The sequence below is a fragment of the Triticum aestivum genome, chromosome 5A (genome assembly GCF_018294505.1).
Source record: "Triticum aestivum cultivar Chinese Spring chromosome 5A, IWGSC CS RefSeq v2.1, whole genome shotgun sequence".
In the NCBI taxonomy this organism is placed as follows: Eukaryota; Viridiplantae; Streptophyta; class Magnoliopsida; order Poales; family Poaceae; genus Triticum; species Triticum aestivum.
In genome coordinates, this window is record NC_057806.1 from 106,818,584 (window position 1) to 106,890,672 (window position 72,089).

The window sequence follows — 72,089 nt, forward strand, 5'->3', positions numbered from 1 at the left end:
TCAGTAAGGATGTTTTGTTAATCTTTTAGTACTCTATCCATCCATGTCTTTGTTTGCAATTATGGAGCACCCTAGCTTGAGTCAATCGAGCTCTACTTTTGCTATTTCGTGAATCTGGGCAGATTGTCTACTTGTTAGCGATTTTTCCGAGGATGTTGTAGTTGATCCGTGCATGCTATGTTATTGTTCTTGCCATGTCTAGCTTGTATTTTGTGTATTCTTGATGGGTGCATACTTAGTTTGTCATGACTTGCTCTGTAGTGAATGCATCGAGCTTGTAAACATGCCTACTTGATATCTGTTTCAGCATGTTCCAGTTTTCACTGAGTCTGAAAACTGATTATGTTTTTGCTATGTTCACATGCTTGCAAATGTATTTTCTGGTCCCTTTTGGCTCAAGGTCACTAAGGGACTTTTGTTAAGCTCTTTGAGTAGCTCCATGCCATGCTTTACTTTGCCATGTTCAGGTCCTATAGCATATTGTTTTCATGCTCCAAAGAGTGCTATCTGATCTGAAATTCCAGACAAGTGTTAATTTCACTAAGTCTGAAATATGTTTGTCAAATGCATTTTTGCCATGCTTGTTTGAACCTGTTAACGGATGAATTGGCCGTAGCTCAGTGCTAGGCTTTTGTTAAGCATCATGAATGGATTCCTGCCATGTATTTTGATGCCATGTTTGGGTGCTGTGGCATGTTCATCTTGTTGCATTTAGATGGCTACTTGCTGTAAATCGCAGAACGTGGTCATATTTGAATTGCTTGCCATTTCCAAACCGTAACTCCGATTCCGGCGTTCTTTATATCGTTTTCAAGCGATTTCATCTCATCTTTCCAGTGGGGCACTTGGATTTACAAGTTGAGGCCAGGTTCATGCATTCCTTGTCAAATCTTGCATATGCATCCCATATTGCATCCCGCATAGCATACCATCTTTGCACCATGTTGTTTGATCCTTGCACGTGGTTGATTGTGTCCTTGTTGCTTGTTTGTCTTGTTTGCATAGAGCCGGGAGACGAGTTCGCTAACCAGGAGCCCGTTGAGTTTGCTTTCGAGGATCCAGCCAACTCTGACAACTTTGCAGGCAAGATGATCATACCCTCGAAATCACTACTATCTTTGCTATGCTAGATGCTCGCTCTTTTGTTATGCCTATGCTACGATGCCTACCACTTGCTTATCATGCCTCCCAAATTTCCATGTCAAATCTCCAACCCACCATGTCCTAGCAAACCGTTGATTGGCTATGTTATCGCTTTGCTCAGCCCCTCTTATAGCGTTGCTAGTTGCAGGTGAAGATTGGAGGTCGTTCCTTGTTGGAACATTATTTACTTGTTGGGATATCATTATATTGCCATGTTATCTTAATGCATCTATATACTTGGTAAAGGGTGGAAGGCTCGGCCTCTCGCCTAGTGATTCGTTCCACTCTTGCCGCCCTAGTTTCCGTCATATCGGTGTTATGTTCCTGGATTTTGCGTTCCTTACGCGGTTGGGTTATAATGGGAACCCCTTGATAGTTCGCCTTGATTAAAGCTTTTCCAGCAATGCCCAACCTTGGTTTTACCATTTGCCACCTAGCCTCTTTTTCCCTTGGGTTTCCAGAGCCCGAGGGTCATCTTATTTAAACCCCCCCCCCGGGCCAGTGCTCCTCTGAGTGTTGGTCCGACCGAGTAGACTGCAGGGCCACCTCGGGGCAACTTGAGGGTTGGTTTTACTCGTAGTATGTCTCATCTGAGTGTGCCCTGAGAACGAGATATGTGCAGCTCCTATCGGGATTTGTCGGCACATTCGGGCGGTGTTGCTGGACTTGTTTTAACCTGTCGAAGTGTCTTGAAGAACCGAGATACCGAGTCTGATCGGAACGTCTCGGGAGGAGGTCTATTCCTTCGTTGACCATGAGAGCTTGTCATGGGCTAAGTTGGGATCCCCAGCAGGGATTTGAACTTTTGAAAGCCGTGCCCGCGGTTATGGGCAGATGGGAATTTGTTAATGTCCGGTTGTAGATAACTTGAACCTTAACTTAATTAAAATGAATCAACAGTGTGAGTTACTGTGATGGTATCTTCTCGGTGGAGTCCGGGAAGTGAACACGGTGTTGGAGTAATGCTTGCGTGGTTGTTCTCTAGTTAGTCGTTCGCGCTTTGCCTCCTCTTCCCGCTCTCTTTTGCGAACAGGATAGCCACCATATATGCTAGTCGCTTGCTGCAGCTCCACATATTTACCTTGCCTTACCTATTAAGCTTAAATAGTCTTGATCGCGAGGGTGCGAGATTGCTGAGTCCCTGTGGCTCACAGATTACTTCCAAACTAGATGCAGGGCCTGATGTTTCCGCTCCAGATGACGCGCTTGAGCTCAAGTGGGAGTTCGACGAGGACTCTCAACGATACTACGTGTCTTTCCCTGATGATCAGTAGTGGTGCCCGGTTGGGGGTGATCGGGACCATGTCGCATGTTGGGTTATCTTTTATTTTGGCGCCGTAGTCGGGCCATGAGTGTTTGAATGTTGTAATGCTATTTATGTACTTTGATTGACGTGGCGAGTGTAAGCCAACTATGTATCTCCCCTTTATTATTTATATTACATGGGATGTTGTGATGATTGCCTAACTTGCGACATTGCTTTCAATGCGGTTATGTCTCTAAGTCGTGCCTCAACACGTGGGAGCTATAGCCGCATCGAGGGCGTTACAAGTTGGTAATCAGAGCCTTCCCCGACCTTAGGAGCCCCCATTGCTTGATCGTTTTTAGCAGCCGAGTTGTGTCTAGAAAAATGTTTTGAGTCATTTAGGAATTATATATCAGAGAGTTTAGGAATTCTTTTTACTCCCCAGTCTCCTCATCGCTCTGGTAAGGCATCCTGACGTAGAGTTTTGACTCTTCTCTTCTCAAATTTCACTAAAAAAATTAGGATCACGTGGGTATCTTGGAATCATTCCGATGGTTTTATGACGAGAACATTGTCTTGGTGCCTCCTGTTAGGGGTTTTGTGGAAGTGTCCCCGGGAGTTGAGCTCCGAGATGCTGTCGTCATAATTTTATCGTTGCAGTTCTGGAATACCTGACTTTAGTACGCCGACATCAAAAATCTCTTTTATGTAGTTCGTTGGTGAGATAACCTCGATGCCACCCAGTACTGGGGCGGGAGTTCGGGAGTATCGCCATAACTTGTATAACGGATGCTTTTCGAAGGTTGAGGTAGATGGTTTCCGAAGTTTTTCTCGGTTATGTGTTGAAGGATGGATACAGCTGGATGTAGGATTTGCTAGATTTGGGTGAGATATTATGCTTCCCCTGTATCCCCAACACCTGATTGCATAACCGGAAAGGTTCGGGAGTTTCATAGGTGGGAATTCTTGTAGCTCTAGTTCTTCTTCCACGGATATTTGGTTTGAGATTGGGATTTCTTACCGATATTCGTTCTTGATCCGTACCTTGTTGATTTATTTCTCTACCTAAATTCTAAGTGGCTTCTCAATTTATGGATATGTGACCATTTCAAGAGGAATGCATTCGTTCATTTTGTTCGGATGTGAAGACTTTATGTTGCAATTTTCATTCCGTTGGATTCAGCTTCATTTTATCTGTCAATGTGCTAACGGTGGTCAACCTCTTCAGGATGGCTCCCGCTAAGAGCACCAATCAGAATCAGAATCAGGATCCGCCACCACCTCCACCTCCTCCGGAGGCATGGCAAGCTGTGATGGCCGCAACCAATGCAAACACACAGTTGATCATGCAAATTCTTCAAGAGCGCAATCAAGGCAACCAAGGGAACCAAGGCAACAATCAGAATCACTTTGCTACACTCAACCAGTTCCTTGCTAACGGGCCAAAGACTTTCAGCAATTGTGTTGAGGCAACTGATGCTGACGATTGGCTCGTGGATCTGTGCAAGCATTTCGAGTGCAGTAACGTCAGGCCTGAGGACTTCGTCAAGTTCGCTTCCTTCCAACTCAAAGATCAAGCTGCAGAATGGTTCCAGCAGTACAAGGATTCCAGAGGTGGACGTGCGATTACCTGGGATGAATTCCGTCAAGATTTCAGAGCTCATCATATCCCTCAGAGCGTGGTTGAAAGCAAGCGTGAGGAATTCCGCAACCTGAAGCAAGGCTCTTTGTCTGTCTATGACTACAACAAGTTGTTTCAAAAACTCGCCCGCTTTGCTAAGCAGGACATACCTAATGAGAAGAGCATGATATACCAGTTCGGGGGTGGTCTCAGAGAAGAAATTCAGCTAGCTCTTGTTCTCTTTGAGCCCTTGAGGTACGATGAGTTCTACAACATGGCATTGAAGCAAGAGGCTGCTCAACTGAGGTGTGATGCTTCCAAGAAGCGAGTCAGAGATGCTACTCCTTCTTCCTCTACTCAAGTGGCAAGCAGCAGAAGTTTGGCTTCCTCCTCCTCTGTTTTGTCAGCCGTATCAGAAGAGCAAAGGTGGCAGTGGATCTTCCCACCCACCCAACCCTGGCTTCCAAAACAAGACTTCGTCTCAAGCTCCAAGATCAAGTGCTCCGTATCACCGTCCGCTTTCAGAGGTCACGTGCAACAAGTGCCAACAGAAGGGTCACTATGCCAACAAGTGTTTCAACCAGAGGCGTCTTCCTCCTCCTCCTCCTGTGAGATCGGCAAGTACAGCTGTGGTCAAGCATAACCCCAAGCACGCCAAGGTCAACTTGATGAATGCAGCTCAGGCAGAGGACTCGTCAGATGTCATCATGGGTAACCTTCCTGTTAACGATGTTCCTGCAAAAGTACTTTTTGATACTGGTGCATCGCATTCTTTCTTGTCATGCCCTTTTGCATCGAAGCACAATGTTGATACTGAGATCATGCCCAAAGTCATGCAAGTTGTTTCTCCCGGCAAGCTTTTGACTTCTAGTTTGGTTGCTCCCGATATCTCTATCACGTTGGGCGATTACAAGTTTCTTTCTTCTCCGGTGGTTCTTGGTAACTCGGATATTGATCTTATTCTCGGGATGGATTGGCTTTCTAAGCACAAGGCGCATCTTGATTGTGCAGCCAGGCAGATTCAATTGACTCATTCGTCTGAGGATGTAATTGTCTTTGCCGCTCGTGATGATACCATCCGTCTATTTTCTCTCAATGAGAAGGGTGAACTGGATGCTATCTCGCAAATTCCAGTCATTTGCGAATATCAAGAAGTCTTTCCAGAAGAGCTTCCAGGAATGCCTCCGCACCGGCCAGTTGAATTTGTCATCGATCTTGAGCCTGGCACGGAACCTGTGTGCAAGCGTCCTTACAAGCTCGGACCTGAAGAGTTGAAGGAGCTGAAGAAGCAACTCGATATTCAAGAGAGAATGGGTCTCATCCGGCCTAGTTCTTCTCCGTGGGGTTGTGGTGTTCTTTTTGTGAAGAAGAAGGATGGAACGGACCGACTTTGTGTTGATTACCGTCCATTGAACAAGAAGACCATCAAGAACAAATACCCACTTCCCAACATCAACGAGCTGTTCGAACAACTCAAAGGTGCCCAAGTATTCTCCAAGCTTGATCTCCGTATGGGTTATCATCAGATTTGAATCCGTGAGCAAGATATTCCCAAGACGGCTTTCAGGACAAGCTATGGTTCATATGAATACACTGTCATGTCTTTTGGCCTCATCAACGCTCCTCTGACTTTCTCTCGCATGATGAACTTCATCTTCAACGCCTACACCAATGACTTTGTTTTGGTCTATATCGACGACATTCTGGTTTTCTCGAAGAACAAGGAAGATCATGCCAAGCACTTGCGTTTGGTACTCGATAAGCTAAGGGAACACCAGTTCTACGCCAAGTTCTCCAAGTGCGAATTTTGGCTCGATGAGGTTCTTTATCTTGGTCATATCATCTCTGCCAAGGGCATTGCGGTGAATCCTGAGAAGGTGTCTGCAATTGTGAATTGGGAACCTCCTCAGAACGTGAAGCAACTCCGTAGCTTCCTCGGTCTCGCAAGCTATTGCCGAAGATTCGTTGAAAACTTTTCCAAGATCACGAAGCCTCTCTCAAATATTCTCCAGAAGCACGTCAAGTACATTTGGTCTCCGGAGTGTGACATTGCTTTCAACACTTTGAAAGAGAAATTGGTCACTGCTCCAGTTCTGACTCCGCTTGATGAATCCAAGCCGTACGAGGTCTTTTGTGATGCCTCTCTCCAAGGTCTTGGCGCAGTGTTGATGCAAGAGAAGAAAGTTGTTGCTTATACCTCTCGCCAGTTGAAGCCCAACGAGAAGAACTACCCCACTCATGATCTCGAGTTGGCGGCAGTTGTGCATGCTCTTTTGACTTGGAGACATCTCTTATTGGGAAGAAAAGTGGACATCTTCACTGACCACAAGAGTCTCAAGTACATCTTCACTCAGCCTAATCTCAACCTCAGGCAGACTCGATGGGTCGAAATGATTCAAGAGTATAATCCGAGTATCGAGTATACTCCAGGCAAGGCCAATGTGATTGCTGACGCATTGAGCAGGAAGGCTTATTGCAACAGTCTGATTCTCAAGCCTTATCAACCCGAGCTTTGTGAAGCTTTCCGCAAACTTAATCTGCAAGTTGTTCCTCAAGGTTTCCTCGCCAACCTTCAAGTCTCTCCTACCTTGGAAGACCAGATTCGCCAAGCTCAGCTTCTTGATGCTATGGTGAAAAAGGTGAAGATTGGGATTGCCAAGAGTCAACCCAAGTACAAGTGCTACCGCCTTGATGACAAGGATACTCTCTTCTTCGAGGATCGTATTGTTGTGCCCAAAGGTGACCTTCGTAAAGTGATCATGAACGAGGCTCACAATTCTCTCCTCTCCATCCACCCTGGGAGCACGAAGATGTATCAGGACCTCAAGCAGGCTTATTGGTGGACTCGAATGAAGCGCGAGATTGCTCAATTCGTGAATGAATGTGATGTCTGCAGAAGAGTGAAGGCAGAACACCAAAGGCCAGCGGGTCTCCTCCAACCTCTTGCCATTCCAGAATGGAAGTTTGACCACATTGAGATGGACTTCGTGACTGGGTTTCCAAAGTCCAAGCGTGGCAATGATGCTATATTCGTTGTCATCGACAAACTCACCAAAGTGGCTCACTTTCTGCCTATCAAAGAGTCAATCACTGCAGCTCAATTGGCGGAACTCTATACCTCTCGAATTGTCTCTCTGCACGGTATTCCACAAGTGATCTCTTCAGACCGTGGCAGCATCTTTACCTCCAAGTTTTGGGATTCTTTTCAGAAGGCCATGGGCACCAACATCCGCTTCAGCACAGCTTTCCATCCTCAAACTAGCGGTCAAGTCGAGCGTGTCAATCAGATTCTTGAAGATATGCTCAGGGCTTGTGTGATCTCCTTCGGCATGAAGTGGGAGGATTGTCTTCCATATGCTGAATTCTCCTACAACAACAGTTTTCAAGCAAGTTCGGGCAAGGCCCATTTGAAATTCTGTATGGCAGGAAGTGCAGTACCCCTCTCAACTGGTCTGAAACCGGTGAACGTCGGCTTCTTGGAAATGACTTAATCACAGAGGCAGAGGAAATGTGCAAAGTCATTCGAGATAACCTCAAAGCAGCCCAATCCCGCCAGAAGAGCTACTATGACAGTAAGCACCGTGATTTGGCTTTCGAGATCGGAGATCATGTTTACCTCCGCGTCTCTCCTATGAAAGGTACTCGTCGCTTCGGTATCAAAGGGAAGCTTGCCCCTAGATACGTGGGACCTTTCAAGATTGTCAGCAAGAGAGGCGATCTCGCCTATCAACTCGAGCTTCCTTCAAACTTTGCAAATGTTCATGATGTGTTCCATGTCTCTCAGCTCCGAAAGTGCTTCAAGACTCCTGACTGCACCGTCAACTTCGAGGACATTGAGCTCCAAGAAGATCTCTCTTATCGTGAGCACCCAGTTGCTATTCTTGAAGAGACTGAACGCAAGACTCGCAACAAGTCAATCAAATTCCTCAAAGTCAAGTGGTCACACCATTCCGACCGTGAAGCTACCTGGGAACGCGAGGATCACCTCCGTTCTGAGTACCCGGCGTTCTTTCAGTCCTAGATCTCGGGACGAGATCCTTTCGTAGTGGTGGAGTGTTGTAACACCCCGGATATGATTTACCCAATATGTACTCCAACTCTTGCCGTTTCTGACGTTAAGTTATTTTATTTTCTTGGGTTCGGGTTTTTGTCTCCGTGTGTTGTTGTCGTTGTCATGCATCTCATATCATGTCATCATGTGCATTGCATTTGCATACGTGTTCATCTCATGCATTCGAGCATTTTCCCCGTTGTCCGTTTTGCATTCCGGCGCTTCGTTCTTCTCCGGTGGTCATTTCTACCTTTCTTTCGTGTGTGGGGATTAAACATTTCCGGATTGGACCGAGACTTGCCAAGCGGCCTTGATTTACTACCGGTAGACCGCCTGTCAAGTTTCATACCATTTGGACTTCGTTTGATGCTCCAACGGTTAGCCGAGGGACCGAAAAGGCCTTGTGTGTGTTGCAGCCCAACACCCCTCCAAGTTAGCCCAAAACCCACCTAAACCCTCTCCATCATCGAGAGCATTCGATCACGATCGCGTGGCCGAAAACCACACCTCATTTGGACTCTCCTAGCTCCCTCTATGCCTATATATAGACCCCTCATTCCAAATCTGGATCTCTCCCCCGTCCAAACCCTAAAACCACCTCGCGCCGTCCGGACACGTCCGTCCCTGGCCGGACAAATCGCCCTGCCAACCACAGCCTGCCACGTCGCCCCGCCGCCCCACATCACCGCCTCAGCGCCGCCGGCCCGCGAGGCCCACGTCGGGCCCCCGCAAGCCCGAAACCACCGTCGCCCGCGCCCGTCCGCCCCGCCGCCTCCTTCCCTGCGTCCGGCGCCCGATGCCGCCTTGATCCTCGCCGCTCCACCGCGACAGGCTCCCCGCCGGCGCCAACCTCCTCGCCGGCCGGTGCCGCGGGTTGTCGCCGCGCCACCGCAAGCTCGCCAGCCGCCCCGCCCATCGCCGCTCCCGCCGCTCCTCCCCAATTCCGGCAAGTCCTCCGGCCGCAACTCCTTCTCCGGCGAGCCCGCGCCGCCGACCTCGGTTCGCGCGCCGGTTGCTACAGTGCCCCGGATCTAGATCTAGATCGGATCCGGTTGACCTCTTTTGCCCTAACCCTAATTTATTTGCTCCTGTTCATCGTGCTATAACTCCACATCCATAGCTCCGTTTTGGGCATATAGCATATCAAAATGTTCGCCTCAGAGAGCACATCTTTTCATCTCATTGCATCATTTTCATTTGAGTTCATCTTGATGCCCGAAATTCTGTTAGAAGAGTGCTATTTGAGATATTTGTCAGATCTGCTGCTCCAATTAGATATTTGTCATTTTTGCCATGATTTATGTGTGCATGATATGCCCCTGAGCTCTACATATGTTTTGTTAAGGGTTTTGCCATCTTTCCAGAGGTGCAACCCATGTATTTTTGTGATGTGTGTGGTGACTAGCACAAGCTTGCAAAGTGAGGCATTTGTTAATGCTGATTTCAGGGACTTAGCATTTCCACCAAGTCCTTGAGCTGGTTGTCTCATATTGCCATATGTTCATGTTGTTTCCTAGTGATCCGTGCCTCTTTTGAGGATGATCGGTAAGGATGTTTTGTTAATCTTGTAGTGCTCTATGCATCCATGTCTTTGTTTGCCATTATGGAGCACCCTAGCTTGAGTCAATCGAGCTCTACTTTTGCTATTTCGTGAATCTGGGCAGATTGTCTACTTGTTAGCGATTTTGCCGAGGATGTTGTAGTTGATCCGTGCATGCTATGTTATTGTTCTTACCATGTCTAGCTTGTATTTTGTGTATTCTTGATGGGTGCATGCTTAGTTTGTCATGACTTTCTCTTTAGTGAGTGCATCGAGCTCATAAACATGCCTACTTGATATCTGTTTCAGCATGTTCCAGTTTTCACTAAGTCTGAGAACTGATTATGTTTTTGCCATGTTCACATGCTTGCAAATGTATTTTCTGATCCCTTTTGGCTCAAGGTCACTAAGGGACTTTTGTTAAGCTCTTATAGCGCTGCTAGTTGCAGGTGAAGATTGGAGGCCGTTCCTTGTTGGAACATTATTTACTTGTTGGGATATCATTATATTGCCATGTTATCTTAATGCATCTATATACTTGGTAAAGGGTGGAAGGCTTGGCCTCTCTCCTAGTGTTTTGTTCCACTCTTGCCGCCCTAGTTTCTGTCATATCGGTGTTATGTTCCCGGATTTTGCGTTCCTTACGCGGTTGGGTTATAATGGGAACCCCTTGATAGTTCGCCTTGATTAAAGCTTTTCCAGCAATGCCCAACCTTGTTTTTACCATTTTCCACCTAGCCTCTTTTTCCCTTCGGTTTCCGGAGCCCGAGGGTCATCTTATTTAAACACCCCCCCGGGCCAGTGCTCCTCTGAGTGTTGGTCCGACCGAGTAGACTGCGGGGCCACCTCGGGGCAACTTGAGGGTTGGTTTTACTCGTAGGATGTCTCATCTGAGTGTGCCCCGAGAACGAGATATGTGTAGCTCCTATCGGGATTTGTCGGCACATTCGGGCAGTGTTGCTGGACTTGTTTTAACCTGTCAAAGTGTCTTGAAGAACCGAGATACCGAGTCTGATCGGAACGTCTCGGGAGGAGGTCTATTCCTTCGCTGACCGTGAGAGCTTGTCATGGGCTAAGTTGGGACTCCCCTGCAGGGATTTGAACTTTCGAAAGCCATGCCCGCGGTTATGGGCAGATGGGAATTTGTTAATGTCCGGTTGTAGATAACTTGAACCTTAACTTAATTAAAATGAATCAACAGTGTGAGTTACCGTGATGGTCTCTTCTCGGCGGAGTCCGGGAAGTGAACACAGTGTTGGAGTAATGCTTGCGCGGGTTGTTCTCTAGTTACTCGTCCGCGCTTTGCCTCCTCTTCCCGCTCTCTTTTGCGAACAGGATAGCCACCATATATGCTAGTCACTTGCTGCAGCTCCACATATTTTACCTTGCCTTACCTATTAAGCTTAAATAGTCTTGATCGCGAGGGTGCGAGATTGCTGAGTCCCTGTGGCTCACAGATTACTTCCAAACCAGATGCAGGGCCTGATGTTTCCGCTCCAGATGACGCGCTTGAGCTCAAGTGGGAGTTCGACAAGGACTCTCAACGATACTACGTGTCTTTCCCTGATGATCAGTAGTGGTGCCCAGTTGGGGGTGATTGGGACCGTGTCGCATGTTGGGTTATCTTTTATTTTGGCGCCGTAGTCGGGCCATGAGTGTTTGAATGTTGTAATGCTATTTATGTACTTTGTGTGACGTGGCGAGTGTAAGCCAACTATGTATCTCCCCTTTATTATTTATATTACATGGGATGTTGTGATGATTGCCTAACTTGCGACATTGCTTTCAATGCGGTTATGTCTCTAAGTCGTGCCTCGACAAATGGGAGCTATAGCCGCATCGAGGGCGTTACACCCTTCCCTTTACATTCTTGCATGTTGCATGCTTTACTTTCCGCTGCTCACAGACTCTTTGCATGCTTGCTTGAATTGTGTTAAGGTTGCTTGACTTGTGCAAAGTTGCTAAAATCTGCCAAGAACTAAAATTGGGAAAAGGCTAGATTTTTATTTGGTCAAGTAGTCTAATCACCCCCCCTCTAGACATACTTTCGATCCTACACATTTGATATCATTTTCCTTAGAAACACTAAAATAGGCAAAAAAAATCAGCAATTTGGGCTGGGCCTCGTGTTAATAGGTTAGTCCCAAAAATAATATAAAAGTGTATAATAAAGCCCATTAAACATCCAAAACCGAATATAATATAGGATGGAACAATGAAAAATTATAGATACGTTGGAGACGTATCAAGCATCCCCAAGCTTAATTCCTGCTCGTCCTCGAGTAGGTAAATGATAAAAACAGAATTTTTGATGTGGAATGCTACTTAGCATAATTTTCAATGTAATTCTCTTATTTGTGGTATGAATATTCAGATCCGAAAGATTCAAGACAAAAGTTTAATATTGACATAAAAATAATAATACTTCAAGCATACTAACTAAGCAGTTATGTCTTCTCAAAATAACATGGCCAAAGGAAGTTATCCCTACAAAATCATATAGTCTCGCTATGCTCTATCTTCATCACAAAAAATATTTAAATAATGCACAACCCCGCTGACAAGCCAAGCAATTGTTTCGTACTTTTGGTGTTCTCAAACTTTTTCAATCTTCACACAATACATGAGTGTGAGGCATGGACATAGAACTATATGTGGAATAGAATGGTGGTTGTGGAGAAGACAAAAAAAGGAGAAGATAGTCTCACATCAACTAGGCATATCAACGGGCTATGGAGATGCCCATCAATAGATATCAATTTGAGTGAGTAGGGATTGCCATGCAACGGATGCACTAGATCTATAAGTATATGAAAGCTCAACAAAAGAAACTAAGTGGGTTTGCATCCAACTCGCTTGCTCATGAAGACCTAGGGCATTTTGAGGAAGCCCATCATTGGAATATACAAGCCAAGTTCTATAATGAAAAATTCCCACTAGTATATGAAAGTGATATCATAGGAGACTCTCTATCATGAAGATCATGGTGCTACTTTGTAGCAGAAGTGTGGAAAAAGGATAGTAGCATTTTCCCTTCTCTCTTTTTCTCTCATTTTTTTGGGCCTTCTCCTTTTTATGGCCTTTTTTCGTCCGGAGTCTCATCCCGACTTGTGGGGGAATCATAGTCTCCATCATCCTGTCCTCACTTGGGACAATGCTCTAATAATGATGATCATCACACTTTTATTTACTTACAACTCAAGAATTACAACTCAATACTTAGAACAAAATACGACTCTATGTGAATGCCTCCAGTGGTGTACCGGGATGTGCAATGATTCATGGTGACATGTATGAAAGAATTATGAATGATGGCTTTGCCACAAATACGATGTCAACTAGATGATCATGCAAGCAATATGACAATGATGAAGCATGTCATAACAAACAGAACGGTGGAAAGTTGCATGGCAATATATCTCGGAATGGCTATCGAAATGCCATAATAGGTAGGTATGGTGGCTGTTTTGAGGAAGGTATATGGTGGGTGTTTGATACCGGCGAAAAGTGTGCGGTATTAGAGAGGCTAGCAATGGTGGAAGGGTGAGAGTGCGTATGATCCATGGACTCAACATTGGTCATAAATAACTCACATACTTATTGCAAAAATCTATTAGTTATCGAAACAAAGTATTACACACATGCTCCTAGGGGGATAGATTGGTAGGAAAAGACCATCGCTCGTCCCCGACCGCCACTCATAAGACAATCAATAAATAAATCATGCTCCGACTTCATCACATAATGGTTCACCATACGTGCATGCTACGGGAATCACAAACTTCAACACAAGTATTTCTCATATTCACAACCACTCAACTAGCATGACTCTAATATCACCATCTTCATATCTCAAAACAATTATCAAGCATCAAACTTCTCATAGTATTCAACACACTCATAAGATTTTTTTACTAATCTTGGATACCTATCACTTCAGGACTAATTTTTATGATTAAAGCAAATTACCAAGCTGTTTTGTAGGACTCTAAAAATAATATAAGTTAAGCATGAGAGAACAATAGTTTCTATAAAACAAATCCACCACCGTGCTCTAAAAGATATAAGTGAAGCACTAGAGCAAAAACTATATAGCTCAAAAGATATAAGTGAAGCACATAGAGTATTCTAATAAATTCCGAATCATGTGTGTCTCTCTCAAAAGTTGTGTACATCAGGGATGATTGTGGTAAACTAAAAATCAAATACTCAAATCATACAAGACGCTCCAAGCAAAACACATATCATGTGGTGAATAAAAATATAGCTCCAAGTAAAGTTACCGATGGACGAAGACGAAAGAGGGGATGCCTTCCGGGGCGTCCCCAAGCTTAGAATTTTTGGTGTCCTTGTATTTTACCTTGGGGTGCCATGGTCATCCCCAAGCTTAGGATCTTGCCACTCCTTGTTCCATAATCCATCAAAACTTTACCCAAAACTTGAAAACTTCACAACACAAAACTCAAAATAGAAAATCTCGTGAGCTCCGTTAGCGAAAGAAAACAAAACACCACTTCAAGGTACTGTAATGAACTCAATATTTATTTATATTGGTGTTAAACCTAATGTATTCCAACTTCTCTATGGTTTATAAACTCTTTTACTAGCCATAGATTCATCAAAATAAGCAAACAACACACAAAAAACAGAATCTGTCAAAAACAGAACAGTCTGTAGTAATATGTAGCTAACGCAAACTTCTGGAACCCCAAAAATTCTAAAATAAATTGCTGGAAGTGAGGAATTTATCTATTAATCATCTGCAAAAATAATTAACTAAATAGCACTCTCCAAATAAATATTGCAGCAATTCTCGTGAGCGCTAAAGTTTCTGTTTTTTACAGCAAGATCAAAAGGACTTTCCCCAAGTCTTCCCAACGGTTCTACTTGGCACAAACACTAATTAAACACAAAAACACAACCAAAACAGAGGCTAGATAAATTATTTATTACTAAACAGGATCAAAAGGCAAGGAATAAAAATAAAATTGGGTTGCCTCCCAACAAGCGCTATCGTTTAGCGCCCCTAGTTAGGCATAAAAATCAGGATAGATCTAGGTATTGCCATAATAATAGTATAGATCATGAAAACTCATTTCATATTCTCTATGTTCAGCAGCAAGTTTTCTTTGAGTCGAGCAAAAGTAATCAAAAGGGCTAAATTTAATGCGATAGAAGTCCCCAATGTCGGCGTTCTGGGAACGGGAGTCCCCAAACTTGCCTGCCTGCGGCGTGGCTCAAAGGGGGGCCCAGCACGGCCCATCTTCACCAACACAAACCCAAGACCCTCGCGAGGGGCCAAGACTCGCGGGGCGGACGACGCGGAGCTTCCTCAGGCGCGGCCTCGTCAGGCTGGCTCACGAGGAGGCGGAGAGATCAAGGCGGGGTACCTCACGAGGTGCCCGTGATGCAAGCCATGACGACTCAGGGCGTCGGGCGGGTGCCAGCCCGCGCAGCGTCCTCCTTTCCTCTTTGGTGCAAAGGGGGCAAGCGCAGCCGCGGAGTACCGAGGCATCAGGCAAAGGTTGCCATTTCGGTGCAACGAGAGAAAGACCAGGAGGACTACGAGACGGAGGTCACCGTGGAGCCCAAGACGGCGTCATCACCAGAGCTTTGCGCAGGCGAAGACTACTTTTGTCAGGATAGCTGATACTTCCCCCTTCAAATTATCCCGCCATTGTTGGCTCCCTTCCCGCTCGATATTTGGGAAGAGGACCAGGGCCTCTATAAATAGGACCAGCCACCCACATAGCAAGGGGCCGGTTGGAGGAAGCAGAGAAAGAGAAAGAGAGAGAGAGAGAGAGAGAGAGAGAGAGAGAGAGAGAGGAAGGTGACTGAACTCCTCCGAGCAGTTCATCGTCCTAGCCAAGAACAGACCCTCGCAAGGTTGTTCTTCCTTGTATTGTTCATCATCATCAGCCCAAGAGGCAATCCATCACACCACACACTAGAGTAGGGTATTACACCACAACGGTGGCCCGAACCAGTATAAACCCTATGTCTCTTGTGTTGTTCTTTCCGTAGTTTTAGATCCTAGCATGGCGGAGGGGTGCAGGTAGGTAGGAGGCGAAATCTCCGTGCGCACCCCAATGTTCGAACCTCAAGGGTCTGCTGGAACCCGAAATCTGACATTTGGCGCGCCAGGTAGGGGTGCGCCGGAATTCGTCTTCCACTGCTCCGTGCCCCGTCGCGTCGTCATCACCATGCCCGGCGACCGGGAGGGCAACCCTGACCCATGGGCGGCATGGCCCGCCCGCGCAGAGCCGCTTGCCTCGGGCGACCCCATGCCCCAGGCAGCTCGCGGTCGGCAGGGCGCTGCGGGCCGCGGGCGACGCAGACAGACTTCGACAGCTCTCACACCGCGGCAGGCGCGGTCGGTAGCAAGGGCCTCCAATCACGCCACGACCACGACACCGTACACCCGCTGGGAGCAAGCGAACTTGAGGGCCGCACTCACGGTGGCCCGAGAGCTGCTGCAGTGCAGACTGCTGGAGGGCGGCCGCGACGTGCTGCTGGAGCGGGTGGCAGAGCTCCTGGGCTTCGCCGCCTCGGGGGCTCACCCCTTCTTCTCCCAGCTCCCATCTCCAACCCAGGGCGGCCCGCGCGGGGGCCCCGCGCGCGCCCGCGGGCTCCAAGGCTACTCCAACACCAGCGAGGCTGTCAGCACCGGACCGGCGGCGGCGCAGCCCCCGCTCCTAGTCCGCGAAGAAGAAGGACTCGACGCAACCCACGGCCCCAATGGACAGCCGCGCTGCCACCCCATGGTAGGCGCGTCAGGCAGGACCGCGTGGCGCGCAGAGCACTACGGCATGGCCTTCGGGGTGACGGCGCCAGAGGAATACGTGCCCCTCATGATGGACCAAGGACACCCACACGAGGGCGAACAAGGCTCGCTCCTCAGCCCAAGCTGGGGGGACGAGGCGCCAGAAGCTGAGCCCTTCCAGGAGTCTCAGGATGGTCCCACTAGGCACGCTGGAGGCAACGATTATCGGGAACCGCTAATTCTTCAGCAGGCATACGCTAACCATGGATCGCAGGAGGTGCAGGTTGCCACGGCGGGCAGCTGCCCCGCTCCCACAGTCTCCTACCCCTCGGGAGGAGGGCGCAGGGGGCTGCAGGAGAGGGGCAGGGATTCGACATCACCACCGCGGCGTTCGGAGCAAGGTGTTCTCAGGAGGTAGGCCCTCAGCTGGGGAGGTTCCCCAGGGCCTGCCCCCGGCGGAGGACCCGTGGTCGTCGGGGGAACCGCTGGCGACCGCTCTACCCCATCGGCGGCGTCCTGGTTTCCGGTCGTCGTTGATGGCACTAGAGTGTGGCGCAAGGCGGGCCCCTCATCTGGCGATATGAAGCAAGGCCAGTACCTGTGAAGAAGGCCCAGTGCCTGTGAAGCTCGCCGCCCCGTGACACTCACGTAATAATGAGTGGGGCTGTACACGCCTCGGACTCTCAGGCGTGCCGGCCTCAGGCCCTGGGGCTCCCTCCCACGCCCAGTGGCAGCACTTAGCTCCGCGCTGGTGAGAAGACGTCCAAGACTAGACTAGGTGCCGGACGTGGCCTTTTGTTTGCTTTCGTTGCTCTTCCCCTTGGTTGTCGCTTTCCCCCGCTGGATTCAAGTTGGATTCGAATTTGAGATTTGCGTGTGTTCGGGGAAGGGGTGCTTAGTCTCGTTCGAGCAATTTCTCGCGTTTTGGTTACCACTTCGCCTCAGCCGCCTCCCCTCGCGAGCCCCTCGCGAGCCGGGTCAGGCCTAGCTTGCACGCAGCCCAGACTGCTGCCGCCGCGTCCTCTCAGGAGGGTGTTTTACTGCAGATCCTACGGATTCAATCAGGGGACACTCAGGATACCACAGCCCCCCGCGGGCTACCTCAGGGCCAGCACGGAACAAAGGTAAACTAGCCGACCAGCGCGTCGCTTAAGCCAACCACTTGGTGCGGGCGCATGGGCGATGTAGCTTCTACTGATACGATAAACACAAGTTTTACAAGAGGGGCTCCCCCTCCAAAATGCTCTCACAGCTATCAGGCCAAAACCTGAGTTCTATTCATGCAGGGTGAGAAAGCAGGAACGATGCACAATCAGTCGGATGAATCCCCCAATGCGTCCTCAGGAGCACCACCAGAGCCGTCCATCATGCCGCCCTCGTCAGCCGCCACGATCACATCGTCGTTGTCTGAGGTGAAGGCCCTGATAAGAGCGTCCACATTGTCTTCCACCAAGTGCGCCAGCTCGCCTCGGACGGCCTGGGGGACTGGGGTGATGGCGGCGTCAAAATCAAAGTGGGGATCCATGTTCCGGAGGTGGCTGAAGACGCGAGAAAAGGTGCGCCTGAGCAGGGTGCGGCTCCTCTCCTCCACCAACCTGTCAGCCCTGATCGACCGCGCCTCCAGTTGCGTCACCACGTCAGTGAAGAACTGAAGATTGCCAGCATAGTTGACTGTGTGCGGCTCGCCGACAGCCTCCTCGCAGATGTTGCCCAAGGCCGCATTGGCTCTCTCCCAGAGCGTGGTGAGCATGGGGCCGTGCTCGTGCTCCAGGATCCGCCGCTGACGTATCTCATCCGCATTCTGGCGCGCGACAGCCTCAGCCTCCTCCACCCGCTGGCGAAGAAGGAGCACCTCGGCCTGGGAAGTGGTTAACTCACCTTGCGCCACCTCAAGGGCAGCCCGGGAAGCATTGGCCCGCCGCGTCACCTCCTCCAGCTTGGACCTCAAGGTGGCAGTCCTGCCTTCAGCTTCGGCCTGGATCAACCCCAGCTTCTCTTTGAACTCGTGCTTGAGGTTCAAATGCGCCATCGCCACTCGACGTCCGACCTCCTCCAGGACGCGGGCTTCCTGTGCAGCAACATCATCCTCCGCCTGCGTCACCAAGCGCTCCCTCGTCTCCAGACGCTCGTACTCGAGGGTACGTTCGGCGGCTTCCAGCGTCAGCGCCTCCTCACGCTTCTAGAGCTCTGCTGAGTCGCCAAAGGCCACCTTCATCGAAGCGAGGGCTGCCTCGCGCAGCTCCACCTGCTCCTCCAGCGAGTGGCACCAGGCCAGAAGCTCCCAAGCCCGCTCCTCCACAGCCGTTCGCCGCCGGTCAGCTTCCCGAGCCTCCTCAGTGGCCCGAGACCGGGCCTCCCGAGAGGCCACCAACGATGCCTTGGCCTCTGCTTCATCAAGATCACGCTGACAGCGCGCAAGGGCGATGGCGCCCTCCAGCTCGCGCCTCTCTGCAGCCAGGCGCAGGCCCTCGGCCTCAAGGCGCGCGTCTTCATCAGCAAGCTCCTCACCAAGCAGGCTCACTGTGTCAGTCGCCCTTCGAAGGAATCCTTGGCGGAGAGCGCGATGCTCTCGAGCGCGCTCGAGCACGTCTTCCACACCATCATCTGTCCCAAGCAAGCACCAGGGGCCACGAGTCAGCACTCCCCCTCCGGGCTGGGGGGCTGGCACCCTCGCGACGACCAGGCACGCCGCGTCAGAAGCCCGGCCTGGGGCCAGCCCATCCTCAGGAGAAGAGCGCAGGAAACGCCACAGCCAACCGCAGTCCAAGACCAGGCAAGAAGCCCATGGCAGGCTAGCTATGCCACGAGAAGGCCCGCGAAGGAGGATCGCGAGGTGCGCGGGGCCACTATATGCCTCGGGATGGTTCGCCTCTTCAATCGCCCTCACCACAAGGGCTCTGCTGCTTGGAGCGCTTGAGGACGGTGGAGGGGACGAGGTCAAGAGGGACGGCTCCTCAGCCGTCTCCGCAAGCTCGGCTGGAAGGGGCCTGCGGAGCAAGGGTCAGTACAAGTAACAAAAGGATCGGGAGCCGAGAAAGGAGAAGGCTTACTCAGCAGTGGCGAAGTACTTCCTACGCTTCAGCAGGCGACAAGGGTAATCGTCACCCAGGGCCTCCCTTCTCTTCTGGAGAGCCTCGAAGTTCACGCGGAAGCGGCCCAAGAGTTGGGCGCATGGATCAACCTTCGACGAAGGCGGAGCGTCAAGGCGATCTGCGGCAGGGGCGCCTGCCTGATGTGCGCTGCCAATCGCCTCCCCAAGAGAAGCAGCTGGAGCCTCAGGGGCCCCAGTTGCAGGCACTGAGGGCAGCTGCTCGTCACCCTCAGCCTCGGCGGCACGGGCCCCAAGAGCTGCTTCCTCATGAGCCTCGCCCGGCGCTGTCACCGCGCCGGGAGCTCCCTCGGCTTCTGGCGCCTCATGCCTCCCTGCTCCGCCACTCGAGGATGAGTTGCGTTAGCCGACTGGAAGGGCAGTCACCACCACTGGGTTCTCGCGAGGCCCCTGAAGGCCGGCGGGGCGCGACCCCCACTCATCAAAGACAGGCATCTGCTTCACAAAGTCGCTCCTGCTCTGGCAGAGGTACAGCAAGGCCCCTCCCTGCCGGACGCGGCCAGGGTTGGGGTCCCCAGCCAGGGTCAAGAGCATCATCCTCAGCACCTCAGGAGTCAGGTCCTCTTCCTGGAGCCTCATACGATCCTCGCGCCCACGGAAGGCCCACATCCGGTGAGAGTGGCATTGAAGAGGAGCAACGCGGCATAGCAGGAACTCCTTCACCACCTTGGGCGCTGTCACGCCAAGCGACCTCAAGAGCGCGAAGCGGCGCCAGACGAAGACGAGCCGGGGGCTCTCAAGCGTCTCCTGGCCCCAGCCCGAATTGGGGACAGCAGGTGAGGTCGGCTCCAATAGCAGGGGGCTGGGCACCCCTGCGTCCACATACAGCCACCGCTCGCGGAACCCAACCGCGGGCAGGGGGAGCTTGAAGTCAATCCCAGAGGCCGCAGTCTCGGACGCGGCAACAAAGCTCACGCAAGCCCAGCATTGGGTAGGGTCGACAAGATGCAACGAGAAGAAGTGGCGCAGCAAGGCAACCGAAGGAGGGATGCCCACCATAGCTTCGCAAACAAAGGCGAAGACCAAAAGGAGGGTGATGGATTCAGGATCCAGATGCATCATGTGGATCTGATAGTGGGAAAGCACGGCATTGAAGAAATCAGAAAAGGGAGGAACCAGACCCGCCCACAGGGCGTCGGCAAGATACGGGACCTCGGTGGCTGTCCTGTCGATGGAGAAGTGGGACGCGGGCCAGGCCGTCGTCCTCCCGCATTCATTGAAGATGGTGGCCAGAGCCAAGCTGGCCTTGCCCAAGCCCTCGGCGGGGGCCGCCGACGGCGGCGGGTAAGGCGGAGACACGGGTTTCTTCCCTCTCCCCTTCTTCGTCGGAGCCATGGCGATGGGAAGGGGGGAGGTTCGAGATCAGGTTGAAAACAGAAGCCGGAGTTTAAGCGGAAGGAGGATAGAGGGCACTCGAGCAACAGAAAAGGGAACGGCTGTGTACGACTACGCGTCCGCCTAGCGTGGCGCAAAATAAGGAGGGCGTGGGGGAACAGTGCCGCCCACGACCAATCAACCGCCACGCGGCGCCTAAGGCCGCAGGCTGTTAGGGCCTGCGGCGCTTCGCTCTTGCCCGTCCGCCTCCTTGCACGGCCAAGTCCGGGCGCGCCTTGGGCCCGGGGGCTACTGTCGGCGTTCTGGGAACGGGGGTCCCCAGACTTGCGTGCCTGCGGCCTGCAGCGTGGCTCAAAGGGGGGCCCAGCACGGCCCATCTTCACCAACACAAACCCAAGACCCTCGCGAGGGGCCAAGCCTCGCGGGGCGGACGACGCGGAGCTTCCTCAGGCACGGCCTCGTCAGGCTGGCTCACGAGGAGGCGGAGAGATCAAGGCGGGGTACCTCACGAGGTGCCCGTGACACAAGCCATGACGACTCAGGGCGCCGGGCGGGTGCCAGCCCGTGCAGCGTCCTCCTTTCCTCTTTGGTGCAAAGGGGGCAAGCGCAGCCGCGGAGTACCGAGGCATCAGGCAAAGGTTGCCATTTCGGTGCAACGAGACCAAGACCAGGAGGACTACGAGACGGGGGTCACCGTGGAGCCCAAGACGGCGTCATCACCAGAGCTTTGCGCAGGCGAAGACTACTTTTGCCAGGATAGCTGATAGTTGTTGTCCCCCTTCAAATTAGCCCGCCATTGTTGGCTCCCTTCCCGCTCGATATTTGGGAAGAGGACCAGGGCCTCTATAAACAGGACTAGTGACCCACATAGCAAGGGGCCGGTTGGAGGAAGCAGAGAAAGAGAAAGAGAGAGAGAGAGAGAGAGAGAGAGAGAGGAAGGTAACTGAACTCCTCCGAGCAGTTCATCGTCCTAGCCAAGAACAGACCCTCGCGAGGCTGTTCTTCCTTGTATTGTTCATCATCATCAGCCCAAGAGGCAATCCATCACACCACACACTAGAGTAGGGTATTACACCACAACGGTGGCCCGAACCAGTATAAACCATGTGTCTCTTGTGTTCATCTTTCCGTAGTTTTAGATCCTAGCATGGCGGAAGGGTGCAGGTAGGTAGGAGGCGAAATCTCTGCGCGCACCCCAGTGTTCGAACCTCAAGGGTCTGCCGGAACCCGAAATCCGACACCCAAGATCAATTTTGGGAGGTATAGGTTCCTCCTTTAGCCCTTCATATTGCACAACCAATTCATCATTATAAGCATTCTTTTAACAAAACTTCGTGAGCCTATACTCGAGAGAATATCCTAGCTCATTATTTCGAATAGCAAAATCATTATTAAGTTTGGAAATTCTATCAACTAGAAAATTGGTAGGAACCTTTTTTCTAAGGTTCTCATTAAAAGCAACATAGTCTAAAGATTGAAAACGCATTATTTCCTCTTGATCAAAGAGGATTACCTCTATGGGAGGATGGCCAGCGTCCACCCTATAGCGCACAAATATTTCTTTGGCCTCTTTTATTATAAATCTGAACTTATGAGCCAAAAAGATAGTAGTGGCACGCTTAACAGAAGAATGCTCAATATTAGAAAATTCTAGGAAAATCCTTTGTATGCAAGGATGCATGTGCATAAATTGCCTTTCAAGTTCAACTACAAGCATGGCGATAGCTACCGCAAGACTACTAGTTCTACGAAGAATAGAACTACCCATAGAAGGCAAAACACTGGCACAAGTAAAGAAATCTTGGATAACTCCTTTTCCAATAATATTACCACTACCGATTCGGAATTTTTTTTGTATGTAAGAGAGGTGGTTCTTCAGCAGGAGCATCAGAATTTTCCATGTTATTATTATTGTCCATATCGACAATAATTTCCCCAATTTCAGACATAACGGCAGAAAGTGCGAGGAGCAAAAGAAAGAGGGAGGCGAACAGAAAAAAGAGGGCGAATAAAACAGAAATGGTGAAGTGGGGGAGAGGAAAATGAGAGGCAAATGGCAAATAATGTAATGCGAGGGATAAGAGTTTGTGATGGGTACTCGGTATGTCTTAACTTGTGTGTAGACTCCCCAGCAACGGCGCCAGAAATGGCTCGTTATCGGGAGTCAAATCTTGACTTGACTTGGCGCAAATCTCCCCGGCAACGGCGCCAGAAATCCTTCTTGCTACCTCTTGAGCACTGCGTTGGTTTTCCCTTGAAGAGGAAAGGGTGATGCAGTAAAGTAGCATAAGTATTTCCCTCAGTTTTTGAGAACCAAGGTATCAATCCAGTAGGAGATCAGGTTCGAGTCCCACGCACCTACACGAACAAATAAGAACCTCGCAACCAACGCGATAAAGGGATTGTCAATCCCTTCACGGTCACTTACGAGAGTGAGATCTGATAGATATGAAGATAATTTTTTTGGTATTTTTATGATAAAGAGAAATAAAGATGCAAAGTAAAATAAACGGCAATAGAAATAGCTAAGTGTTGGAAGATTAATATGATGGAAGATAGACCCGGGGGCCATAGGTTTCACTAGTGGCTTCTCCTGAGAGCATAAGTATTACGATGGGTAAACGAATTACTGTCGAGCAATTGATAGAATTGAGCATAGTTATGAGAATATCTAGGTATAATCATGTATATAGGCATCACGTCCGTGACAAGTAGACCAAAACGATTCTGCATCTACTACTATTACTCCACACATCGGCCGCTATCCAGCATGCATCTAGAGTATTAAGTTCATAAGAACAGAGTAATGCTTTAAGTAAGATGACATGATGTAGAGGGATAAACTCATGCAATATGATATAAACCCCATCTTTTTATCCTTGATGGAAACAATACAATACATGCCTTGCTGCCCCTGCTGTCACTGGGAAAGGACACCGCAAGATTGAACCCAAAGCTAAGCACTTCTCCCATTGCAAGAAAGATCAATCTAGTAGGCCAAACCAAACTGATAATTCGAAGAGACTTAAAAAGATAACCAATCATACATAAAATAATTCAGAGGAGATTCAAATATTGTTCATAGATAAACTTGATACCCACAATTCATCAGATCTCGACAAACACACTGCAAAAGAAGATTACATCGAATAGATCTCCAAGAAAATCAAGGAGAACTTTGTATTGAGATCCAAAGAGAGAGAAGAAGCCATCTAGCTAATAACTATGGACCCAAAGGTCTGAGGTAAACTACTCACACATCATCGGAGAGGCTATGGTGTTGATGTAGAAGCCTTCCGTGATCAATGGCCCCTCCGGCGGAGCGTCGAAAAAGGCCCCAAGATGGGATCTCACGGGTATAGAAGGTTGCGGCGGTGGAAATAGGGTTTTTGCTCCGTATCTGATGTTTCCAGGGTATATGGGTATATATAGGAGGAAGAAGTACATCGGTGGAGCAACTAGGGGCCCACGAGGATGGAGGGCATGCCTGGGGGAGGTGGGCGCGCTCCCCTACCTCGTGCCTTCCTCATTGATTGCTTTACGTAGACTCCAAGTCCTCTGGATCACGTTTGTTCCGAAAATCAGGTTCCTAAAAGTTTCATTCCGTATGGACTCTGTTTGATATATTTTTCCTTCAAAACACTAAAATGGGCAAAAAAACAACAATTTGGGTTGGGCCTCCGGTTAATAGGTTAGTCCCAAAAATATAGCATGGAACATCCAAACCAGAATATAATATAGCATGGAACAATCAAAAATTATAGATACGTTGGAGACGTATCACCCACCCACCACCGACTTCATCGTCGCAGTAGAGGACTTAACTGACATGCTCGATTACGGCTCCGAAGACATTGACGGTATGGACGACGATGCCAGAGAGGAGCAAGCCGACAACCCGCCGTTTACCGGACACTAGACGGCCACCTCTTCGTATGAAGTGTACATGGTGGATGCACCCAAGGAGGGTGACAGCGATAAAGAGAAGAATCCAGTAGAGGACAAACCTCTCGAGATATAACAAATGTGCCGACGACGCCGCTCTAAATCACGCCGTAGCAAAGATAGCAATACTGGCACGAGAGACAACAACACCCTGGATGATGTCGAAGACCAAGAAAACCCCGCCGAGCAAAACTCTGAACAAGATAATCGGGAGGATGGGCGAGTTAGCCCAGATGAACAGGCTGCAAACGAAGACTCAGAGGACAGTAATTATCTTCCACCCTCCAAGGATGAGGTGAGCCTCGGCGAAGAAGACTTTATCGTGCCTGATGAACCTCTCGAGCTGGAACACTTTAAGCAACGACTAATAGCCACTGCAGGGAGCCTGAAAAAGAAGCAGTAGTAGCTTCAAGCTGATCAAGATCTGCTCAACGATAGATGGACTGATGTCCTGGCAGCAGAAGAATATGGCCTCGAGCGCCCAACCAAAAGTTACCCGAAACGTAAACTACTACCTCAATTCGATGACGAAGCACTTGAGCCCGTAACATCAGCGCATAATGCGGCTGATCGACCACCACGTGGCCGGGACAAAATGGCAGCTCAAGCCGAACATCGGCCCGCCCTACCTCGCGGTAAAGGCAGAGACAAAGCTGCTCAAGGATACACGTATTACCTGCAGCAGGACCTGAAGAATAAAGAAGGTCCGGACAGATCGATCTATGGATCGCGGGGGCGTGCCCCGACGCGCGATGATGGCTATCAAGCGGAACATGGCAAGCACAATTACGTCCGAGCCGAAAATCGCAGACAGACTCCATCCGAATTACATCATGATCTGGCCCGATATAGAGGCGTCGCACCCCCCCCCCCCTCTGCTTCACTGATGAAGTAATGGAACATGAATTCCCAAAAGGGTTCAAACCCATGAATATCGAATCATATGATGGAACCACAGAGCCGCGGTATGGATTGAAGACTTTATTCTCCATATTCATATGGCCTGCGGCAATGATCTTCATGCCATCAAATACCTTCCCCTAAAACTCAAGGGGCCAGCCAGCACTGGCTGAACAGCCTGCCTGAAAACACCATTGGCAGCTGTGAGGACTTGGAAGAAGCCTTCCTTGACAACTTCCAAGGTACATATGTTCGACCTCCGGTCGCCGGCGACTTAAGTCACATAATTCAATAGCCCGGAGAGTCAGCCAGGAAATTCGGGACTAGATTCTTAACCAAAAAGAACCAGATCGTCGACTGTCCGGATGCTGAAGCCCTAGCGGCATTTAAACACAGCATCCGGGACGAATGGCTCACCCGGCACCTCGGCCAAGAAAAGCCGAAGTCCATGGCAGCCCTCACGGCACTTATGACCCGCTTTTGTGCGGGCGAAGATAGCTGGCTTGCCCGTAGAAATAACAATGCAATTGAACCTGGCACTTTGGAAGCCAGAAATAGCAACGGCAAGCCCTGGCGCAATAGGCACAAGCGTCGAAACAATGGTGACAATACCGATGACACAGCGGGCAATGCCAGATTTAGTGGCTCGAAATCCGGTCAGCGGAAGAAGCCATATAAAAGAAATAATCAAGGCCCTTCTAGCCTGGACCGCATACTCGATCATCCATGTCAGATCCATGGCACCCCTGATAAACCAGCCAATCATACTCACCGAAGTTGTTGTGTCTTTAAATAGGTCGGCAAGTTAAATGCCGAAGACAAGGAGAAGGGGTCGCAAAGCGATAATGACGATGAGGAGCCCCGTCCATCAAACGCATGGGGACAGAAGAAGTTTCCCACTCAAATTAAAACGGTGAACATGATATACGCTACCCATATCCCCAAGAGGGAGCGCAAGCGCGCGCTCAAGGACGTCTATGCGATAGAGCGAGTCGCCCCAAAATTCAACCCATGGTCGTCATGCCCGATCATCTTTGATCACAGGGATGATCCGACCAGTATCCGTCATGGCGGTTCAGCCGCATTAGTCCTCGACCCAATAATTGATGGATTCCACCTCACACGAGTCCTCATGGACGGTGGCAGCAGCCTCAACCTGCTTTATCAAGATACAGTGCACAAAATGGGCATCGATCCATCAAGGATCAAGCCCACCAAAACTACCTTTAATGGAGTTATACCAGGTGTAGAGGCCCGCTGCTCGGGCTCAATCACATTGGAGGTCGTCTTCGGATCTCTGGACAACTTCCAAAGCAAAGAGCTAATCTTCGATATCGTCCCCTTCCGCAGCGGCTATCACGCACTGCTCGGACGAACCGTGTTTGCCTGATTCAATGCGGTGCCGCACTATGCTTATCTCAAGCTTAATATGCCCAGACCACGCGGTGTCATAACAGTCAATGGAAACACGGAGCGTTCACTCCATACCGAGGAGCGCACCACTGCCCTGGCAGCAGAGGTACAGAGCGGCCTTCACAAGCAGAACTATAATTCAGCGGCCATGCTCCCGGACACCGTCAAACGAGTTCGGACTACTCTGCGGCAGGACAGTCCAGCTCGTCAGGAGCTGGATTAGCAAATTCGACCTCCTTCTTAGTCTCGACCAAGTGGCGGCATACGTACCACCCGTACATAACTACGTGCTAAAAATACCATGGGTAGAGATGGAGGCATAACCAGACTGTGGTCCACAATATGGCTCGACTTTCCTTGGATACACATACTTTTACCTTTCTTTTTATCCTTTTCAAGTTTCTTCTCTGCAGGCCCCTCTCGACGGCCTCATAATCGGTCCTTTCGAAGGACGGATATACCAAGGTGGCAAGTAGCACAAACGTGTGGGGGAATCTCTAGATGTTCTTCTGAATGATCATTCTACCTGCTTTCAGGACCCGTACGCAGCTCCTCCTTGGTCTTGGCATGTTAAATAGCCACTGTTGCTTATCACACTATTTGTACAAAAAACGCTTTGACGTATTAATCAAACTATAATGGAAACAGTTTGCGGCCCAACTTTTGAGGCACTAGCTTGCTACTTCATTTTTTCTTGATAATCTTATCAATTGCGCTCGTACACTTTGGTACGCCTTAAATTGCCAGGAGCTTTACTACGCTCCATTCTATGGCAACAAAGTCCGAACACTTTACAGTACAGTTCGGCACCTCGAATTTCAGCATTATATGCATTGGCTCTGAATCATGTCTTTGGTCAATAGTTGGGTTGCCTGGCTCCTGTGCTTACTACCTTACGTTCTGCTCTATCGGCTAGGGTAGTAAAGGGAGAACTACTGTGATTGTGTCCTGGTTTATCCGGATGAGCACCTCAGTAGAGAAAGCCGAAAACTGACTGTCATGATGCGGCGTGAGCCGGTCAGCTGTTCGGAGGTTGGAAATCTTTTGCGATTTTCTCCGCATTATGCGACGAATCGGTCTTTACCCGATCAGGTGTTTACAACACCCTAGTTTGGACTCACGAATACTAGGGGCTGCGCCTAAAATTCTATTATCAAACTCCTATGGCTAAGTGAGGGCGATAAAGCCACATAGCCTGATTGCCTGGTTCGTTGCGCTAAACACCTCCTTCAAGGACCAAACTTTTGGATAAAGAGTGTTTTAGATTCATCCCGAACACCCCCGTACTACCTACATGGGTGTTGAAGCCAACAATTGGTCAACTCACAGACTTAATAAAACAGCCGCACAGGAGGTAAAAATTTAAATAATAAACAGCAAAGCGTTATATTACATATCAGCCTTGTTTTCATCATACAGGAAGGGACAATATGAATGATTTCATTCAAAGATAATGTCTTTTGAACACTGCCCTTCTACAATACGGGATCCCTTCAAGACATCTTCAAAATACCGCTCGGGTGTGCGGTGCTCCTTGCCCGCGGGCTTCAGTCGCAAGCTTGACAGCATCCATCTTCTCCCATTGTATCTTGACACGAGCGAAGGCCATCCGCGCACGTTCTATGCAGACCGATCGCTTGATGGCATCAAGCCGAGGGCAGGCATCGACCAGTCGCTTCACGAGGCTGAGGTAGCTGCTGGGTACGGCTTCGGCATGCCATAGCCGGATTATAAAATCCTTCATGGCTAGTTCGGCCACCCTATGCATCTCGACCAGCTGTATAAGATGATCACTAAAGGGCACCGGATGTTCCGGCGCAAGGTATTGCGACCAGAACAACTTCTCCGTTGAGCTCCCCTCTTTGACTCAGAAGAATTCCGTGGCGTCAGAAACACTACGCGGCAGATGCACAAACGCCCCTGGAGAACTCCAAATCTGGGTCAGTAAGGGATACCTCTTCTTCACATACTTGCTTTGCATAATGAAAGCCTTACCCGCCGCAATTTTCTTGGCCTCTTGGATTTCCTGGAGGGTGCCTTGGGCCTCGGTCCGAGCCTCTTGTGCGCTTTGGCAGGCCTTAGCGAGTTTGGAATCTTGGTCCGCATTCTGGCGCTCCAAGGACTAGCATTTCTTCACGGCATCCTGGAGCTCCTGTTGGACCTTACCAACCCTAGCCTCATGCCTTTCACGGGCGGCTTGTTCCTTTTCCGCTCTCTCCTCTGCCTCGGCCAGCGCCTTCTTGAGGGCCTCCACCTCAGTTGCCTCCCCTAATAAATATCATAGCACTTTGGTAAGCACAAAATATCCACCCTTTTTCGGACACGCACAAGGTCATTGCATACCTTGGGTGTCGTCCAACTGCTTTTTCGCACGACCGAGCTCTTCCTCGGTCCGCTCTAGCCTCTGCTTCAGTCCAGAGACTTCGGCAGCATGAGAAGTCACGGCTAGCAGCGACGCCTGCTTATTCACAAAGACATATACAGTTTGTCTCCCATGAAAAACTATTTGATCCTCTGTTCAGCTCTTCTTTCCGAACACCGGACAGAGTCTCAGGGGCTACTGTCTATACTGTAACTTTCTTTTCACATAAATGCAGTGCGTACCTCAAAGCCTGTTAGAAGGCTTGTGCATGCTTCGGTCAGTCCGCTCTTCACGGACTGAATCTTCTCAATCACCGCACCCATGAGGGTACGGTGTTCCTCGACAATGGAAGCACTTCGTAGCGCTTCCAATAGAGTATCTGGTGCATGTGGTTGGACAAAGGTCCTCGGCGGAATAGGCATACCTCCTTCTTTCGAACGAGGCTGCTTGCAGGATTCCAGAGCCGTATAGGTCTCCGGGGCCGTATTCGGCTGAGGGCCGAGTTGGATATGGCCCCCATCACCAGTCTCCATGTTGATTCACTCTCCCTTGTGTCCGGCTGCCGAGATTTCACCCTCTGGCGCCACCCTGACAGCCTCTTGCATCTCTCCCTAGCCCGATGTCCTTCGGGACAGTACCTCGGTGTCATCCATGGCCCTAGGAGAGGAGGCCACTGGAAGGGACCTGCTGTCCATCACCTTCGGGTCCAGCGAATTCCCCAAAGATGAGGATCGCTCAAGTTCGGAATGAGCTGGACTGCAAGTGCATGATTCAACATGGTAAAGCTATAAAGTAAAGGAGCTGATATTTGAGTGCGTCTTTGAGTACTTACGATTAGGCCAGCGGCTTATCCCTGGGGCGCCACTCGGAGCTGCTGTCGATATCGCACGCGGGGTTGTCCGCGGCGGAGGCCTTCCCCTTCTTGGACGCCTCTGCCTCCAGTTGCATGGAGGCCGCCCTTTTCTTCCCTCCCCCTTAAGAGGGAGAATCGCTTTCCTCCTCTTCCTCATCATCGGTGGCGGGAGGGGAGTGGGTGTCGGCGTCTGTGGACGTCACGTCTGAAGTGCCCTTGCGGCGGAGACCACCCCTGGTCCCCTTGGCCTTCTTCTTGGCCTTCTTTTCTGGTGCCTGATAGGGCGCTGGAACTAGCATCTTCGTGAGAAGCGAGATTGCTGGTTCTTTGGGCAGCAGAGCCGGACACTGAATCCACTCCGCCTTCTTTGTCCAGCCCTGAAAAAACAAAACAAGGAAGTTTAGACATCTTCCTTGAGTATACCGGTAAAGGGTACACCTTGAAATATGGAACACTTACCGCACTAGCGGGATGGGCCAGGTCGTGCCCATGGTCCTCGGTTGTCGTCGGCCACGTCTCATTAGCCTTGAAGAGTACATTCCAGATGTCTTCGTGCGTAGTGCTGAAGAACTGTTGCAAGGTCCGGTGCTTGGCCGGGTCCAACTCCCACAAGTGGCAACTCTGGCTTTGGCACGATAGGATCCGGCGAGCGAGCATCCCCTGAATCACGTTGACAAGCTTGACGTCCTTGTCCACCATGCGCTTGATGCACGTTTGGAGTGCGGTTAGCTTGTACGATGAAGACCAGTCCAGGCCCTTCTCTAGCCAGGAGGTGAGCCGCATCGGGGCGCCAGACTGGAATTCGGGAGCTGCAACCCAGGTGGTATCGCGGGGCTCTGTGACATAGAACCACTATTGTTGCCACCCCTTGATGGTCTCCATAAAGGTACCTTTGGTCCATGTGATATTGGGCAGCTTGCTCACCATGGCGCCTCCGCACTGTGCATGTTGGCCATCCACCACCTTTGGCTTCATGTTGAAGACCTTCAGCCATAGTCCAAAGTGGGGAGGGATACGGAGGAAGGCCTCGCACACAACAATGAATGCCGAGACGTTGAGGATGGAATTGGGGGGCAGATCATGAAAATCTAGCCCGTAGTAGAACATGAGACCGCGGACAAAGGGGTGGAGAGGAAATCCCAGCCCATGGATGAAGTGGGGGATGAACACGACCCTCTCATGGGGCTCTGGGGTGGGTATGATCTGTCCCTTGGCCAGAAGCTAGTGGGTGATTTCTTTGGCTAGATACCCGGCCTCCCGGAGTCTGGTGATGTCCTTCTCCTTGACAGAGGACTCCATCCACTTGCCTTGCGCTCCAGATTCGGACATGACTAGAGTGCTGTTTGGAGGCAGAAAGGATGGGAGCTTGGGCGCTGGAGCTCGAGAACTCATGAGCAGAGAGAAAGAGAAGGCGTGGGTGCAAGGGGATGAGTCCTTATCCCTTTATAAAGGCAGCGAATATCAACCGCCTCCCCACTAGCCTTAAAACTCGCCTGTTTCCCAAGGGCCGTGTAGACGGCACGGTTGGATTACCCACGCCTGTATTGATGAGAATCCCATAATAAGGGGACATGTTCTCTGCTTTGACAAGACGTGCCAATAAAACCGCATCTCCAAATATGAAGTGACAGGTTGGAAAACGGTTCGAAATAATGACTGGGTGGTGATGTGGTGTCATGCTACAAAAAGTTGTCAGCGGATTGGACTCATAAAATATTATACTCTCTGTGGTTGTGTGTGGTGCTTGTTTTGCAGAGCCGGACACGTTCTTTATGTTCGAAAGCTATTCTGAAGTATTTGGAGGAGGAACCCGCCTTGCAATGCTGAAGACAATCTGCACGCCGGACAGGTCGTCATTGAAGCCTGGTTCAGGGGCTACTGAGGGAGTCCTGGACTAAGGGTCCTCGGGCATCCGGCCTGTTGGACATGGGCCGGACTGTTGGGACATGAAGATACAAGACTAAAGATTCTCTCACCCGTGTCCAAATGGGACTCTCCTTGGCGTGGATGGCAAGCTTGGCGTTCGGATATGAAGATTCCTTTCTCTATAACCGACTTTTTACAACCCTAATCCCCTCGAGTGTCTATATAAACCGGAGGGTTTAGTCCGTGAAGACAATCATAATCATATAGGCTAGACTTCTGGGGTTTTAGCCATTACGATCTCATGGTAGAACAACTCTTGTAACCCCCATACTCATCAATATTAATCAAGCAGGACGTAGGGTATTACCTCCATCATGAGGGCCTAGACCTGGGTAAAACTTCATGTCACCAGTCTCCTGTTACCATCAACCTCAGACGCACAGTTCGGGACCCCCTACCCGAGATCTGCCGGTTTTGACACCGGCAGGAATCCCGCCGCGTCGAGTTACTCACTGTCCACGATCGCACACAGAATGGTAGGGAAGCGATGGCATCCCGCCATGCCCAGTTCATCGCCGCTCGCAACCTCACACCTACGTGGGCGGAATTTGAAGCTACCAAGGCCGAATGGGAGGTAGAGAAAGAGGCGGCCAAAGCCGCACAGAGGGAGCGGAAAAGTTAGAAAAAGCATTCAAGAAAAGAGAGGTCCGCTGAGGGAGTCCTGGACTAAGAGGTCCTCAGACGTCCGGCCTAATATCCATGGGCCGGACTGATGGGCTGTGAAGATCGAAGACCATACTCGTGTCCGGATTGGACTCTACTTGGCATGAAAGGCAAGCTTGGCGACCGAAGATTCCTTTTTATGTAACCGACTCCATGTATACCCTAGATCCCCTAGGTGTCTATATAAACCGAAGGGGATAGTCCGGAAAGGACAACACATATACTCATTACCATATTCATAGGCTAGACTTCTAGGGTTTAGCCATTACAATCTCGTGGTAGATCAACTCTTGTAACACTCATATTCATCAAGATCAATCAAGCAGGAAGTAGGGTATTACCTCAATAGAGAGGGCTCGAACCTGGGTAAACATCGTGTCCCCTGTCTCCTGTTACCATTGATCCTAAATGCACAATTCGAGACCCCCTACCCCAGATCCGCCGGTTTTGACACCGACATTGGTGCTTTCATTGAGAGTTCCACTATGCCGTCGGCAGAAGGCTCGATGGCCCCTTCGATCGGCAATAATGAAGTTTTCCAAGGAGGAACCTTCCTCCCCGGACAGATCTTTGTATTCGGTGGCTTCGTACTATGGGCCAACTCGCTTGGCCATCTAGAGCATATCAACAGCTACGCCCCTGACCATCAGGTCAGATTCGGAAGCCTGAATTACGTTGCGGACGTCCGTGGAGGCTTGATCTTCAACAGATACGAGACCGTGGCAACCGCTCGCCATCGCCTCGATGAACATGGCCTAAACCTATCATCAGGCCGCATCCAGGAGATAGCTCCTGTAACAGCTCTGGCCTTAAATCTGGAGCAGATCAAGTCGCCCGAAGACGGGAAGCTCGACCCCGTCACGAGGGCTACCGATTCCGCGGTGCTGGAGCCGCACACAGATTCCACTACATGCGGTGTCCGCATCAACAGAACCTCGGACTCGCCTCCGATGTCGAACTTCGAACCCTACGAGGTCACGTATACCGAACTCGATCAGTTATCGATCCTAAAATTCAGCGGCGCAGATGTCTTCCAACACTCGCCCATGGGTGACATACTAAACTCGCTAAAAAACCTATCACTGGCAAGCGACCCGTTGCCGAACTATGTTCGGTTCGAACTTTCTGAGGACGATGGAGAATTTTGTTTCCCACCCGCCGCCCACTTCGTAGCCAGTGTTGTAGACCTAGCCAACACGCCCAACCCCTGCCCCGAAGACATCGACGGTTTGGATGATGATGAGGGGCAAGGCCAGAGCTTATTACCCGTTCGACATGAGAAGACCACTTTCTGGTATGACATGTGTATGAAAGACACACCTCACGGTGCTCTCGAGGATGACAAGAAGGATTCGGTCGAGAACAAACCACCTGGTACATAGCCCGGAAACTGGCACCTTAGGCCACATCGCCCAAGAGAAAACACTGCCAACACCAGAGAAAGACGACACCCTGGACAACAAAGACCCTGCTGAGGTAGAATCCGAGCAGGATGAACAGGAAGGCGGGCAGGACATCTCTGATGAACAGACCACATATGGGGACTCGGAGGACAGCAATTATCTCCCACCCTCCGAGGAAGAGGAGATCCTCAGCGACGAACACTTTATCATGCCCGAGGAACCTCTCGAGTAGGAGCGCTTTAAACACCAGCTTATAGCCACTGCAAGGAGCCTAAGAAAGAAGCAGCTGTAGCTTCAAGCAAGCCAAGATTTGCTCAATGATAGATGGACCGAGGTCTTGACCGCTGAATAACACGGCCTTAGCAGCCCAGTCAAAAGCCACCCAAAGAATAGGTGGCCCTCTCAATACAATGGCAGGGCGATGGAGCCCATAGCACCATCGAATAATGCGGCAGGCCGACCACAGTTCGGTCCAGTCAAAGCAGCAGCCCAAGAAGAGCACCATACCAACCCATCCGGCCATCAAAACAAAACAACTCGGAGGAATACCCACAATATCAACCAATACACTGAGGGTAGAGCAGGACGTACACGATCGACGTACAGATCACGAAGATATATCCCGACCGATGATGATGGTCGCCTATTCGGACACTATAAAGCCGACCATGCCCGGTCCATACACCGTAAACAGAACCCGCCGGAGGTGCTTCATAGTGTGGCCCAACATAGAGGAGCCGCACACCCTCTCTGCTTCACTAACGAAGTAATGGAGCATGAATTCCCAGATGGGTTTAAACCCATCAACATCGAATCATACGATGGAACAACAGATCCCGCAGTATGGATCGAGGATTACCTCCTTCATATTCACATGGCCCGTGGAGACGACCTCCACGCCATTAAATACCTACCTCTCAAGCTTAAAGGGCCAGCTCGGTACTATCTAAAGAGTTTGCCAGAAAATTCCATTGGCAACTGGGAAGACTTGGAAGACGCCTTTCGAGGAAATTTCCAGGGAACATATATCCGACCATTGTATGTCGATGACTTAAGTCACATTGTCCAGGAGCCCGACGAGTCAGCCAGGGAGCTCTGGACCAGGTTCTTAGTCAAAAAGAACCAAATTGTCGACTGTCCAGACGTAGAAGCCCTTGTGGCCTTCAGGCACAGCGTCCGGGACGAATGGCTAGCGCGTCACCTCGGCCAGGAAGGACTCAGATCCATGGCAGCCCTTACCACTCTAATGACCCGCTTCTGCACGGGAGAAGACAACTGGCTGGCTCGTAAAAGCAACAACGCCAGCAGCCCGGGCACCTCTGAAATCCGAGATGGCAACGGCAAGCCACGACAAGCCGAACACAACAGTCGTAGTAATATACGTGACACAGCGGTGAACGCCGGATTTCACAATCCTAAGCCCGGTCAACGGAAGAAGCCACTAAAGGCAAACCAGGATGGACCATCCACCCTCGACGGGATATTGGACCGACCTTGTCAGATTCACGGTCAACCTGATATGCCAGCTAATCATACCAACCGAAACTTTTGGGTCTTCAAGCAGGCATGCAAGCTTAATGCTGATCACAAGGGGAGGAGGCCACCATACGATAAAGAAAACGAATCGGCTCACCAGCAAAATGCCAGGGGCCGGAAACAGTTTCCCTCCGATGTTCGACTACTCCGGGAACGCGAATAGCAGTCTGTCTTCCGCCACCCACATACTGTACTGGCAAAATTTGCACCACACGCACATCACTACGCACTCAGATACCATGGGCATCGGCGGAAGCATAATATGGACACCCTGCAAGCATTCCCATAACATTTTATATCTACTTACTTTATTTTTATGTATCATTCCTAAATAATAGGTGACCAGCCGGACAGCATCTACAACGGACTCTATCAGAATCCGGATCCGTACGCTCACCTAAGGGGCTACTTCCGTTAAGGATTCCTTCCCCTCCCCGAGGATGGGCTACGCAGACGTGCGACAGGAGGTCCAAAAATAACTTTTTGTGGACCGCACTCTTTATTCCGAGCCTATACTATGCTCTTTCCTCTCATCCCGACCCCATGCATATCAAATAGCCGGGTCCGCGGTCTTTTCTTTATTATTATTATTATTATTATTATTATTATTATTATTATTATTATTATTATTATTATTATTATTATTATTATTATATATACAAATTTATCATTGGCACATAACTCCGTTCTTAGTAAGTCTCATCCGAACTGATCTTCCATACTCTTTTAAGTACGGCCTTAACGGCTGCTTTGTAGATACACCTCGGCATACCCTGCCAGGGGCTCGGCATGGGAACGAATGAGCTAACAGTAAAAGTCCGAATAGATCTATAGCGTACTTCGGCATTGCAAGTTTGGCCTTATATGCATCAGCTCCGAATCATTATCTTGGGTCAATAGTTGGGTTGCCCGGCTCCTGTGTTTGCTACCCTACGTTCCGCCCTATCGGATAGGGTAGTAAAGGGAGAACTACTGTGATTGTGCCCTGGCCTAGACCGGATGAGCACCTTAGTAGAGAAAGCCGAAAACTGACTATCATGATGCGGCGAGAGTTGGTCAACCACTTGACGACTTATTGGAATCCTTAGCGATTCTTCATGTAACACGAAGGATCTTTTTCAGATCAGATATGCAAGGCACCACACGCCACATACACACCAGGGGCTATGTCGTAGCCCCACCATAAAACTCCCATGGTTAAGTGAAAGTGTTAACGCCTTATAGTCCGATTGCCTGGTTCACCGCATTATCATCTCCTTCACGGACCAAGACGTTGAATAAAGAGTGATTAAATGCTTTGCCGAACACCCCCGTACTTCCTACGAGGGGGCTAAAGCCGACGAGTTGAAAACTTTCAGATTATATTCAAACAACCGCACAGGAGGAATTCAAGCTTTCGAGCAAAACACAAATAGATTAACTATAAAGTTGTCTTTTACAATCATCATACACCTCACTCGAACATAATGTTTTTCGAACATTGACCCTCTATCAAGTGGGCGGCCTCCAGGATGTTTCTAAAGTAACTCTCCGGTTCCGAACGCTCCCTGCCCCCGGGCGGACCCTTCGTAGCAATGTCGATGGCCTTCATCTTTCCCCAAAATGTCTTGACTTGGGCAAGGGCCATCCGTCCACCTTCAATGCACGCCGATCGCTTCGCATCATCGATTCGCGACACCACATCGACAAGCTTGTGCACCAAACCGAAATAACTACTCGACGCAGGCTCGGTTGGCCACAGCCGGATTATAACATCCTTCATGGCAGCGCTAGATACCCTATGAAGTTCGGCCCATTGGTACATCTGCTCATTAAGCAGCAGCGGGCGCTTAGACGCACCGAACTGTGACCAAAAAAGCTTCTCCGTTGCATATCCAGCTCGCGCTTGGAAATACCGCGCTGCATCAGAAGAACTCTTCAGCAAGTCCAAATACTCATCCGGAGAACTCCACACTTGGTTCAGCTGAGCATAGTCCGGGTCGCCGAACTTAGTCTGCAGCAGAAAAGGCTTTCCAGCCACTATCTCTTTCGCCTGCCAAACTTCCTCACAAAGTGCTCTAGACTCTGATTGCGCTTCTTTGGCCTCCTGCCGGGCCTTGTCCAGTTCAGCTGTTAAGGATTCATTCTCCTTATCAAGAAATTCGCAGCGCCCAGTGGCATTCTCCAAAGCGAGTGTCATCATGGATACCTTCTCCTCGCCCTGGCGTCGCGCAGCTTGTTCGGCCTTTAGTTGAACCGATGCCTCTTTAGCAGCAGCATCACTAAGACGGACCCGCTCCTTAGCCCGGACTAGCTCCGCCCGAAGAACCTCAACGGCGGCAGGACCATCTGCATTTCATGCGCATTTCATGCGCATTTCATATAAAGCTCTTTCCTGTGTCAAGCACACTGCTGTAAAGAATGCTTGAAATACATACCTTGCGAGTCATCAAGACGCCTGTTGATCAATGCAATGTCATCCTCCACAATATCCAGCTTTTGCTGGAGTTCGGCCACTTCCGTATTCCGAGCAGCCACAGGAGGGACAGCAGCCTGTATTTCAAATTAAACCAAGGTTACTACCTGAGCATATCTCTTTGAACCTCCGATCGCTTCCTTCGGAAGACAACCCGAGTCTCAGGGGCTACTGCATATACAACAGGTGCATTCTGTCAATAAAATTTAATTGACAAAACTACATCACAAACCTCAAAACCTTGTAGAAGGCTCGTAAAAGCCTCGTTCAATCCACTCTTCGTGGATAGAATCCTTCTAACCACCATAGCCATCAAAGTATGGTGCTCTTCTGAAAGGGATGCTCGTCGTAGCAAGTCCGTCAGTGGCTCCGGCACCCTTGGGTCTTCGGAAACCACCGCTGAAGTACGGCCTTCCCATGAAGGATCCCGCTTACTTATCTCTAGAATCATCTCCGACTGTAAACCTGACGGTTCGAGGACTCAAGTCTTGATCCCGGAACCCCGAGTGACAGAGGTGCCGCCTTCAGGTAACGCCTTCTCCGTTTCTTGTACCACTTGGTGTTCAGGAGGAGCCCTTCAGGACGATACCTCGGTATCATCCCCCCTATCGGGTGATGGGGCCGGAGACGGTGTATCACTTTCCATCATCTTCGGAAGAAGATCTCCTGAGGAGGAGAACGATTGAGAAGCACCAGGCATTAACCTGCATGGATGAACATATATCAGATGATTACTTCACTAATAGGAAAAGAATGAGGTGCCCTAACCACGCTTACGTTTTGCCGTGATGTTCGTCCTCGTCATCGTTCGCCCGTCCCAAGCCGCTCCATGACGGCATTTTTCCCTTCTTGGAAGGCTTCCCTTCCTGACCTTCAGAGGCGGCCCTCTTCTTGCCCTGGAAGGCTCCCTCTGCACTTTTGCCCTTGGTTAAAAGGGTTTCGGTTTCCCCGAACGCGGCCACATGGTACGGTGTCGGAACCAGCATCCTCGTCAGCAGGTCGGTCGCAGGGCCTTCGGGAAGAGGCGACGGACACCGGATCAACACCACTTTCTTTATCCAGTCCTGTACAGGGACGGATTGTTCAATATCTTGTTAAGAGATACCTGAATGGAAGGTTCTTGGACACCGAATACTTACCGAAGTGTCCGGATGATTGCATTCAAGGCCAATGTCTTCGGTGGTGTCCGGCCATTGCTCTCGTTCCCCGAAATATAATTTCCACATTCCTTCATGCGTGGTGCCGAAGAAGTGTTGTAGGGTCCGCCGCCCTTCTGGTTTAAACTCTCACATACAAAGAGGTCGCCGCTGCCATGGCAGGATCCGGCGGACTAGCATTATTTGAACGATGTTCACAAGATCGATGCCCTTCTCAATAAGGCCTCGGATGCAACTTTGCAGAGTCTGCACTTCATTGACGGATCCCCAGTCCAATCCCTTATTGACCCATGAAGCAAGCTGAACTTGAGGGCCGGGTCAGAACACAGGTGTAGCCACCCACTTGGAGCTCTGCGGCTCATTGACATAAAACCACCCCTGCTGCCACAGGTATGAAGATTTGGCGAAAGATCCTTCAGGCCAAACCGCGTCGGCCAGTTTGCCTATTATGTCATCGTTGCACTCTACCTGCTCCTCCTCTGCCACCTATGGCCTCACATCAAAGGTCTTGAGCCACAAACCGAAGTGTGGAGGGGTCCGGAGTAAGGCCTCACACGTGACGATAAATGTCGAGATGAGGAGAATAGAGTCCGGGGTCAGATCATGAAAATCTTGCCCATAGTAGAACATGAGCCCCCGGAAGAAGGGGTTAAGCGCAAACCCTAGCCCATGAAGAAAGTGAGACACAAATACAACCCTCTCGCCAGATCTGGGGGTCGGTATGACTTTCCCTCGCGTCGAAAGCCGATGAAAGATTTCTAAGGTCAGGTACCTCGCTACGCGAAGCTCCGCAATGTCCTCCTCTGTGACAGAAGAAGCTACCCACCGGCCCTGACGGTTGGATCCGGACATAACTAAGGCTGGTGGTGATTGGAACCCGAGGGTTGGAACTTGGGGTGGCTAGGGTTGAGGGAGGAGCAAGCGCAAGGGAAGAAGAAGGCAGGCTCTCTATATAAAGGCCCCGAATACTGGGCGTCTCTCCCGGGGTCTCTAAACTTACCTGTTACCAAGGAGTTGTACCCAGGGGACGGTTGGGTTACCCATGCCTGCATTAATGAAAATCTCGTAAATAAAGGGACACGATCTCTGCCCTGACGAGACGTGCCAGTAAAACCGCACCCCGAGACGTGGGGCGGCTCGCTAGCTGATGGTTGGAAATAGCAACCGGGTAGGCATGATATGATGTCATGTACAGTTATTATATTCTCTGCCAAATACTTCGGACGAATCAACCGGGGTCCTCAGACGTCCGGCTTGATATCCATGGGCCGGACTGATGGACTAAGGGGTCCTCGGACGTTCGGCCTGATATCCATGGGCCGGACTAATGGGCTGTGAAGATCGAAGACCATACTCGTGTCCGGATTGGACTATGCTTGGCGTGGAAGGCAAGCCTGGCGACCAAAGATTCCTTTTTAGGTAACCGACTCCATGTAAACCCTAGATCCCCTCGGTGTCTATATAAACCGAAGGGGATAGTCCGGAAAGGACAACACATATACTCATTACCATATTGATAGGCTAGACTTCTAGGGTTTAGCCAGTACGATCTCATGGTAGATCAACTCTTGTAACACTCATATTCATCAAGATCAATCAAGCAGGAAGTAGGCTATTACCTCCATAGAGAGGGCCCGAACCTGGGTAAACATCGTGTCCCCTGTCTCCTGTTACCCTCGATCCTAGACGCACAGTTCGAGACCCCCTACCCGAGATCCGCCGGTTTTGACAACGACATCCGCCGCTTCAAGAAATAAGAGGACGCATGCGCTGCTACGGAGAGGTCGGCGGAGACCCAAGCACGGTGGGGTGTCGCCGACAAAGCCGGGAAGGAGAACGATGGCTTCTGGCCAGCATGTGAGAAGTAGTAGTACTAGTATTTAGTGTGTGTGTGTGTCGCCCGTACGTTTGTTTAATTAATTACAAGCATGTACCAGTACTAGTAACTACTGTAGTTTTAGAGCAAATTACTAGTACATTAGCCTAGACTCAATGGAAAAATTTCTATCCTATGCATCAAATGGCATCTCTTTCTCTATAGGAATTGAGATGCATGTCATCTCACTTCCTATGATTTTCATATTCCTATAAAATTCCTATCATGTGAACCAAAGGAGGCCTCTGCTGGAGTAACTATTGTAGCTAGAAGTACTGTTGGTACAGTAGTTTTCTTCAAGAAGCGGAATTCAAAGAAGTCATGATGGTTCCTTCGTCCGAGCAACTTCACAGTGGGAAAGGTTGGGCCTGTGATTTGACGGCTCATTAGTAATTACTGTGGCGCGACGACCGGGGTGACTCTTCCTTGGAGTTCTGCAGGCATGGCAAGTGGACCAGGATGGTCGACGTCCCACATGTCGGCGAATGAAAGTATTCTTTCCGATATCGAGGAGCAAGGAAACCACATGGTATAGTATCACTGCTGATTTATATTTATTTTTTATTTCTGATGAATGCTAGCATTTCAACTCTTACGACGAAGGAGTGCCAAACACGGCACGTGTTGGATGTCCCACACGTCAGCGAAAGGAGTGGGACATGAACAGCGTGGCAGAACATCTCCACTTCTGAGTCAGAGACCACACGTAGTAGTACTAGTGGTATGAACGATACAAAGTGCGACCCGGAGAGAAAGACATGACAAGTTGGAAGGTCTCGGGGCATACACGTAAACAAATATAAAACCTAATATGTGACTCCAATTACTATAGTAGTACTCCATAACATCACCGGGCATTGCACGTACAACATTTAGTGGTAGTAAGAGACAAATGCCTATATGCCACGCATGTTCATACTATTTGTGCCTTTCTACTTCACTTAGTGGGCTACATTACTCAGGTTCGTATGTCCACTCCTGGGTACATGTCTGTCTCGTAGTTCCAGTCCCACGTGTTCTTCATAGATGGAATGATCCATAACTGTGGGCAACGGGAATCCATATCATCGCAGTTAGTGTGGCTCCCCACGATGGAGGCTCATCCAAACTATGGCTAGCCTTGACACGGAGCAGTCGCGTGCATCGAGAAGCGGCGCTCTCTCGGCCGTCGCACTGCTTCAAACCGGCGCCACTGAGAGATCGCCTCCTCTTTGGCCAGGCATTAATGTGGCACTCATGTTCTGGGGCGACGCTGACCGTTTCACATGGGAAGCACGCGCCGGCAAGGGAGGGGGGTTGGGTCAGCAAGGGCGGTCAGACGCGGGCGTGGTGGTGGTATTGGTTTTGAACCTTTTCAGGTGTAGTACTGGTAGTTTGCAAAACTACTCAATTATTGCACTCAGTTTCCTAAGAAAATGTGGTAAAAACATTACTCCACAGCCCGCTTCCCTTCTTCCTCTTCCGCCGCCCGTGCACGTCCGTGGGAAGCGACCGGTCAGCCCTTATATACGAGTGCTAGCACAAAAATATGTTGCATGACCAATAAAATTTCCAAATTAAAGCACCTCTCCGGCGGGAGTATGCCGTATGTCGTTACCTTCGGCCGGGCCATGGCTAGCTACCGGGATACGGCAACCAGAGAAGAGGCCGCGGGAGGGGAATGAATGCAGCTACTATTTGGGTTCGCCGTCCGGCTTAAATAAATGCGCACCATCACGTGTACCCTCGGGTGCACAAATTCTAAAATACGTGTCTGCTTAAGTGGGAATCACATAACTGGTGTGCTTGAGAGATTCTGAGCGACAGAGTGCGTGTGTGCGACTCTACTCTTCGGACATGTACTCAACCTTTTGTATCGGGATATAAGTATAATGGTATTACACTTTAGCTAGTGATTTACGTGGCCATGTTAACATGGTTGTGTAAAAAAATGTCACTTCCTGCTCGTTATTTGCGTTATATAATTACTAGCAAGATGCTTGTGCATTGCATGGAACATCAATATGAATTTTTTTACAAAACACCTGTTGTGATTGACCCATCAGGAGTAATTCCATGTGTAAAAACTAATGATATCTCGAGAATTTTATTGGAAAACTGGTATCTCGACAATTTCATCGAAAAAATGAAAGATGAGAAATAAGGTGAGGAGGAGTGGAGCGAGGTGGTGACTGGTAGTCGGACTGGGCGGAGACATGGGGATGGACGACATCGGCAGGTGGCAGCGGCCACCATGCTAGATTGTTCTAGAGACTTCCTTTTTTAATTGCTTAGCAATGAGGTTGTGGGAGATAAGGACGATGAACAAGGCAAGGCCTTGTTTGTAAATGTGGAGAGAGGTGCGGGTATCTTTTGTAAAATTGTCATAGTTTGCTTTCTATCCATCAGATATAGATCAGATGGTCTATACTACAAGATGGCAGGACACCATCATTACGAACTCGTTTTTTATAAGAGTAGAGATGATAAGTTTGCTAACTACTAAAGTAAAGTGGAATTTGTCCATGTTATACAAGTAAATTAAGGTGATTCCTTATCATATGGGTAAGGTTGGACGAAGGGTGTTAGGAACAAATGCTCCGCCTAGAGCATGTGTGTGTGAGATGGAGTCTTAGTGTGTGGGGGGGATGGGGGTGGGTGTGTGCGTGTGTCTGTGTGTGACGCGGGTTTCTCGATGGCAGATGTAATTTAAGTGTGCGTGGATTCATCATAGTGTATGACAGAGGCCACCAACGAGGGGGTGCGAGAGAGAAAAGGCCTGTAGAGAGGGAAGAGAAGGCGTGTGCGCGTGAGTGGAGTCGACATCGAGAGAACGTGTTTCTTCGAGAGACACCGAGGAATACTACTATATATCGATGGTGCATGTACGCGGGAATTAAACGAAGGGATGGTCTTATTGGTTTCGGGGATATAGGGGAAGAGTGAGAGAGGGGGGTAGCTAGAAGGAGATTGTTAAGTGTGAGTGTGTGTTTTACCCATCCAGGCGGAAGTTATGTACACACAAGAAGATAACGATTCGATGTGGCGTTAGGGTTGAGGGTAATTAACTATGTATGGAGACATAGGAGACCTTGAACGTGCATGTGTGAAAGGTATACATGTATACGTGGGAAATGTGTGTGAGTGTGTGTGTGCATGCGAGCATGATCAAGATAAAAGAAAGAAGACATAAGTCATAAGGTGAATGATATGGGAGAGATCGGTATGACAATATGCATGCATGTGAGAGTGCAGGGAAGAAGGCTCGATAATTGAGCATGTGTTTTTGTCTTTAAGAGATAGTGGCGTGGGCTGGAGCATGCATCTATGGCGAGCAGAGGGAGCGAGACACAACGACTGTGCAAAAGAGATCAACCTATAAATGCATGTATGGAGAGACATATATAGTGTGGGTGATAGGAAACAAGAGTGCGTGCAAGAAAGAAATGTTGACAGAGAAACTAAAGATAGATACAGAGATAAAGATGCTAGCTAGAGGGACATCGGCTAGTTTGAGTGTTGGAGATGACCGCGGGGTGGTTCAGAGGGTGAAGTTATGTGTGTGTGAGAGAAAGATAAAAAAAGAGGGCACTTGACTGCATGTAGAGACAAACATATATAGTGTGCGTGATAGGAAGCAAGATTGAGGGTGAGAAAGAAGGTTGATGGAGAAACAGGTAAATAGAAAGATAAAAACGCTAGCTAGTGTGTGTTAGAGATAGGAGTCGAGTGGATCAGAAGGCTGAGTTATGTGTGTGGGTGTGAGAGAGATAGAGAGTGTGCATGTGAGTCACATACAAACAAATATCAAAGAGAAATGAGATCCCGAGAGATGGATTTTTGTGTCTGCGAGAGAGAAAGATATTTCACAACGAGAGTGATAGCTAGAGAGACATATGAGGGAACACAAGATATCTCTAGGGAGAGGGAGTGTGTGTGAGCGACATACAAGAGAATGGTGGAGAGATATGAGACCCTGGGAGACAGAGTTTGTGTTTGTGTGTGAGAAAGGGATATTTAAGAGGAAGAGTCGTAGCTTCTCATATCTAAGGAGCGATAGACATCTCTGTGTGATAGGGGGTGTGCGAGTGGCACACAGGGGAATAGTAGAGAGAAATGAGACCCCGGGAGATGAAGTTTGTGTTTGTGTGAGAGAAAGAGATTTCACATGGAGAATCATAGTTAGAGACACATAGCAGGGAGCGAGATATACTTAGATAGAGATAGAGTGATGAAGGTCGAGGGAGAGTGTACCGTCAGTGTGTTGCGCAGATAAAAGATCATTTTCGACATATAGGTAGCACGAGAGATACTCGAGAGACGATGAACACATATAGGTCTAGAGAGATACTCCTATATAAGCGTGAGTGATAGCTATATGAGACAAATATCTAGATTAAAGGGGATTCAAATATTTAAACTGGAGATCACAACATCGATAATATCATAATGCAAATTGGTGTATCAAACATGCATATTCATTTGAATTTGGGGACACGTGTAATGTTATATAGTTTATCAATATTAGTGATCCATAGATTCTTTAATTAGAGACAATGCATGATTTATATGCAATTAATGTCTAAACATGATTACACTATATGTTACGTGTGTGAAACACATTATACATATTTGAGAAGTACAAAAACCCGCATGAAACACACATTAATTGGAGACAATTAGCGAGGAATGCATACATTGGATTTCAACATAAAGTGGTTTCAAATATTTGGAAATCGAAATTATTATGGATATAGCCTTATGAATCTAAGATCATGCCATTTGTAAACTATATTTATGTATAAAGGGTGTTGTGATTTTGAAAGTATATATAAAAAATGATGTATATAGAATTTTATTCCAATCGCAAATGGATCCTGCCCAAACAAGAATAGAATAAAAATTGGATTCGAATTGAGTTGGCATGGTAAACGTGCACTCTTGCTCTTCAAAAATTTGAACGAAGTGGGGAAAGTCGCAGTATCTGCTCGAAACCAAAATCTGCAAGATGGAAATTACTGCCTATCCCTGACACGCAAAGCCTATCGGGTCGATTTCTATAGGTTTCGATAGGGGTAGGTTTGTAATTTCACTCAAACGTGACATAACTGCCTCTCACCCAGATTCATACATGGTGGGCACCAAAACATAGTGTCTCCTCGGCCAAAATCGACTCCCTCCCCGATTCATACACGGTGGGCGCCAAAAACAAACTCTTGTCGGCAAATATTCAGTGTATGCAAGATTACCGTCCTATCCCCAACCAACTAATATTGTTGTGATGTAGGAAATTTTAAACGGGGGCTAAGTTTGTAAATTTCCTGGCATTTCAGACAAGCGCGCCCTAAAGACATGGTTCCCCCCTTCCTCTCTCCCCCCTTTTCCCCATTCGTACTCCGTGGGCACCAAAACACGCTTTCCACCCCAGCCTCCTCCGTCCGCCACCCCATCCACCGTTGTCCTCCTCCACCATGCTGGAGTTGATACCCTGACGTCGTCGTCCATTACAAGAGATCAACCTCTCTCATCCACGGATTCAGACCGGGATCCTTGCATCACGTCCTCTCGCTTCATCCCCGCCGCCATCCACCTTGCCGGCGCCGCTCCTACGACCGTCTCGCCCACCGCGCCCCGCCGCCACCATCTACCCTCCTAGATCTGCTTCCACGCCACCGACAGCCATCGCTTCTGCAGCATCGTCAAATTCTCAGCAGATGCATACACGGCGCCGCACCAGAGGCGGTACTCTTTCATATCTGCTCAACTTATTTATCATAGTAAGAAAATAGATCGCCACCGCTCTACTCTGATTTCTTGTCCATCACTTACTTGCTAGTTGAAAGCAAACATTGGTTGCAAAGTTGCCTTTGTCCGGTTGCACCTTCATATCTGCCATGGCACGCTCAACACTATACTCGCAATGCTTATGGTTTTCCCCTTTTATATTCCACACTAGTTAAATGATAGTAGACTAAATTTCAAAATTGAGTCAGTCGATTTTTCAGAGCGCGCCAGAGTTTGCCGGTGCGAAGGAAGGGGCTCAGGTGGGGATGGTGGTTGTGGGGGCGGTGGAGGGGCCTCGCTAAATGAAGAAAACTCGACGCGGGTGCGGGGCGGGGTTGGTGGTGGAAGACAGGCGGTGGGGCTCGGTGGTTCGGCCGCCGGCCTGTGCGGTGTTCTGTATGGGAAGAAGAAGGATTAGGAGACGTAGGATCTTCATCCAACTGCCTGAAATGGTCGACTGACCCAAATGACAAAAGTCAAGCGACTTGCACGCAGACATGCAGAATATGCTTCCTCTTATTTCTTTAATAGGTTCCTCTTATGTTCTTATTTATTAAGCACAGTATGTTCCTTGTCAGGAAGGGGAGCAGGGACATCTGCAGTCGACACCTCTATTGGGCCGGTTCTGCTAAATGATTTTGCACTTCGAGTTGGTCTGCCATAATACCCAGGAAATGGTGGGAGCCGCACGGTCTTTAATAGACTAAACTGATAGTAATAGTTGTGCGCCTTTAGATGAATAGGGCTGGCATGTAGGTGATCGATAGGCTGCATATTAGTAATGGCAAAACCCTATGTTTTCCAGCCAGTTCCGCTTTTCCCGATTTATTTGTGGTGGTTATGGTGTACCCCTATTATCTACACTACGATCTGCCTACTGGTTCTGCGCTCACATTATCATGGTTTGGCAATAAACTTTCTATATGGTATATTATGAACCTATCGTCTGGCAACTATCCTTACATGTGGGGCCCCAACAGGGAGCTTATTTTTTGTGTAGTTGTGCTAAATTATATTAATCTACTCACCATATTATAGCACACATGGGCTCTCTCATCAGAATCCAATGATAGCACACAAGGGCTTACTGGGAGCCTCTATTATATTAAAATATCCTCTACATTACAAAGATAATCTCGCTACTATTTGTCTTTTCATGCTTTACAAATATTGTACGTAATCACAATGAATATAAGAATGCGCACATCAGAAGAATATTGCGGAACAGTTCAATGGGTAACAAACTTGGCATCAAGGGATTGAGGTCCATTGTGGATGCAATGAAACCCACATGCTCCCGACCTATAGATTCATATTCAAAATATGATCCTAATGACTATTCTGAGCTCAAGGAGTGAAAGGCAGATGGCCTATCCTGTTCACCCAATAAGGTGCATGTTCTAATTTGGCAAGGTTTTATTGGTTGCACATATCTTGCATAAGGTGTCTTGCATTTCTTTTGCTTCATTGCACCGCCATCTGCTTAGTTTACTCATTATATATGTGAAGATGCCATGCCCATCCATTATCAACACCTATTCCATTTGTCGTCATACCATGTTTTTGCATTCAAATGTTGTTCTTGTGTTTCAGACATCCAAAAGGAAGAGGGTGATTGCAGAACCTGAAGGAGTACAAGCAAAGTCCTTGAAAAAGGTGGTGCTACAGGAGAAATCGCATAGCACCCGACGTATATTGGCGATAGAACCAACGCCTCAAAACCTAGATATCACAACTATGCTGGTCGTTGCTTTACTCTTGTGAGTACCTACTATCCTATCATTGTCCTTATATTCATACCTGGTGGATTATGTGACATCATTGTGCATTATAGCTTGCTTATCCACTATTCGCTCCAAATTATCAGATCTATACTAATGCTTAAATTAATGTAGAATAAACCCAATGCCTATGAATAAATTTAGTTCTGCATTGTTGTTGTAAGTATTTGCTGTCCTTCATCACTATACTTATATTTGTCAGTTAGTTCTTCATGTACACTTTGCAGCTTATTTTCCCTTGTCCTCCATTTTTCTACACATCAGATCAACATTTACTCTTGCCAAAATATTGAATAAAACCAATGTTACTGAAGAAGTTTAGCTCTGCATTGCTCTTGTCAGTGCCTTCTGTCTGTATGTTGTATTTACATTTGTACTCTGCATCTTAAGTTAAATAATCGCCATTTGTTCCTATATTTTCACTCTATATTTACTCTTAACAAAATGTAGAATAAAGGCAATACTCTTGAAGAAGAGTGTGCGGTAAACTTCTTGAATCCCCCCCCCATCAATATGGACAAGGCCTTTGTAGAGCTTGTCTTCACTACTAATGTAAGTTTGTCCTCCTCCAGCCTTCATACTTTGTTGTTTATATTTGGATAGATATGAGTGCAAATTCTGTTTATTTTTGTCGTCTGCATCAAATTGCTTGTTCAAAGTTTATAAAGTAGAAGTAGATAAACATAAGTTTGTCCTTCTCAATTTCAGTCTTTAGTTGTACAATCTAGTTCCTTATTCGTACCATGTAAATTAAACTAAACATAGTAAGTTATCTTCTTTAGCACTATGTGTATGCTTGTGTTCTTGATCTGTAATCCAGTGGTGTGATGAGACTACCAACAATAGCACAATGTCATATCCTGCTATGTCTCAACTATGAACAATGCCATATTATATTAATCGTGTCTCTTTATTTACCAATCTGAAATGGTATAAATTGACAGCACACTCACCATTCATGCTTATACGTTGTTTAGAACTACATCTAAGCTTGTGTTCTTGATTTGTAATCCAGTGGTCTGGTGAAGCTGGTCTCTCTTGCACAATGCCATTTCCTGTGATCTTAACTATGAACAATGCCTATTATGTTAATGCTATTTAAACCGTGTCTTTTATTTCTGACAAAGAAATGAGATGAATTGACATTGCTGATGCTTATATGTGAAAAACTTGTTATCTACCTACTTGTTTCTCTTTCAGGGTGACAACGCTGTTGCTAGGAAGAACTGCCACAATGATAGTGAGACGAACCCATTGTTTGTCCGTGTAACACATATTCCAGAGGAGAAGGCAACACATATTGAGGGTCGGGATACAACCAGGAAGTCACATCTTGATGTAGTGTCAAACTTACTCAATGACTTCAATCTCTATGCAATATTAACCGTAAGTACATGAGGTCTATTGATGCTATGCAGCTTAAGTTGGTGGATATGAGCGCCAAAGAAGCGCAGTCTCATCGGGTTGCTAAGCTGCTTGTGCTGCAGCTCATGGGTCGGGCTAACCTTTCTTGAACTGTGTTGAAGTGCTATCAGTTCTGTCTATTATTTTGTTCACCTGTTAACTTCCACTGGTGGCGACCTGCCCAGTTTATGTATCTACTGTCTGGTTGCCCTTTATTATCACTGGCGGCGAACTTTGATGCCGAGGTGATGTATTATGTTGTAATTTCTTTGTTGTATAGTCTAGGTTTATTCTTGGTCAGTATGTTGTAATTTAGGCTGGAAGGTTCAATGGATCTTAGTGTTGTCGGTCTTCAGGCCGGCCCGTTACTCATATGGGCCAAAACCTAGGCCTATAATCATCTTGGGCCATTAGCAGGTCTAAACCTATAGTTGTTTCCCGCCTTAAATAGGCCGAGTAAAGTTCTGTCCAGCTGGTCCAGAGAATACCATGGGCTTTTAACAGGCTAAAACCTAGATTGGGCTAGCGCTGAGCCGAAAAATTCACGGGCCAATATAGGCCGAAACTGCCTAAGGCCCATGTTTGGCCCAAATAGGACGAGCAGTTAACATGCCAAAATATGTCTCGGGCATGTTTGGCCCAATAAAATTATGGGCTTTAAGCAGGCCGGTATCTACGGGGGCCATAGGCCTAAAAGTGTCACGGGCCATTATCAGATGGGCTATAAGCAGGCCGGATTCAACGCGGGCAGTAATTAGGCCCAACTTTTACACGAGCCATTAACATGTCGATAGGCCAGTTGGGCTGAAATTATCCACAAAGACTATGGGCCATTAAGTGGCCTAAAGTTACTACGGACAAGAAATAGCCCAGTTTCTGCATGGGCCGTTAAATGGCCTAAAGTTAAACAGGCCGACAACATCCCAGATGCACCATGGGCCGCTAACAGGCCGAAACTATTATCGGGCCAAACTGGTAAACGGGCATTTAACAGGCTGAAATACAAACATGTCTTAGTATGGGCCCAAAAGAACAGTGGCATGTTAACCGGCCTGATCCGATATGGGCCATAATTTGGCCCGAAACACGGCAGGTTGTGAACAGGCCTGATCTGGTATGGGCCTCAATTTGACCTAAAACATGGCAGGCTGTTAACGGGCCAGCCCACTAGTGCCTGAAAAAACATGGTGGGCCTTTAGCTGGACCAGCCTTTTCACCGGAATGGGCTTCTGTTGGGCCGTGCCATGTGTCGATGTACCATAGGCACCTCCTGTCCAATGAGTGGATGACATCTGTCCAAACGTTGAGCCAACACGTGTTTCCTCCGGCCAATGTGCATTTTACACATGGAAAATCCCCATTCGTCCGGGTTGTAGATACATTGGAGACGTAGCAAGCATCCCCAAGCTTAATTCATGCTCGTCCCCGAGTAGGTAAATGATAGAAACAGAAATTTTGATGTGGAATGCTACCTAACATTTTTATCCATGTATCTTCTTTATTATGGCATGAATGTTCAGATCCATATGATTCAAAACAAAAGTTTAATATTGACATAAAAACAATAATACTTCAAGCATACTAACAAAATAATTATGTCTTCTCAAAATATCATGGCCAAAGAAAGCTTATCCCTAAAGAATCATATAGTCTAGCTATGATCCATCTTCATCACACAATATATTCAAATCATGCACAACCCCGATGACAAGCCAAGCAACCGTTTCATACTTTTGATGTTCTCAAACTTTTTCAACATTCACGCAATACATGAGCGTGAGCCATGGATATAGCACTTTAGGTGGAATAGAAGGCAGTTGTGGAGGAGACAAAAAGAAGGAGATAGTCTCACATCAACTAGGCATATCAACAGGCTATGGAAATGCCCATCAATAGGTATCAATGTGAGTGAGTAGGGATTGCCATGCAACAGATGCACTAGAGCTATAAGATTATGAAAGCTCAAAATGAAAACTAAGTGGGTGTGCATACAACTTGCATGCTCATGAAGACCTAGGGCAATTTGAGGAAGCCCATCGTTGGAATATAAAAGCCAAGTTCTATAATGAAAAATTCCCACTAGTATATGAAAGTGACAATATAGGAGACTCTCTATCATGAAGATCATGGTGCTACTTTGAAGCACAAGTGTGGCAAAAGGATAGTAACATTGTCCCTTATCTCTTTTTCTCTCTTTTTTTGGGCCATCTTTTTTTATTTGGCCTTTTCTCTCTTTTTTTTATTTCCTCACATGGGACAATGCTCTAATAATGAAGATCGTCACACTTTTATTTACTTACAACTCAAAAATTACAATTCGATACTTAGAACAAAATATGACTCTATATGAATGCCTCCGGCGGTGTACCGGGATGTGCAATGAATCAAGAGTGACATGTATGAAATAATTATGAACGGTGGCTTTGCCACAAATACGATGTCAACTACATGATCATGCAAAGAAATATGACAATAATGGAGCGTGTCATATAAATGAAACAGTGGAAAGTTGTATGGCAATATATCTTGGAATGGCTATGGAAATGCCATAATAGGTAGGTATGGTGTCTGTTTTGAGGAATGTATATGGTGGGTTTATGGTACTGGCGAAAGTTGCGCGGTACTAGAGAGGCTAGCAATGGCGGAAAGGTGAGAGTACGTATAATCCATGGACTCAACATTAGTCATAAAGAACTCACATACTTATTGCAAGAATGTATTAGTCATCGAAACAAAGTACTATGCGCATGCTCCTAGGGGGATATATTGGTAGGAAAAGACCATCGCTCATCCTCAACCGCCACTCATAAGGAAGACAATCAAAAAATATCTCATGCTCCAACTTCGTTACATAACGGTTCACCATCCGTGCATGCTACGGGACTCACAAACCTTAACACAAGTATTTCTAAAATTCACAACTACTCACTAGCATGACTCTAATATCACCATCTTCATATCTCAAAACAATCATAAGGAATCAAACTTCTCATAGTATTCTATGCACTTTATATGAAAGTTTTTATTATATCCCTCTTGGATGCCTATCATATTAGGACTAAATTTATAACCAAAGAAAATTACCATTCTGTATTAAAGACTCTCAAAATTATATAAGTGAAGTGGGAGAGTTCATCAATATCTATAAAATAAAACCATTGCCATGCTCTAAAAAGATTTAAGTGAAGTACTAGAGCAAATTTGCCTAGCTCAAAAGATATAAGTGAAGCACATAGAGTATTCTAATAAATCACGATTCATGCATGTCTCTCTCAAAAAGTGTGTACATCAACGATGATTGTGGAAAACTAAAAAGCAAAGACTCAAATCATACAAGACGCTCCAAGCAAAACACATATCATGTGGTGAATAAAAATATAGCCTCAAGTAAAGTTACCGATAGACGAAGACGAAAGAGGGGATGCCTTCCGGGGCATCCCCAATCTTAGGCTCTTGGTTGTCCTTGAATATTACCTTGGGGTGCCTTGGGAATCCCCAAGCTTAGGCTCTTGCCACTCCTTATTTCATAATCCATCAAATCCTTACCCAAAACTTGAAAACTTCACAACACAAAACTCAATAGAAAATCTCGTAAGCTCCGTTAGTATAAGAAAATAAATCAGCACTTTTTGTATTGTTGTGAACTCATTCTTTATTTATATTGGTGTAATATCTACTGTATTCCAAAATTTCCATGGTTCATACCCCGTGATACTAGACATAAATGCATCAAAATAAGCAAACAACACGCGAAAAACAGAATCTGGCAAAAACAGAACATCCTATAGCAATATGGAGATTTAGAATACTTCTTTAACTCCAAAAATCCTTAAAACTTAGGACGACCTAAGAAATTTGTTTATAAATCCTTTTCAAAAAGAATCAGTATTTTATTGCGCTTCTAGTTAAAAGTAAAACTAATCTCCTAGGTGCAAAAGTTTCTGTTTTTCAGCAGGATCAAATCAATTATCATCGTAAGCTATCCCAAAGGTCTTACTTGGCACAAACACTAATTGAAACATAAAAACCACATCTATGAAGAGGCTAGATGAATTTTTTAATGCAAAACAGAACCTAAAAAACAAAAAAATAAAATAAAATTGGGTTGCCTCCCAACAAGTGCTATTGTTTAACGCCCTTAGCTAGGCATAAACACAAATAGATCTAAGTATTATCATCTTTGGCATGCAATATGTTAGTGGCTCTCATAATATATTCATAAGGAAACTTAATTTTCTTTCTAGGAAAGTGTTCCATGCCTTTTCTTAATGGAAATTGAAATCTAATGTTTCCTTCTTTCATATCAACAATTACACCAATCGTTCTAAGAAAGGTCTACCAAGAATAATAGGACATGTAGGATTGCAATCTATATCAAGAACAATAAATCTATGGGAACATAATTCCTATTTTCAAGAATAAGAACATCATTACTTCTTCCCATAGGTTTCTTAATAGTGGAATCCGCAAGATGCAAATTTAAGGAACAATCATCAAATTCACGGAAACCTAGCACATCACAAAGAGTTTTTGGAATCGTGGAAACACTAGCACCCAAATCACACAAAGCTTGGCATTCATAATATTTAATCTTAATCTTAATAGTAGGTTCCCACTCATCATAAAGTTTTCTAGGGATATAAATTTCCAATTCAAGCTTTTCTTCAAAAGATTGCATCATAGCATCAACGATATGTTTAGTAAAAGCTTTGTTTGGATTATAAGCATGAGGAGAATTCAACATGTATTGCAACAAGGAAATATAATGTATTAAATAACAATTATCATAATTAAATTCCTTGAGATCCAAAAGAGTGGATTCATTGCTACTTAAAGTTTTGACCTCTCCAATCCCACTTTTATCAATTTTTTGCATTAAGATCTAAAAACTCCGAATCATTGGGACGCCTTTTGGCTAAAGTTGACTCATCTCCAGTACCATATTTATCAAGATTTATATTGCAAAACAAAGATTCAATAGGATTCACATCAATCACTTTAAGATCTTCATCATTATTATCACGAAAGCTAGAAGAACACGCTTTTATAAACCAATCTTTTTTAGCACGCATCTTAGCAGTTCTTTCTTTGCACTAATCAATGGAAATTATCATGGCTTTCAGAGACTCATTGATACCATGCTTAGGTGGAATAGATCTAAGTCTCAAGGAATCAACATCAAGAGAAATTCTATCCACGTTCCTAGCCAAATCATCAATCTTAAGCAATTTTTCTTCAATCAAAGCATTGAAATTCTTTTGCAAACTTATAAATTCTTTAACACTATACTCAAAATTAGAGGTCATCTTATTATAATTTCGTTAAGAATTGTGTAGGAATTACCATAATTATTAGAGGAATTAGTAGGAAATGGCCTAGGATTAAAATTACCTCTATAAGCGTTATTACCAAAATTGTTCCTACCAACAAAATTCACATCCATAGATTAATTATTATTTTCAATCAAAGTGGACAAAGGCATATAATTAGTATCAGTAAGAGCACTCTTATTAGAAAATAATTTCATAAGTTCATCCATCTTTCCACTCAAAACATTAATCTCTTCAATCGCATGCACTTTTTTACTAGTGGAAGATCTTTCGGTATGCCATTGATGATAATTAACCATAATATTATCTAGGAGTTTAGTAGCTTCTCCTAAAGTAATTCCCTTAAAAGTACCTCCCGCGGCCGAATCTAAAAGATTTCTAGAAGCAAAACTCAATCCGGCAAAAAAGTTTTGTATAATCATCCACAATTTCAAACCATGAGTGGGGCAATTTCGTATCATCAATTTTATCCTCTCCCAAGATTGTGCAACATGTTCATGATCAAGTTGCTTAAAATTCATAATATCATTCCTAAGGGAGATGATCTTAGCAGGAGGAAAATACTTGGAAATAAAATCATCTTCACACTTATTCCATGAATCAATACTATTTTTAGGCAAAGATGAAAACCAAGTTTTAGCACAACCTCGAAGTGAGAACAGAAATAGCTTAAATTTAACAATATCGTTATCCACATCTTTTTTCTTTTGCATATCACACAAATCAATGAAATTGTTTATATGGGATGCGACATCTTCACTTGGAAGGCCGGAAAATTGATCTTTCATAACAAGATTCAGCAAAGCGACATTAATTTCACAAGATTCCACATTAGTAGAGGGAGCAATCGGAGTACTAATAAAATAATTGTTGTTGGTGTTGGAAAAGTCACACAATTTGGTATTATCTTGAGCCATCATGACAAAGCAAGCAATCCAACACACAAGAAGGAAATGAAGAAGACGAACGAAAGAGGGGCGAAGAAAAGGCAAATCTTTTCGAAAATCATTTTAGAAGTGGGGGAGGAAAACGAGAGGTGAATGGCGAATAATGTAATGCAAGGGGATGATAGTATATGATGCATACTTGGTATGTCTTGACTTGGCATAGATCACCCCGGCAACAGGGCCAGAATTTCTTCCTGCTACCTCTTGAGCTTGTGTTGGGTTTTCCCTTGAAGAGGAAAGGGTGATGCAGCAAAGTAGAGAAAGTATTTCCCTCAGTTTTGAGAACCAAGGTATCAATCCAGTAGGAGACAACACACAAGCCACCGAATAGGTGCACAATCAAACACCAACTTGCACCCAATGCGACAAAAGTGTTGTCAATCCCTTCACGGTTATTTGCAAAGTGAGATCTGATATAGATGGATAAACGGTAAAGTAATATTTTTGGTATTTTTGGTTTATGGAACGAAAAGTAAAGATTGCAAAAGAAAGTAAATAGGAAACTAAAATTGTAGATCGAAAACTTATATGATGGAAAATAGAAGATTATATGATGGAAAATAGACCCGGGGGCCATAGGTTTCACTAGAGACTTCTCTCAAGATAGAAAATATTATAGTGGGTGAACAGATTACTGCCAAGCAATTGATAGAAAAGCGCAAAGTTATGACGATATCTAAGGCAATGATCATGAATATAGGCATCACGTCCGTACCAAGTAGACCGAAACGATTCTGCATCTACTACTATTACTGCACACATCGACCGACTCCTGCCTGCATCTAGAGTATTAAGTTCATAAGGACATAGTAACACATAAGTAAGATGACATGATGTAGCAGAATTAACTCAAGCAATATGATGAAAACCCCATCTTGTTATCCTCGATGGCAACAATACAATACGTGTCGGCTCCCCTTCTGTCACTAGGATCGAGCACTGCAAGATTGAACCCAAAGCTAAGCACTTCTCCCATTGCAAGAAAAACCAATCTAGTTGGCCAAACCAAACCGATAGTTTGAAGAGACTTGCAAAGATATCAAGTCATGCATAAAAGAAATTTAGAGAAGATTCAAATAATATTCATAGATAAGTTGATCATAAATCCATAATTCATCGGATCTCGGCAAACACACCGCAAAAGAGTATTACATCGAATAGATCTCTAAGAATATCGAGGAAAACATGGTATTGAGAATCAAAGAGAGAGAAGAAGCCATCTAGCTACTAGCTATGGACCCGTAGGTATGTGGTAAACTACTCATGCTTCATCGGAGAGGAAATGGTGTTGATGTAGAAGCCCTCCGTGATTGAATCCCCCTCTGGCAGGACACCCGAAAAGGCCCCTAGATGGGATCTCACGGGTACAGAAGGTTGTGGCGGTGGAAAAGTGGTTTCGTGGCTCCCCTGGAAGGTTTGGGGGTATTTGAGAATATATAGGGGGCAAAAATAGGCCGGTGGAGTCAGGAGGGGCCCACAAGGGTGGGGGAGCCCTCCATCCTTGTGGGTGCCTCGTGGCTTCCCTAGCATGTACTCCAAGTCCTCTGGATGTCTTCTGGTCCAAGAAAAATCATCGCGAAAGTTTCATTCCGTTTGGACTCCGTTTGGTATTCATTTTCTGTGAAACTCCAAAACAAGGAAAAATTAGGAACTGGCACTAGGCTCTAGGTTAATAGGTTAGTTCCAAAAATAATATAAAATAGCATATTAATGCACATAAAACATCGAAAACATATAATATAATAGCATGGAACAATCAAAAGTTATAGATACGTTGGAGACGTATCACATGGCGATGTGAACTATAGGTGTTAACCACATAAAGATGTGAACTATTGGTGTTAAATCACATGGCGATGTGAACTAGATTATTGTCTCTAGTGCAAGTGGGAGACTGAAAGAAATATGCCCTAGAGGCAATAATAAAGTTGTTATTTTCTATTTTTCCTTATATCATGATAAATGTTTATTATTCATACTAGAATTGTATTAACCGGAAACTTGATACATGTGTGGATACATAGAGAAAACACTGTGTCCCTGGTAAACCTCCACTAGACTAGCTCGTTAATAAAAGATGGTTAAGTTTGTTATCCATGGACATGAGTTGCAATTTGATAACGGGATCACATCATTAGGAGAATGATGTGATGGACAAGACCCATCTGTTAGCTTAGCATGTTGATCGTTCAATTTTATTGCTATTGCTTTCTTCATGTCAAATACATATTCCTTCAACTATGAGATCATGCAACTCACGGATACCAGAGGAATACCTTGTGTGCTATCAAATGTCACAACGTAATTGGGTGATTGTAAAGATGCTCTATTGGTATGTCCAAAGATGTTTGTTGGGTTCGCATAGATCGAGATTAGGATTTGTCACTCCGAGTATCGGAGAGGTATCTCTGGGCCCTCTCGGTAATACACATCATAAGAAGCCTTGCAAGCAAAGTGACTAATGAGATAGTTACAGGATGATGTATTATGGAACGAGTAAAGAGACTTTCCAGTAACGAGATTGAACTAGGTATGAAGATACCGACGACCGAATCTCGGGCAAGTAACATACCGATAGACAAAGGGAATTGTGTATGTTGTCATAACGGTTCGACTAATAAAGATCTTCGTAGAATATGTAGGAGACAATATGAGAATCCAGGTTCCGCTATTGTTTATTGACCGGAGAGGTGTCTGGGTCATGTCTACATAGTTCTCGAACCCGTAGGGTCCGCACACTTAACGTTCGTTGATGATATAATATGATATGAGTTATGTGATTTGGTGACCGAATGTTGTTCGGAGTCCCAGATGAGATCATGGACATGATGAGGAGTCTCAAAATGGTCGAGAGGTAAAGATTGATATATAGGACGATGGTATTCGGACACCGGAAGTGTTCTGGAGGGTACCAGGTACTTATCGGGTCAGCGGAAAGGAGTTTCAAGCACCCCCGACAATGATATGGGCCTTATGGGCCAAGTGTGGGAACACACCAGCCCTGGTGCGCCCCTATAGAGGCCAGCCCTATGAGGAGGATAATGAAAGAGGGAAGGGCAAGGAAAGTGTGGATTAGGATTCCTACTTCCTTCCCTCTCCCCCCCCCCTTTTTCCTTCCCCCTCGGTTATATATGTCAGAGGGGGGGCTTGGGAGGGACTCCAAGTAGGATTTATCCTACTTGGGTGTCTCCTATGGCTGATCCTCCCTCCCTCCCACCTATATATATGAGGAGGGGGGCGCCTAGCACACACCACACAATTTCCTAGCCGTGTGCGGCGCCACCCTCCACCGTTTACTCCCACGGTCAGTGCTTAGGCGAAGCCCTGCGCGGATCACTTCACCATCACCGTCACCATGCCATCATGCTAACGGAACTCATCTACTACCTCGACAACTTGTTGGATCAAGAATACAAGACATGTCATCGAGTTGAACGTGTGCAGAACTCGGAGGTGTCGTACGTTCGGTGCTTCATCGGTCGGAACGAGAAGAAGTTCGACTACATCAACCACATTGTCAAATGCTTCCGCTTTCGGTCTATGAGGGTACGTGGACACACTCTCTCCTTCTTGTTGCTATGCATCTCCTAGATAGATCTTGCATGAGCATAGGATTTTTTTTTTAAATTGCATTCTATGTTTCCGAACATTGCCACGACAAGCAAGAACTTGTTAATTTGAATGGTTCCATTTCTGCGAGAAATGCAGTACCTTGCAATCACTTTGGCGTTATTAGAAGGCACAAGTGTAATCGACCACGCCGGGAAATCGATCCAGGAATAGCTACAGTGGGCACTTTCTGTTGAAATGTAGAATAAAAACCAATTGTAACATATCATTGAAGATATATAGTTTATGAGCATCAACATAAAATAAGACTTTGTACTACTGTTTTGTGCACACAATTGGTTTTGTTCAATGTCTGCACCACAGGTATAATTGATCCCATCCAAAATCTAGCATTGATACGTTGTGCTATCTCTGTCAGATTATCAACAAAGTTTATGACATGCTTCAAGTCATTCTAGTGAAATTTGGTACGCTTAGTGATATGTCTCCGTCATATCTACTTTTCCTAATGCTTTTCCTCCTGTTTTGGACTCTAATTTGCATGATTTGAATGAAACTAACCCCGGACTGACGTTGTTTTCAACAGAACTACCATGGTGTTGTTTTTGTGCAGAAATAAAAGTTCTTGGAATGGAACGAAACTTTGCGAGGTTTTTTAGACAATATATGAGAATTTCTGGAGCCAAGAACCACCGTATGGGGGCACCTGGATGGGCACAACCCACCAAGGCGCCCCCCCTCCAGGCACACCCAGGTGGGTTGTCCCCACCTGGTGGCCCCAGTAGACCCTGAAACTGATGCCATAAAATCACATATTTCCAAAAAAAACAGGGAGAAAGAATTATCGCGTTCTCTCGGAGCCGCTGTCACCTCCTGTTCTTCATCGGGAGGCTAGATCTGGAGTCCATTTGGGGCTCTAGAGAGGGGGATCTTTGATCTTCGTCATCACCAACCCTTCTCCGTCGCCAATTCCATGATGCTCCCCACCGGGAGTGAGTAATTCCTTCGTAGGCTCGCTGGTCGGTGATGAGTTGGATGAGATTCATCATGTAATCTAGTTAGTTTTGTTAGGGCATGATCCCTAGTATCCACTATGTTCTGAGATTGATGTTGCTATGGCTTTGCCATGCTTAATGCTTGTCACTTCAGGCCCGGGTGCCATGATTTCAGATCTGAACCATTTATGTTATCACCATTATATCTATGTTCTAGATCCGATCTTGCAAGTTATAGTCACCTACTACGTGTTATGATCCGGCAACCCCGGAGTGATAATAGTCGGGACCACTCCCGGTGATGACCGTAGTTTGAGGAGTTCATGTATTCACCGTGTGTTAATGCTTTGTTCCGGTTCTCTATTAAAAGGAGGCCTTAATATCCCTTAGTTTCCAATAGGACCCCGCTGCCACGGGAGGGTAGGACAAAAGATGTCATGCAAGTTCTTTCCATAAGCATGTATGACTATTTACGGAATACATGACTACATTATATTTATGAACTGGAGCTAGTGCCATATCGCCCTAGGTTATGACTGCCACATGATGAATATCATCCAGCAAATCATTGATCCAATGCCTACGAATTTCTCTTATATTGTTCTTGCTAAGTTAGTACTGCTATCGTTACTGTTGCACCCGCTACAAAATTACTGCTATCACTGTTACCGTTACTGTTGCTGCTCCTACTATTATCAAAACTATCATACTACTTGCTACTGATCACTTTGCTGCAGATAATTAATCTCCAGGTGTGGTTGAATTGACAACTCAGCTGCTAATACTTACAAATATTCTTTGGCTCCCCTTGTGTCGAATCTATAAATTTGGGTTGAATACTCTACCCTCAAAAACTGTTGTGATCCCCTATACTTGTGGGTTATCGAGACCTTTTTTTGGCGCCGTTGCCGGGGACCATAGCTATATTTGTTGAATCACTTGGGATTATTATCAATCTATCACTATGAAGAATCTAAAGGATGCTAAGACTAAGATTTTTCCCTCTAAGACGAGGGGAGGTAAGGAATTGACATCTAGCTCTGCTTTAGATTCACCTTCTGTTATAAGTAAACTTGCAACACCACCACATGCTATCAATCATGATATGTCGCAAGTTATTCATGATGCTACCTCTGCTATGAATGATACTTATGACGATGCTAGTACCTTGCTTGATGATGATGTGACACTAGGTGAATTTCTTGGTGAACAAATTGCTAGATTAAGACAACATGATATTGTTTAAACTGATGATGAGCTTGAAACTGAAAATCTTGAAACACCTACTAGAACTAGCCCTCCTAGATATGAATTGCAAAAGGTACCAGAAGGTTATGCTATGGGTGAAGAGGCAACTAGAGATATTCTTGCTTGTAAGGATTATTATGCAAGTATAAAGAAAAATCTTTGAATGCTAGAAGGAAATGTGATCCTAAGTTTGCTACTTCACCTATCTTTATTGATGATGAGGATTATGAATTCTCTGTCGACCCAAAGTTAATTACTTTGGTTGAATCTGATCATTTCCATGGTTATGAAACTAAAACTATTGTGGCACATCTTACTAAGTTGAATGACATAGCCACCCTTTTTGCTCATGATGAGAAAATTCGCTATTACTATATTCTCAAATTATTTCCATTCTCATTAAAGGGTGATGCTAAATCTTGGTACAATACTCTTGCTCCTGGTTATGTGCGTAGTCCCTAGGACATGATTTATTACATCTCTTAAAAATATCTCCCTGCTCATAAGAAACAAGTTGCCTTGCAGGAAATATTTAACTTTGCGCAAATTGAAGAAGAGAGTCTCCCACAAGCTTGGGGGAGGCTTCTGCAATTGCTTAATGCTTTGCCTGAACATCCTTTGAAGAAAAATGAAATACTTGATATCTTCTATAATGGACTAATTGATGCTTCAAGGGATTTCCTAGATAGTTGTGCTGGTTGTGTTTTCAGGGAACGAACTATTGGGCGAGCTGAAGAATTATTAATAACATATTGAAAAATTATGATGATTGGACTCTTCCTAAACCACCGCTTAAACCCACTCCGAAGAAGAGGGGTATCTTATATCTCAGTCCTGAAGATATGCAAGAGGCAAAGAAATCTATGAAGGAAAAAGGTATTAAAGATGAGGAAATACATGGGCTTGATACAACACCACTACCTAAGGTAGTGGAGGTAAATTCTTTGATGAAATTCAATATAATGACAATCCTCACAATATGCACCCTAGCCAATGCCTTTATGAGTTTGAAAATTATATTAGAAAACAAGATCACTTCAATGCAAATGTTATGAAACAATTGAAATACAATTCTGATATGATTGCTCGCTTGAATGCCTTGTTATTTAGAATCGCAAATGATGTTAGAGGTGTGGGAAATCATGCTTCTATGGTTCAAACTCAATTAGAACAAGTTCTAAATATCAAAGAGTGTTGCTTGATGAAATGAACAATAACATAAGTGACTTTGTTGTTAGAGTAGCAACTAGAGGAGGTAAAATGACTCAGGAACTACTTTATCCTGAGGGACACCCAAAAAGAATTGAACAAGACTCTCAAAGAGCTACCACTGATACACGTAGTCCTCCTAAAAAGAAAAATAAAAAGAAAAATGACAGGACTTTACATGCCTCTAGTGAACCTGAAATAGAAAAACCTCCTGATAATGAAGTCTCTATATCTGATGCTGAAACTCAACCCGGTAGTGAACACTTACCTTCCGATAATGAAAAAGATAATGATGAGGTTCATGAAGACACTCAAACAAATAATAAAGAACCAAGCAATGATGTTGAGATAGAACCAGCATCTGATCTTGATAACCCACAACCTAAGAATAAAAGATATGATAAAGGAGACTTTGTTGCTAGAAAACATGGTAAGGAAAGAGAACTGTGGGTTCAAAAACCTAAGCCTTTTCCACCTAAGTCAACTAAAAAGAAAGATGATGAAGAATTTGAACGCTTTGCTGAAATGCTGAGGCTAGTCTTTTTTTGTACTCGCTTGACTGATATCCTTAGAATGCCTCCTTATGCAAAGTATATGAAAGACATCGTCACCAATAAGAGAAAAATACCGGAAGCTCAAATCTCCACCATGCTTGCTAATTATACTTTTAAAGATGGATTACCTAAGAAACTTGGAGATCCGGGAATACCAACTATACCTTGCTCCATCAAAAGAAACTATGTGGAAACTGCCTTATGTGATTTGGGAGCTGGTGTTAGTATTATGCCTTTCTCTTTATATAAAAGACTTGATTTGAATAAACTCACACCTGCTAAAATATCTTTGCAAATGGCTGACAAATCAACTGCCATACCTATAGATATTTCTGAGGATGTGCCTATTGTTGTTGCTAATGTTACTATTTTGACTGACTTTGTTATACTTGAGATGCCTGAGGACGACAACATGTCGATTATCCTTGGTAGACCCTTCTTGAATACTGCAGGGGCTGTTATCGATTGCAATAAAAGCAGGTCACTTTTCATATCAATGGTAATGAGCACATGGTGCACTTTCCGAAGAAACAATTCCAAGTGAATGTTATTAATGTTATTGAAAAATCTTCGACAATCACTATTGGAAGTTTTCAACTACCTCTACCTACTATTAAAAAGAAATATGAAATGCTTATTGTTGGGGACATTCATATACCTATTGAGGCAACTTAGTGATTTGCGAGATTTCTTCGATTTCATGCTGATCAAAAGTGGTTGTTAATAAGACTTGATCAACCTTATTAATGGATCATTTTTGAGAGGTATGAAGTTGATGAATTTAGTAAGCACTACCTTCTGCCCCTACCTTTTGTTTTTTGTTTTTATTAGTTAAATAAAATTAAATGCCATGTTTTGTCTGTTTTCTGAATTTCCAGTGGAATAAAAAATGATCCAAAGATAAAAGTTCTCAAAATGCCCTGAAAATTTAATACGATTTTTTTAATATTTATGAATTTTTGGTGCAAATAACATCAGAGGGAGGTGCACCAGGTGGGCACAACCCACCTGGGCGCGCCAGGATCCCCAAGCGTGCTCTGGTGGGTTGTGGTCCCCACATGGTCCCCCTCACTTATCTCTTCATACCACATCATCACCTACCTCCAGAAAAAAATCACCATTGCTCTCTCTCTCTCTCATGTTCTTGCTCTCAAACCCGCGGATTTAGATCTCTTTGCTCGAAGCTCAGAGTCCGGAACTGTTTCGAGGGATTGTTGCTTGGTATGTGACTCCTTCGTTTGTCCAATTAGTTTTTGCTTTAGTGGTTTATATTTTGAATAATTAGCTACTCTTGGTGCTATTGTAGATGAGCTTGCATGTCGAATTCTTACTAAGTAGTTTGAATGCTTGCTATGGCCTCTATGCATCCCTATGAGTAGTTGCTATTAATCTTGTAAAAAAAATTCAGAAAATTGTGTGGACTAAAATATTTCAGAATTTTGTTCATAGGAAAAAGATGAGTATCTTTAGGAAGTTTGCTTCCAAGAAGAACTCCAAAGGAGTTATTGGGGAGTCGTCTGACAGTGATCTCCACACCCGGAGAATGGCGGAAGTACGGCCGTGTGATACGTCTCTGATGTATCTATAATTTTTATTGTTCCATGATATTATATTATCAATCTTGGATGTTTTATAATCATTTTATAGTCATTTTATATCATTTTTTGGTGCTAACCTATTGACATAGTGCGAAGTGCCAGTTGTTGTTTTTTTCCATGTTTTTTACATCGCAGAATATCAATACCAAACGGAGTCCAAATGCCACGAAACTTTAGGAAGATTTTTTTATGGACCAGAAGACACCTAATGGGCCCTGGTTGCGCCTGGGGGTGCTCCGAGGAGAGCACAACCCACCAGGGCGCGCCAGGAGGCCCAGGCTGCCCACCTCGGGTGCCGCCCGGACTGCCTCTTTGCTCTATAAATACCCCAATATTCCGAAAACCCTAGGGGAGTTGACAAAATATTGATCCAGCCGCCGCAGAGTCCAGAACCACCACATCCAATCTAGACACCATCTCGGATGGGGTACACCACCTCCATTGGTGCCTCTCTGATGATGTGTGAGTAGTTCTTTGTAGACCTTCGGGTCCATAGTTAGTAGCTAGATGGCTTCCTCTCTCTCTCTCTCTCTCTCTCTCTCTCTCTCTCTCGTTTGATTCTCAATACAATGGTCTCTTGGAGATCCATATGATGTAACTCTTTTGCGGTGTGTTTGTTGAGATCGATGAACTTTGAGTTTATGATCAGATCTATCTTTTTATATCCACGAAAGTATTTGAGTTTCTTTGATCTCTTTTATGCATAATTGCTTATAGCCTCATATTTCTTCTCTGATATTTGGGTTTTGTTTGGCCAACTTGATCTATTTATCTTGCAATGGGAAGAGGTGCTTTGTAGTGGGTTCGATCTTACGGTGCTTGATCCTAGTGACAGAAGGGGAACCGACACGTATGTATCGTTGCTACTAAGGATAAAACAATGGGGAATATCTCTACATAGATAGATCTTGTCTACATCATGTCATCATTCTTATTGCATTACTCCATTTCTCCATGAACTTAATACACTAGATGCATGTTGGATAGCGGTCGATGTGTGGAGTAATAGTAGTAGATGCAGGCAAGAGTCGGTCTACTAATCTTGGATGTGTTGCCTATGTAATGATCATTGCCTAGATATCATCATAATTATTTGACATTCTATCAATTGACCAACAGTAATTTGTTTACCCACCATTTGCTATTTTTCTCGAGAGAAGCCACTAGTGAAATCTACGGCCCCCGAGTCTCTTTCTCATATATTTGCCTTTGCGATCTACTTTTATTTGCCTTTTATTTTCATATCTATTAAACCAAAAATACAAAAATACATTGCTGCAATTTATTTAATTTGGCGTTTGATCTATCATTATTTACAACTTTCTCCCGTCCACGCACCAATTTATGGCACTGTACCCGAAAGGGATTGACAACCCCTTTAACATGTCGGGTTGTGAGTATTTGTTATTTGTGTGCAGGGGCTGTTTACGTTGTGTTGCTTGGTTCTCCTACTGGTTCGATAAACTTGGTTTGATATCAGAAGGAAATACCTACCACCGCTGTGCTGCATCATCCCTTCCTCTTTAGGGAAATACCGACGTAGCTTCAAGCGACATCAAATGGAATTTCTGGCGCAATTGTTGGGGAGGATCTTCAACATATACCAGGTTCCTAATCAAAAATCTTATCTCCTCGCAATTTACATTATTTGTCATTTGCCTCTCCCCCACTTCACAAAAATTTGCCGTTTTATTTGCCCCTCTTTTTCCGTTCGCCGTTTTCTTGCTGGATCTGTTTTTGAGTGCAATCTTGTTGTGTGGTCATCATTACTCAAGAGAACACCAAGTTATGTGATTTCTCAAATACCAACAACAATTATTTTATTGACACTCTGATTGCTCCTCCCGTCACTAGTGCAGAGTCTTGTCATATTAATACTGCTTTGCTGAATCTTGTTATGAAATATCAATTTTCCAGTACTCCTAATGAGGATGTCATGTCCCATCTTAATACCTTCATGGAATTAAGCGATATGCAAAAGAAAAAAGATGTGGACAATGACGTGGTGAAAATGAAATTATTTTTGTTTTGTTTGCGTGATTCTGCAAAAAATTAGTTCTCTTCTTTGCCTCGAAATAGTATCGATTCTTGGAATAAGTGCAAAGATGCTTTTATCACTACGTATTTTCTGCCCACAAAATTTATTTCCCTTAGAACCCAGATCATGAATTTCAAGCAACTTGAACATGAGCATGTTGCACAATCTTGGGAAAGGATGAAAATGATGCTAAGGAATTGCCCAACTCATGGGTTAAATCTTTGGATGATCATACAAATTTTTTATGCGGGATTGAATTTTGTTTCTCGTAATCTTTTAGATTCCGCCGCGGGTGGTATTTTTATGGAAATTACTTTGGGTGAAGCCACCAAATTTCTTGATAATATTATGGCAAATTATTCGCAATGGCATACCAAAAGAGCTCCTACTAGTAAAAAAGTTAATTCGGTTGAAGAAATTTCTTCTTTGAGTGAAAAAGTTGATGCTCTTATGAAATTGGTTGCTAGTAAAAGTGCTACTATTGATTTTAATGATATGCCTTTGTCTACTTTGATTGGGCAAAATAGTGATGCCATAGATGTGAATTTTATTTCTCGAAATAATTTCAACAACAAAGTTTATAGAGGTAACTTTAATGCTAGGCCTTTTCGTAGTAATTCCTCTAATAATTATGGTAATTCCTATGGAAACCAATCTTATAATAATAATAGGAACACATCTAATATTGAGAATAATATTAAAGAATTTATCAACATGCAAAAAGTTTTCAACACTACCATAGAAGAAAAGTTGAATAAGATTGATGATTTGTCTAGAAGTGTTGATAGAATTTCTCATGATATAGAAAATCTCAAGATGAAATTTTTTTGTGCCTAAGGTTGATGAATCAATTAAATCTCTTTATGTTTCTATGGATGAAAGTAAGAAAAAAAACCGCTATGCTTAGAGCTAAAAGAGAATTTTAAGAAAAAGCATTCTCTAGTGATTACTTTCACAAAAGTGACAACGATCTTAAAATGATTGGTGTTTCTTCTATTGATTCCTTGTTTAGTAAAGTTAAGATTGATGAAAAAGGGACTGGAGAAGAGTCAACTTTAGCTAGAAGGCGTCCTGATAGTTCGGAGGGTGAAAATCTTGTTGAGAAAATTGATAAAAGTGGGTTTGAAGAGGTCAAAACTTTAGATAGTGATGTGCCCACTCTTTTGGATTACAAAGACTTTAATTATGATAGTTGCTCTTTGACTGATTGTATTTCTTTGTTGCAATCCATGATAAATTCACCCCATGCTTATGAACAAAATAAAGCTTTTACTAAACATATTGTTGATGCTATGATGAAAGCTTTAGAAGAAAAGTTGGAATTAGAAGTATCAATTCCTAGAAAATTGCATGATGAATGGGAACCTACTATCAAAGTCAAGATTAAAAATTATGAGTGTTTTGCTTTGTGTGACTTGGGTTCTAGTGTTTCCACAAATCCAAAATCTTTATGTGATGTGCTTGGTCTTACCGATCTTGAATCATGTTTTTTAAATTTGCACTTTGTCGGGGGAAACGACACCTATGGGATCACAGGGAATCCCTTCTACGGTTGGCGGGCGCAGGCTGTGGAAAGAGCGGGTTTAGAAGATCAACACGGGGGATTTATCCAGGTTCGAGCCGCAAGTGATGCGTAATGCCCTACTCCTGCTGGCTTGTGTTCATCTGGTGTTCTTGGACTAGCTACAAAGCATGCGGGGTCCAAAAATTCTGAATCCTTCTCCAGTAGGCCTCAAGCCTCCTTTTATAGCCAAAGGGGTCGCCATAGTGGCACACAGGAGGTGGAAAGTTTGTACTATATACAAGTCTATCGCTGGTACCATTGGACAAACACATTTAATGCGCTACCGATGTGCCCCTCACTTTATAGGGGACGACAAAGAAGCTCGTCTCGTCTGTCGTCGCCATGTCTTGCACTGACGCGCGTCCAAGCTGACTAGGCTGGCTGCTGAGTTGGTGCAGTGGAGGAGTCTTCACGAAGATCTGCATGCCACCACACAGGTGCTTGCCGAGTTGGCATGGAAGCTGCACGTCACCACGCAGGTGCCTGCCTTATTGGCGGGTTAATTGCTGTGTTGGAACGACGGTAGAGCCTTGGCAGGTGGGGGCCTGGCTGCAGCCCCGCAGATGCCCCCAGCAAGGGTCTTGCCGGGGGTCTTGTGAGCGCCCCGGCAAGGATCTTGCCGGGGGGGTTTCCGTCTTCTGGTTCTCATCTAGTCTTGTATGTTCTTGGTCTTCACAAAGATCTGCATGCCGCCATGCAGGCGCCTCCCAAGCCTTGGTTCCAATCTTGTCGATGGTGTCGGAACTCTTAGGCTCAAGGGTGGAGGCTCTGCTAGTGTTGGGTAAGTTGCCCCGGCAAGGCTCTTGTCAGGGCTACGTAAGCTGCCCCGGCAAGGCTCTTGCCGGGGAAAGCCCACCTTGTCCCTCTACTCCTCACGCCTTTGGCTTGGCGCCGCTATAGTAGTCTTGTGTCTTCGCTTCCTCTGCCCCGCCAAGCGTGGCCGCAGGCGCGTGGCTGCGACTGCCCGCGCACAAGTAAAGTGGTACAAAAAGGACCCCTACTTTTGTACACCGACAGGAGCCCCTGGGCCTAGGCCACATATAAGCATGTAGCGTTATTGGGCCAGGCCCTGAATGGTGCACGGGTACACGTGGTAGAGTTTTACCGCAGTAACTCCCTCGCCAGTTGTGCTTCCCCACAACCCGCATTGAATGTGCGATGTGGGGGTCGTGCGTGGGGCGGTTGTTGCACGTTTGCATCACACCATGGTAAATGGTAAAGAGGCGGCCCGCGCCTTCCCCATAAAAAGGGAAAACCGCAGGCGCGCTGCTCATTTTACCCCCTGTGCCTTTCCCAATCTTGGAACTGTCGCCCCCTTCTTCTTCCTCAAGCTCTTGCCTTTGCCCGCCGCCGCCGCGCCCTCATTGCCCTTAATCCTACATACCCTCTCAGTCTCTATGGCGCCCAAGACAGGCAAAGGCAAGGGGTAGCCAAGGATGCCGGGGACAAGGAGGCGCCGGAGAGTGAGCTGGCGGTGCTTCGAACGCAGCACGCCTACTTCCCCTCGACGGTCAATGCGGTCCATCTCAAGGACTACTTCAGGCCCCTGTGGGGAAGGGAGACAACCAGGCACTGATGACCCACAAGTATAGGGTATCTATCGAGTGTCGAACCCAAGGAGGAGCAGAAGGAAATGATAAGCAGTTTTTAGTAAGGTATTCTCTGCAAGCACTGAAATTATCAGTAACAGGTAGTTTTGTGATAAGGTAATTTGTAACGGGTAACAAGTAGTAAAAGTAAATAAGGTGCAGCAAGATGGCCCAATCTTTTTTGTAGCAAAGGACAAGCCTGGACAAACTCTTATATAAAGGAAAGCGCTCCCGAGGACACATGGGAATTATCGTCAAGCTAGTTTTCATCACGCTCATATGATTCGCGTTCGGTACTTTGATAATTTGATATGTTGGTGGACCGATGCTTGGGTACTGCCCTTCCTTGGACAAGCATCCCACTTATGATTAACCCCTCTTGTAAGCATCTGTAACTACAAAACAAGTATTAAGGTAAACCTAACCATAGCATGAAACATATGGACCCAAATCAGCCCCTTACGAAGCAACTCATAAACTAGGGTTTAAGCTTCTATCACTCTAGCAACCCATCATCTACTTATTACTTCCCAATGCCTTCCCCTAGGCCCAAACAATGGTGAAGTGTCATGTAGTCGACGTTCACATGACACCACTAGAGGAGAGACAACATACATCTCATCAAAATATTGAACGAATACCAAATTCACATGACTAGTTATAGCAAGACTTCTCCCATGTCCTCAGGAACAAACGTAACTACTCACAAATAATATTCATGTTCATAAGCAGAGGGGTAGTAATATGCATAAAGGCTTTGAACATATGATCTTCCACCGAATAAACCAACTAGCATCAACTACAAGGAGTAATCAACACTACTAGCAACCCACAGGTACCAATCTGAGCCTTTGGCACAAAGATTAAATACAAGAGATGACTAGGGTTTGAGATGAGATGGTGCTGGTGAAGATGTTGATGGAGGATCGATGGTGATGATGATGGTGATTATTTCCCCCTCCCGGAGGGATGTTTCCCCGGCAGAACAGCTCCATCGGAGCCCTATATAGGTTCCGCCAAGGTTCCACCTCGTGGCGGCGGAGTCTCGTCCCGTGAGCTTGCTTATTATTTTTTCTCGGAAGAAAGACCTCATATAGCATAAGATGGGCACCAGAGGCCTACCAGGGGGCCCACGAGGCAGGGGGGCGCGCCCCCACCCTCGAGGATGGTGGGTGGCCCCCCTGTGGTGCTTCCTCTGCCGA